This window comes from Salvia splendens, chromosome 1, assembly GCF_004379255.2.
Source record: "Salvia splendens isolate huo1 chromosome 1, SspV2, whole genome shotgun sequence".
NCBI lineage: Eukaryota > Viridiplantae > Streptophyta > Magnoliopsida > Lamiales > Lamiaceae > Salvia > Salvia splendens.
The window spans coordinates 5563125-5635031 of NC_056032.1; the positions used below are offsets into that span (position 1 = coordinate 5563125).

Here is a 71907-nt window from a genome sequence, read left to right on the forward strand (position 1 = left end):
TATTTGTCCTATTTTGTGCATTATGAGGGTACAATAGTAATCTAATAATGGCTGGAAACCGCTACGAATAATGCACCACATGGTCACGAGTAATGCATATAATTGCCTATATAATGCACAATATGTGAACTGCAATGCATACGAACAAGATGTGCTGTGTTATGAAGTTTGACACACATTTCTTGTTTCCCCTAAGGGTTTAATAAGCTTAGGGGCTAGGGTATAGTACGTAGACATGTATGTAATCTTCACATGGTAACGAGTAATGCATATAATTGACTATATAATGCACAATTTGTAAACTGCAATGCATACGAACAAGATGTGCTGTGTTATTATGTTTGACACACGTTTCTTGTTTCCCCTAAGGGTTTAATAAGCTTAGGGGCTAGGGTATAGTACGTACGCATTAATAACAAATTATAAAACGATACGAATAATTCAGCAAATTGTCACGAGTAATGGATGTTATTAACTATATAATGCACAATATGTGAACTGCAATGCATACGAATAAGATGTACCATGTTATGATGTTTGACACACGTTTCTTGTTTCCCCTAAGGGTTTAATAAGCTTAGGGGCTAGGGTATAGTACGTAGACATTACTAAATGCACGTATGTAATCTTCAATCCGTTGATTAACCCATATACACAATACCTCTAATAATGCATAATATACTGAGATAATGACAATTAACAGCTACATAATGCACTACCTAAACCAAATAATGCACATACGTATATTCCAATAACAACAATTTGTTAGTAATGTCTACGTACTATACCCTAGCCCTTAAGCTTATTAAACCCTTAGGGAAACAAGAAACGTGTGTCAAACATCATAACATGGTACATCTTATTCGTATGCATTGCAGTTCACATATTGTGCATTATATAGTTAATAACATCCATTACTCGTGACAATTTGGTGAATTATTCGTATCGTTTTATAATTTGTTATTAATGCGTACGTACTATACCCTAGCCCCTAAGCTTATTAAACCCTTAGGGGAAACAAGAAACGTGTGTCAAACGTCATAACACAGCACATCTTGTTCGTATGCATTGCAGTTCACAAATTGTGCATTATATAGTCAATTATATCAATTTCTCGTTACCATGTGAAGATTACATACGTGTCTACGTACTATACCCTATCCCCTAAGCTTATTAAACCTTTAGGGGAAACAAGAAACGTGTGTCCAAACATCATAACATGGTACATCTTATTCGTATGCATTGCAGTTCACATATTGTGCATTATATAGTCAATTATATGCATTACTCGTGACCATGTGGTGCATTATTCGCAGATACCAAAATGTGGCAGTTACTTTTCCGTCAAATGTCAATAATAACCCTGTAATGCATACAACCACCTTCTATAATGCAACACGGAACCAGTTTTATAGAATCAATCTGATCCGTTGATGCCTTAGATCTAACGCGTAATATTAAGAAGGAAAAAGGATCTAAGATGTGAAAAGGAGAATAACGCTCCCCTATATATATATATATATATATATATATATATATATATATATATATATGATTGTGATCAAGATAGAACCATTCTTAAACGTAGAACAAATGTCAAACGGAGGTCGTTAGATCTTTTAATCCAATGGTGTTGATTTGCACAACAACTTCCCATTACAACCAAAACTATTATTAATGGGTGAATGCAGAGAAGTGAAAAAATAAAGCATGCATGGACTCTTCTTCGTTTCATTCATTCTTCCATCAACATGTGAGTTATATATATATATATATATATATATATATATATATATATTAATTTATCTTGAACTTAGACATGTTATACTAGTAGTATTAATTAATCTTGGAAGATTTGCCTATATATTTTAATTTTTGTTTTTTTGGATATTGTAATGCCAATTAATTTTTCGGTTTGGATCGATTATTGTAGTTTGAATTTTGATTTTCAGGTTTGATTTTTCAAATAATTTATTTTGGTTTTATTTTTTTATAAAATTTTAATTTTTTGGTTAGGTTTAATTTGGGCAAAATCTGAACCGAAAATCGAATGTCCACCTTTAGATTTTTTGGGTGTGAGTAGTTGTTTTATGGTTTTCTGGACCAATTTAAAGGTATGAAAAATATAATGAAAGTTTGAGTATTTTTTCGGAATTTAACCTAAACTATAATGGCAAACTCTCCGTGTTGGTTGCATATTGCGGTGACCCGTGAATCAAATATGACAAATTGATTGTAATTTTAATAGAGTATTACAAACTAGTAGTAGTACTATTAAAAGAAATCATATGGATATATACATATATAGAGATATAGAGATCACGTCAGAAAATTGGCAGCCATAAACTTAGCAGATTGTAATAATGAAGTACGTGTGACTCTTCGTATACACACGTAGATACATACACACACTGACAGTTAACATGCACGCATTTACGTGATTGGTTAAATGCACACATGCACTCTTATTATAAATAGTTAGCAAAATAGTAGTAGTACTCTATTTTTGGTTCATCATATACCATTTGTTAAGAAATGGTGTTGGGCAAGAAATGCTAAACCATTTCTTAGGTTACAAAAACTGATTCTCCTTGTTTGGTTTACCATTTATCATTTCTTGATATTTGGTATTTGATGTTTGGTTTCCCATTTAGCAAAAGTGAGATATGAAAAAGACATTTTTGCCCATGAAATTTTTATGTTTCACCCATTTTTTAACACAAGCGGTTGCATCTTCACCATTCATCGGTTGAAACTCTTTCTCAAAGCCAAGCACCACGTTTTCTCGAAGGAGGTAAGCTCGAAATTCAGCAATTCAGCAATGGGGAAGAAATTCAGCAATTTCTGAAATTCAGCAATTTAGCAATTTGAGCTTTTTGGGGAAGAAAAATTCAGAAAAATTCAGAATACAAACTAAAAAAGTTAGCATCTGGAGGAGAAATCCATCTTCATCATATTGCCCACATAAACTATGAAACAACAACATTTCACAGGGTTCTCCAAAATTTCACAAAAATTTCAACAGATCAAAATAATTGATGCCAATAATTTCAGCAAATTCATGTAACAAGGGCATTAATCCATTGCTGAAAAAGCTAATTCAATTTTGGGTGCCCGTTCATATCGGAAAAGGGGAAAACCCGTTCATATCGGAAGCTAATTCAGAAAAGGCTTACCTCGTCAACTGAAAATTGCCGCCATTGCCGGAATTAGCGAGCTTTCTCCTTGGGTCAGTCTTCTCCGACGCGAAGAAGGAAGAGGAGCGAAAATGTCGTCAAATTGAATTGTTGGGCAAGAAAAATCGCAGGCTTGGGGTTAATTGGGGAAATTTCCAATCAATATGAACAAGTCAGATATGTATCAGACCAATTTTGGAAGATATGCTAAATGGCACTATCTGAACATTTAAGGCGGGCCTCTCTCTTTAACTTGGGCCTGTCGAAAACTATAAATGCCAAACCAAACATCTGATAACTCCATTTAACACACACTAACTGATGTTATAAGACAAACCAAACACACCCTCAAGCTGAAAAATTATTGTACATATTTTTCTTACCAATTAAACGAATAAAAAAACAATGTGTATGAATTGTGATTGCATAAAGAAGCATTATCTAATTAACGGAAAAAAAATGAAACATAAATTCATGTGTTACACTTTTGCTAAATAAAGTAATAATCAATATAAATCTAGCATTATGTTTTATTGTAATTAATCGAATTATCGTTGTAGCTTTGTAGAGGCTGCGACTGATTAATGCATAATTGAATGACTATGCATGTATTGGCGTTGCATTATTAATGTCTATACACAATATAAATTAATTTCTCATCACTACATTAATATTTCCATATTGTTGTACCAACCTGATCGGTTTAGGTCAAAATTTAGATGCATACCTATAAAACTAGTATAAATTGCTCTTTTTCTTGAAGAATTAGTTTTACAAGCACTTGAAAAATCCACATTGCTTATATATACACATAATATTCATATTATACGTTTTGCGGGTAGCAGGTACCCCATGTCCAACGGGTTAGGAGTTATCCTATATTGCTACTCTTTCGACGGCCCTATATATGTAGTACCCACACTCAACCTTAATTAGTTACTCCATAAATTAGGAAAAACTTTATTTAATATAGATTTTTATTTATTTACATGAGGCGCAAAAAGTGGATCACTGAATCTCACTCTAGAAACCATAAGAAAATATTTGTAATTGACCCCTTTTTATTTTTTTGTAATAGAACCTTTGCACCGCAGAATTTATGAAGTTGAAAATCATGTTCACCTCTTTCCATAAAAGCATGCAATTATTCCCATCTCAAAAGTTGATTGTATTTACCATTGTTAATGTTGGTTTAATTTCATGTATCATTTGATAATCTTCTTATCATGATGGTAATCAGTACCATCATTGTAATGTAAGTACATATATACTGTATATAAATATGTAGTCTATGCCCAAATTTAAAGCATTAATCTTTTTGGGAATGTAGTTAATTTAAGAGCTATTCTTTGGGGTCATTTTAATTTATTTTACTAACATGAAAGTACGATGTGGACTCATATGGTCACACATGTGGTGATCATATGTACTAACAAAATAATAATTTTGTTTTAATAACTGCAGCCATTATTATGTATACTACTAGTTGCGAAGCTCGTGCCTATTTATTTAAACAAAAAAGTTATTAATCGAATAAATATGATTATATATTTAAATGTGAACTTGACGACTATATATTAATTAGATTATGCAAAATAATGAATTGCAGCAAATTAGATGGAGAAATGCACACGATTTTTTTTCTGAGTTCATGTGTGCGTATGACTTACTCCATTAATATACTATAAATGCCATAAAATCCTCAATGTGAGTGCATTTAATAGCTTCATTATATTGAAAGTTAGTTGGTAGTTGGAAAATAATAGCAACTATTCTAATGTACAAAAACTCTATTTATTCTTAATATATACTCTCATGTCATGCAAAAAAAAAGAATACATTTATTTGTCTTTATTTATTTTAAGAAATTTAAGATTTGAAAATGTTAGAAGTCTCAATCGGTGATTGAACCCCAAATTTAGATATGTTTCCATAGTAGGAACAGTGTGTGCATAAAAATCCAAAGGAAAATAAGAAAGAAATAAAAATATGGAAAACCAAATTGCAAAAGCGACGGAAAAAGAAACTCCAAAAACAAAAAGAAAGCACAGAACGAGAAAAGGAAAAGTAGAGAGAGATAGCAGAGAAAGGGATTTGAGAATGCAACAAATTCAGAGAGAGAAAGAGAGCGTGGTGGCTTTTTCTTTTTCTCTCCGACAGGAATCTTTTAAATTCCAAAGTGACTTCATAATCAAAATTTCGAAAGAAATTAAATTATCATTTTTAAATACAGAAGTAGTACTATAATATTTGCCATTATATTAGGAAGTAATGAAGTTGAAAATAAAGAGGTGTTTTAAGTCACTTTAAAGCAATTGATGGACATTGACACTATGTACAGTACAACAAGTTAATAAACAATTAAACATGGTCTGACGGCAGTAATGTATTCACACATATTAAACATTTATATAATTTTGGGTAAATTGCTAAAAAAAAGTTTATAGAGTTCAGTTAAATTATTCTTGTTTGTCTTACAATTTCGTTAAAAAAATATCCAGAAAAAAACTATTTTTAAAAGTAGTCAGAAAATACTTTGAGGGGGTTTTCGGTTTGCAAGATTGTATCCCAGATTAAATATGCAGTGTGTTTGGTTCATGAGATTCAATCCCACAATTCAATCATAGATGGATAATCATGAAATAATTAGTCATAGCTAATCCCATATGACTCAAATAATCTTACAACTCAAACCTAGATTGTATCTTAGTATTATTTTATCTAGCAAACCGAACACCACCTGAAGATTAGATTTATCTCCACTACCATAGTGAAATATTCTAGTCTTTTAGTTTACATATAGTGAAATATTCTAGTGGCATGCGTATAAATACACAACGTTGTTTAAATTCATCGATATCGACATCAACATTTGATTTTCTATTGCCATATTATATACTCCCTCCGTCCCGCATTACTCGCACGTTTCATTTTCGGCACGGAGATTAAGGAATGAGTGTATAACAAAGTCAAATATTACGGCTGTAGGTGAAAATTGTTACTAAAAATGAAAATAGTGCAAATAACTTGGGACGCCCAGAAAGGAAATAAGTGCAAGTAGTCCGGGACGGAGGGAGTACAAATTTACCAGTAAATTTCACAATGTGATTATTAAGAACGAAACCAAAATTTTTTTTCAGGAGGATTTTCAAAAGTTACAGACATATATGAATTTATGATAAAAATAAATATTAATTCTAAAACATATGTAATATATTAGGTAAACAAAGTTTGTGATCAAATATACTTTCACTATCTACTATAATCTAGGATGTTATAAAATATACTACTATGCATGTAATGAAGATTTGCAGACATTGTAATAAAAAATCTTTTTGATTATGATAATAAATATGAAAATAGTGTGAATTACTCCCTCTATCCGTGAAATAATGTCTCATTTTGATATTTTAGGATGTCCGTGATTTAAAGTTTAATTTACCTTTTTTCATTTTAGGTAAGGGGACCGACCATTTACCTAACTCAATACAATCATGCACATTGTATTATAAAACCAATATATAAAGGTGAGGTTCACTTTCCACTAATCTATTTCCCCATTTTTCTTCACAAAAACAAACAATTTTTTAAAACTAGTGCCGAGTCAAAATGAGACTATAAGTGACGGATGGAAGGAGTATGAAAGATAAACATAAAATGATGTTAATTATGTTAATCGAATCAAAAATGGCAAAAAATAGGTAATGCTGTATTTAAAAATTGTAGTATAACACTATATATTTACCCTTATACTTTAAATTTAAAAGAATATATATTGTCACATATTTTTTTTAAAATATTCCAACCCAAATAGAATGATAGTAATAGTTATTCGTTATATATGTAATAAAATTTGATTATTATTCCATTATATCTATCTTTCTATATAGAGAGATGAGATACATATCGAATTACATTTCATGTAACAATTAATGTTTAATTGTAAATTTGATTTGCACAATATTTAATGTCTTATGTATGCATCATTCTCCATTTACACTAATATGATTCGAACCAGATGTTTATCCGTGAATTTCATTTACGTAAAATTTAATGTCCTGTAAATAAACCGTTCTCAATTCGTATATATACATGTAATATTCATATAAGTTAAGGTTACATTGAAACCATAATTATAGTTTTCAAGAATACAGTGACAACCAACGAAAGCACACACCTTTATTATAACAAACGCGTTACAAAAATTGTTCAAAACAATTTACTTCGATTTATGTAATGCAGTTTACTATTTGTTCATAAAATGAAGTCTCATCTGCTCTTTGTTAGTCCATAAAAAATAATTTATCTTTCTATTTTTGTCCTTCCATTAAAATTAGACTTCCACTAAAAATGGAAAGTCACTCTCAATAATATTTTTTAAATCTTTCTCTAATATTTTATCAACTTTATCTACTCATCCATCTTACATTACTTACTTTATCTATTTCTCTATCATATTTTACTAATTTTACATTAAAAATTATTTATCTATCAATAAAATTATAAACCAGTGTACTATTTTTTTTATGGAGGAAGAGACTACTTCTTTAATTTATGTAAATATCGAGCACAACAAAGCACACTTTTAAATCGAAGTGTCATACAAATTGTTCAATGAATATCACATAGTACTACTACTTAATTACTAGAAGCTCAATTGTGTTACTTATATATTGATATCAGAATATGTCAATTCATGTCACGTTGTCGCATGCTTGATTAGTTGATTTATAGAATGGTAGGCGCTAGTAAGGCCATCCACAATAGAAATAGCCCAGCAATAGCCCAGCCATAGCCCAGCCACTGCCATATCATCAGCACTAAAAATCCTCCTGCCACATCATAAATAGCCCAGCCATAGCCTAGCCACATCATAAATAGCCCAGCCACATCAATAGCCACATCACTAATAACAATTATATAAAATGACATAATTAACAATCACACAATATACGGAATTTAATTTACGAGACATATACGGGAAAAGTTTAATAATACTATTAAAATTTTAAAAAGTACAATAATTTAAAAAAAGTACATTAATTAAAAAAAAATACATTAATAAAAAAGAGTGACAATTCACTCCTCGTCTCCGTCGTCGTCGCCTCCATCGCTGTCGCCTCCGTCGGCACCATCGCCGCCGCCACCATCGCCGTCGCCTCCGCCGCCTACGCCGCTGCCGCCGCCACCGGTCTCCCTCCGTATAGCCTCCAACTCGCCCTGCAGGCTCATGAGCAAGGTTTGAAGCACGCTCTTCTCCACGGGATCCGTCACCACCCGCCATTCGGCCATCGTCTTGATCAACTGAGCGCGCGTTTGGGCGCGAGCGAAGAATTTGAGCTCCTGGGTGGATTGGCCAAGGGGGGATGCCGACTGGACCTCCTGGGAAGCTCCGGCGTTCCCTCTCGCCGTCTGCTAAGCGCGCTTGCGCCCAATCGGGCGAGGTCGGCCACCGACCGAACGCGGCGTGGGGAACTCCTGCGTCGTCTCGGGGAGGTCGTGGGAACCTCCGCTGCTGCCGCTGTAATCGCCGGTGTAGTTCAGTAGTTGCTTCTTCGGCCAGCCAGAGTCGACACCTACTCGGAACTTCTCAGACTCGCTCAGTACAAGATAGCAGTTCCAGTAGGTGAAGTCCTTGTATAAACCCTTCAGTGGGAAGGCTTTCTCCGCTATTCTCCTGCAGTCATCCTCCGTTTGGCCACTGCTCATCATGCGGAGTGCGTTGGTGTACAAACCCGAAAATCGGGAGACCGCCGCCCTGATTCGGTTCCAGCCCTTCCGGCAATCCTCCCCGTTGCGGGGCCTCCCATCCGGGCAAAATCTCTGGTAGGCTGCTGCTATCTTGCCCCACATGTTGACGATCCTTTGCTCGTTCGAAACGAGAGGATCGTCGCAAACACTCACCCACGCCTTGCTGAGCGCGACGTTCTCGTCGTCCGTCCACCTCCTCCGTACCTCCTCCTCACCCGGCTGCGACGACTCGCCGACCTTCTTCTTGCCCTTCTTCTTTGGGGCGCCACGCCCCGGCACTGCCCCCCCTTGAACTAGAGTCTCCGGAGCTCCGAGAGTATCAAACCCCAACTCATCTAAGGAGAAACTATCAAACCCCAAGGGTGTTTGGGTCGATGTGTGCGAAGACCCAGTCGAAAAATCAAAACTGGGGCGATAGACATCCCCCGCCGTCGCCGGGGACCCCCCAGGAGTCCCCTGTGTAGCCGGTACGACCCCCGGAGTCCCCTGTGTAGCCGGTACGACCCCCGGAGTCCACTGTGTCGCCGATGCTCCCCCGGGCATCATCTGCATCCCGGGTACCCACCCGGGTATCGGCGGAAACCCCCCCGGCGGACTCCCCCCCATTGGGGCCCCGGGCATCATCTGCTGCCACGGGTACATGTTGTAGTACCCGGGCACCTGACCCCATCCACTTCCCACAGGGATCGTCGGAGTTTGTGACCCGCTACTCCCGGAACTAGGCTCGTTGTTGAGATCCATTTCCCGTTGTTGATCTTGAACAGAAATTAAGATAGAGAGAGTACTCGTTAAAACAAGTGGTGCGAATGAAAATGACGAGCAAAGCGCGTATATATAGTGTTTCGGAAAAAAAAAATTAATTTTCGCGCTAGGCGGTGCGCTGGGCGATCCGGGCGCTGCAATAGCGCCGAACGGACCGCCCAGCCGACCGCCCAGCGCCACGCGACCGCCCAGCGCTGCGCGGTTTCTCTCTCCAATCGCCCGATGGGCGGCTGCAATAGATCGCCCAGCGAACCGCCCAGCGCCGGCGCTCGGCTGGGCGGTCGCTGGGCGCCTATTGTGTATGGCCTAATAAATTTCGACAAATCTAAGTATGCACCACGATTATGGACAAATTGATGATAGATGCTAAATTCAATATTTATGTCATATTCAATTTTTTGAAGGCTAATAACATCGTCATCCGACTCATCCGTTACGCAATAAAAATGATAAATAACTAAATACTATACGATTAAAGATTAAAAGTTTAAAACGCATAAATTCAATTCAGTGTTTCGTCAGAAATATATGTCTTAAATTGTCCTTTCTCTTCATAAAATCTCCATTTTATAAAAAAATTGATTTATGTTTATATGACACAAGATATACCTAACAAAAAAATATCAATTGAACAATTATGCCAAATAAGGCCGAAATACTACATCGGCCACTAATAAGATTGTTGATATTGTCATTTTCTTCACAAAATCTCTATTTTATATAAAATTCGATTTATGTTTATACGACACAAGATATACCTAACAAAAAATATTAATTAAACATGATACATTCATAATTTCGGTCACCAAATTATGCCAAATAAGGCCGAAATACTACATCGGCCACTAATAATTAAGATTGTTGATATAATAGACAAAATAATTTTTAATGTAAAATTAATAGAATAAGAAAAATATAAAATATTATAATTAAAATATTATTAGTAGAAATTGAGATACGCCCGCTTAATGAAAAAAATTAGAAGGTTAAGAAATAAAATAAAAAACATTAATAGTGATCATGGGCGAAGTATCAATTTTTTTGAAAATTTAAGTACTCATTTTTTAGATGGCAACGTAGACGAGGTAAACTAGATCCGTCAACTACTAAGGCTATCTGCAACGCTGTCTCTTATCCGTCCCTTAACAGTCTCTTAAATAACTATTTTTGGGCCCCACTGTATTTTTTCACTCCATCTCTTAACTAAGGGACGAAACATGCAATCCTCCATCTTTTATCCGTCCCTTAACCGTCTATTAAATTACTATTCATTCAATTTCATTTTTTATTTTTATTTCCAACAAATTCAATCAATAAAAACACACTTCATTAAATAAAATAAAACTACAACATAAAATTCGTAAAATCCAAAAAAAAAAAATACATAATTTAATAATTTTCTCCGCCAAATTTTACTCAAGTGTGCTCCATTAGATCATCTTGGAGTTGGACGTGGGCGGTAGAGTCACGTGTCCTTGCCCGAATAGACAACCGTTCTTGTATAGACGAATGCACTCCACTGCGAGGCGGACTAATTGCGGTAGAGCTTCCGGGGGCTTCATGGTCGAACCAATTTCCCGCCTCTGGTCCTTCGTCTTGGACAATCATGTTGTGCAAGATTATGCACGTATACATGATGTCGATAGGGCTGGCAATTTTCGACACGACACGATAATCCGACACGAATCCGCACGAAATTATTGGGTTGGGGTCAAGTCTTATTGGATCCGTGTCCTTATCGGGTTGACCCATTAAGAACCCGATAATTTCGGGTTGGGTTCGGGTCGGATGCGGGTCGGATACGGGTAACCCATTAAAAATAATATTATTATTTTTATTATTATTTAAAAAATATATTTATTACTTTAATTTTTTAATTTCTTATAAATTAGGTTTAAATAGTATAAAACGAATTTTAATTGTGTAAATTAGGTTAAAAATTAAGGTTTAATCGTGTAATATTAGGTTTTAATCGTGTAATATCAGGTTCGGGTTGTTATCGTGTCGTGTCAACCCATATTATATCGTGTCGATAACGGGTTCGTGTCGGGTGCGGGTCGTGTTCGGATTTGAAGGTAGCAGGTCGGGTTCGTGTTCGGATTTACAGTTTCCTTAACAGGTCGGGTTCAGGTTAGGCCTTATTGGGTTGGGTCATTATCAGGTTGACCCGATAACGACCCAATCCGCACGATTTGCCAGCCCTAGATGTCGACCATACTCTCCATGAACCACGTACGGACCGGGGCTTTGATTATGTTGAAGCGCGCTTGGAGAACCCTAAACGCCCTCTCCACATCCTTGCGAGCAGCCTCCTGCTTCTGCTCAAAAAGAGCCTGCTTTGCGTTTACAGGCCTGTTGCACGTCTTCACGAATGTTGGCCACTTCGGGTAGATGCCGTCGGCAAGATAGTACCCCATTTTATACCGCCGGTTGTTAGCGATGAAGTTGATGGCCGGCGCTTTACCATCCAAAACTTCGGCGAAGAGGTCGGATTGATGGAGCACGTTTATGTCGTTGTTCGATCCGGGGACCCCTAAGTACGCATGCCAAATCCATAGCCGGTAGTCGGCAACGGCTTCGAGTATAACAGTGGGGTGGGTGCCTTTGTGGCCGCTAGTGTACGACCCCCACCACGCCACAGGGCAACTCTTTCATTGCCAGTGCATGCAATTGACGCTGCCAAGCATCCCGGGGAATCCGTGCACTTCTTCGTGAAGGTGGAGCAGAAACTGACAATCTGTCGTGCTTGGCCTCCGGAGAAATTCGTCGGTGAAGGCTGCCCGAACGGCTTTGCAGAATTGGATCAAACACATTCTCCTAGTGCTTTATTCTACCTTTATTAAAATTTATATTAAAATTCATGTAATCCATTAAAGAGTGTGAATGAGGTATTATTTTATGGAGAAAGCTACACAAAACATAATTAACCTATTTTTCTTTTTAATAAATATGCAGTCAATGAATCAAATGAAAGAATTACTAATTTAAATGAGTAGAATTAATAAATCCAACAACACATGCATCGGAAAATTCAACCATGGAAGGGCAAAACGGTACTTTCGAGTTTGCCAACGGAAAAAAGTGGAAAAGTGGGAATTTCAAAAGAAAGAGAAGTAAAAAACATTTCTCCTTCCCTTCGTCTTCTTTAATTCCTGTCTCCTCAATTTCTCTCTCTCTTTCTCACACACACACACAGTCACCGATGAAGAAAGCTTCACATTGCGGAGCGCAATGTTGTTAATTGGCGGGGACACATGCTTCCAACGGTTATGAATCAGCCCACTTCCGTAGACCCAACAGCGCCGCCGCCGCAGCCGCCGTCGCAGCCCCCGCGATCCTCCTTCAGCTGCGACCGCCACCCCGCCGAGAACTTCACTGGCTTCTGCCCCATCTGCCTCTGCGAGCGCCTCACCACTCTCGACGGCAACTCCTCCGCCAACACCCCTTCCTCCTCCCGCCGCCCCTCCTCCGCCTCCGCCGCCATCAAAGCCCTCTTCTCCTCCTCCTCCACCGCCGCTGCGAAACCCACCGGCAGCAGCAGCTTCTTCCCGCCTCCGAAACCTGCGAAAGCATCCTTCTTTCCCGAGCTCCGCCGCACAAAGTCATTCTCGGCGTCCAAGAACGAAGCTTTGAGCCAATTCTTCGAGCCCCAGAGGAAATCTTGCGATGTTAGAGGTAGAAACACTCTCTGGTCTCTCTTCTCCCTCGACGACGGCGGAGCCTCCTCCAGCCAAAACCCCCCAAACGGCAAAAAAATCGGATCTTTAGTGGCGGAGAGGCCCGTTTTCGAGGAGACCGAGAACGACGACGATTTCCGTGACCTAGAAAATGCAGAAATTGATGAAATTGAAGAATCCCATTTGGAGAATTCAAGAAACGAAGTTGAATTCGAGATAAATGAAGGCGAAATAGTTGAAGAAGAGAGTAATGTGAAGAAGATAAAGGAACACATTGATCTCCACAGCCAAGAGAAGAAGAGCTCCGGCGGAGGCGGGTTTTGGGCGGCGGCCTCTGTTTTCAGCAAGAAATGGCACAAATGGCGGCGAAAGCAGAAGATGAAGAAGGAAAACAATCCCACATTGCCTGTGGAGAAGCCCATTTCTCGGCAGTATAGAGAGACACAGTCTGAGATTGCTGACTACGGCTTCGGCCGGAGATCCTGTGACACCGATCCCCGATTCTCCCTCGATGCCGGGAGGATGAGCTTCGACGATGCAAGATACTCCTTCGATGAGCCCCGAGCTTCATGGGATGGTTATTTGATTGGCCGAAGTTTCCCAAGAATGGCACCAATGGTCTCTGTGATGGAGGATGCTCCGGCCGTGCCTGTTTCACGGCAGGATATGCAGATTCCGGTGGAGGAGCCACCGGTGGTGCATTCTGTGAATGAGGGTACTGAGGTTGTTCCTGGTGGGACAGTGCAGACTAGGGAGTATTACTCGGATTCGTCCTCTCGAAGGAGGAAGAGTCTTGATAGGTCGAGTTCGATTAGGAAGGCTGCAGCCTCTGTTGTGGCTGAGATTGATGAGCTTAAGATGATGTCCTATGCCAAGGTCTCGCCCACAACTGCAGATTGCTCTCATCCTGCCAAAGTTGTGGTGGAGAGGGAGAGAGACTTGCTAAAAGACTCGAGTTTGCAGCATTTTGATGGTGTAGAGAGTAGTGAATTGGGTAGTGGTTATAGGGATTGTAGCAATTCTTTGATAGGGGGTGAGAGGAAGGAGGCGAAGAAGTCGTCGTCTAGGAGGTGGAGTTGGAGGATTTGGGGGTTCATACATAGGCGTGGTGGTGGCGCGAGCAAGGATGGGGACGAGGAGGACAAGTATAGCAGGGTTAACGGGGTTGAGAGGTCGTTGTCTGTGTCGTGGCAGGACTTGAGGGGTGTGGAGAACAGGGATGTCGGGGGCCGTTTGAATATAAACATGTTTAGGAGCAATAGCAGTGTGAGTATGAGGAATGGTGGATCGCTTGGTGCGAGTATGAGGAAGCCTTCGGGAAGGAGTGGCAGGGACGGGTTTTCGTTTGAGAGGAATCGGAGTGTTAGGAGTTCGCCTCCTAGCCATGTGGATAATGGTCTCTTGCGTTTCTACTTAACCCCTATGAGGAGGCGAGGGGGCGGAGGTGCGGGTGGTCTTGGTAAAATCAAGGCCAATGGCTCGAGCTCTGTTGCACGGAGCGTGCTGAGGTTGTATTGAGGGTGTAAGGTGCTTGGTCTTAACTTTGCTGCATTTGTTGCTTGATCACATCTGCAACTGCTTGGTTTAGTTCTTGTATTGCAATGCATTTGTATCTTTTCATTGGGGTATACTGTTATTGGCATTTCAATAATGAGAAATTTCTTTTCATGTTTTCAATAATTCGATTGATGAATGTTTGTCACATCCCCTCCCTATTTGCAAGAATGTTAGGCACGAATTTTGTAGCTAAATAAGGTCAAATGATGTTCAAAACAGTCTACTATTAAGAAATCCATTACTACAATAGGCTAAGAACAAGAGCCGGCGACGGCGGTCCGGCCACCTTCTTGTAAGTGTACCACCTCGCAACCACCAGATAGGCCAAGAAATTCACAAAGCTAAGGAGTGCTAGCAGCCAGAAGAAGTAATCGAGATGGCCCCGGTTCAGATTATCTGGGATCCATCCCAGTCGGCCATCTCGGGTGGTCACCTCAGTCACCACCGTGACTAAAAACGTACACAGATAGTTCCCGAGGGCTGTGGTGGCGAGGCACAGAGCGGAGCACAAGCTTGTCATCGCATCGGGGGCTTGGTCATAGTAGAATTCGAGTTGCCCTACAAACGTGAAGACTTCGGCACATCCAACAAGGAAATACTGAGGAACCTGCCAAAAGATTGAGATAGGAATGGTCTCTTGGTCGTAAAGGCCGTGGATCCTCACGTAGCGTAGCCGGTAGACCTCGAGTCCACCGGCCACGACCATTGCGAGGATTGAGATCACGAGCCCAATTCCCCTCCTCTGGAGCTGCGTGAACCCCCTCTCGTGCTTTGTGTAGCACCTGACAGCAAGTACGAGGACGGGATCGTAGGCGAGGGTGCAGACTATCACACTGATTGTGTCAAATAGAGAAAGTGAGGCTGAAGGGATCTTGAAATTAGGCCCCATGTGTTGATCCATTGTGTTCCCTTGTAACACAAACATTGTGCTCATTTGGCTGTAAACCGCTGAAAAAATGATGCCCGTGGCCAACACCGGTAGTAGTCGGACTAGTGACTTGAGCTCCTCGACCTGCGTGATCGTGCACAGATGCCACACGGCCGAGCCCTCTTTCTGGTCTGCATCTTCTTTCGTCTTCACAGCTGCCTTGTCAAAGAACCTAGCAAAGGTTCATTTAACATACTAGTATAGTATATATAATCAGTTATCGTGTAATAGCGTAAAATGAAAATTCAATCGATATGGCAAAATGAAAAAAAATATATATATATATTCACTTGAATTTGTTGGTGTGTTGGAGTTTCCTACTCCCCTTGATGTTTGACTCTTCCAAGTCAGAATCTCGTGGAGGAGTGACACATCAGACGGGACTTTGACGCGACCAAAACCTGCGCGATACGGACGAGGGGGCTTCCCCCGGCCCTCTGGACGCGGTAAAGGCGGCTCCCGATAAAGAATGCGGCAACGGCAAGGGCCATAGCGGCCCGAAACTGTTACGAACGCACCTGGAGCACGAGTAACGGAGAGCGATAGGGTGGAAGACACGGCTGCGTCGTCTCTGACGCAGAGCCCGCCAGCCTCGGGAATAGAGGAGGAAACGTCCTGCAGTGAGGAGCTGGCGGAACCATCAGACGAAGCTACCGGCGCGGTCACGACAAGGAAGCTGAGGCCGAGAAAGGACATCAAACAGCCGGAGCGCTACCAAGACTTCGTGTCCAAGTAGCGGCCCCCAGCTGTTCGACGGACCGACGGAGAGGAGACAGAGTCTTGTTATTTTTGCATTACGTTTTCTTTAAGATATTATTTTTAATATTGTTTTTGTTATTTCTTTTTTGAACAATTAATGAGTCGAGCGGTTTATAAGCTCCGTCGGGTTTTCTTTGTTGGTTCTTTCCCGATGAATAGGATTAGGTTGAACCAACCCTAGGGTCTAGATTATTATAAATAGGGCTTCTCATTATTCTTTCAATCAATTAATGAAGAATTAGTTTGCCCACATATCTTGTGCAATACACAACTTAACCTATCCGCTGCCGACGGAGAACGATCTCCGCGCTAGCCTTCAAGTTTTCAGCCGCCGATCCCAAAGCCCGGGACGCCGGATTCGTGTGTTGATTGATTCGTGACAGAATTTCTTCGTTAAGAGAATTGTCCTCTTAACAGAAACCCCAACCCCCCACCCCACATTCATTTGTATCCAAACAAGGACCGACGAAGCAATTAAGGCGCCAATGTTTATCGAGAGATAGAACCAATTGAAGAAGGAGCTTTTCCTCTTCTTCTCGTTCTCATCGTTTTCATCTAATTGGTCGGCCCCGAATGAGGAGACACACGGCTTGATCCCACCGGTACCGAACACGATCAAGTACAATGCCACAAAGAAAGTGGCGGATTGCGCCTGCGTCGGGTGGCAGACCCCCGCGCCGTGTTAGACGGCCGACCGAGGCGAACAAAGTTAAGAGTGCCATTCCCTAGACGAATGAAAAAACTAATATATTTTTTTACATGAATGTAGTAAAATGAAGGGAAGAAAAGTTGTAAGAACTTACAAGAACATAGATGGAGCTAAAGGTGGCAATGGTGTAGTATCTGCCGAGGTAAGAATCGGCGAGTAAGGCGCCGATTAGCGGCGTAATGTAGCAAGTTCCCGACCAGTTTGTGACGTTGTTCGACGCGGTAACGTTGTCTTGGTGAAGACGAATTTTCAGATAGTTCCTCTACATTACAATCTTCATCATTTCCGGCTAATTCTCCCACTGTGTTGGGGTACTTCTCAAACAGTTTCGAAACGAAATCATTAAAATCAATTAATGTACAAATCATTACCATGACTGGACATGAAGTACCACCACATTCCAGCTGATGCACTATTGAATTAGTAAATAACTTTAATTTCTTTTAATTTGTATTTTTTAAAATATGAAATGGGAAAATGAATAGTAGAAGTGAAGTGTATCATTGATGCATATACAGTGCTATGCTCATCGGTATTTAGTTATAGTGTTTAAGTGTAATTGTGAAACCTATAACTAAGGTAAAACAAGTAGTTCTGGAAAAAAAATTTCTGCAAAAATTATACTCTCTCCTCCGTCCGCTAAACATAATAACATTTGAAACACACGAGTTTAATGCAAAATTGGTAAAATATGAGAGAGATAGAAAAAAAAGAGTGTTAAAGGAAAATAGATCCCACCTCATTATATTGAAAGAAATTTTCAAAAAAAATATAAAAAATTCTATTTTTAGGAAACTTCTTCTTGATTCCCAAAGTTGGTTTCTTCAAATTATAAGTTTGCACGTAGCTTAAGGTATGTCCACACTGTTGGAGAATTGCTGAATTAATATGTCCGAAGCCCAAATCCTGTAAATAGAAATGGTTTAGCCCATTAACATGGGATGGTATCAAGTAGTAGTACATAATTTTATTAGAGTTTCTCCAACAGTAATGTATGCTTCTTAATTTCGCCAATATTTAACTTGTGAAAAATTATAACAATAAATATAATTTTCTAATAATCTTGTGCAAATAAAATGTCCTGATTAACTTGAGACGGATAAAGATTTCTAATAAAATAATGAACTTCTAATAAAACAAAAGATTTTGTCGTTTGAACTTAATCTTATCCAATCAATAAATACAATTTTGAATCTATAATTTGGCTCGTGGTCATAATATTGGGATCCCTGGAAGTTTGAAATTTTCGAATAACGTTCAATGTACATAACATGCACTAGTAAAATAAAAGAAATATGGGAAAGAATGAGATGGATAACCTAAACTAACACCCACGTTGAGACACCTAATTTTTTTTGCTTACACATAATATTTCTTAGAAAGCTACCAAAAATTAAGTTCCATCGAAACTAGAAAGTGGGAGGTGCACCCAAATTTTCAACAGCGAAGCTAATTGGTTGTAACCATCATGAAATAAAGTAACGCCTCGCTTTGGATTATTTAATTTTCATTCATTTTTCTATTTTAAAACATATACCATTTCACTAATGCGTATATAGTTTTTTTTGAAATTATAGTTAGTAACCGACAATTTATCATATTATAGTTTTGATGCTAATCATAATACTATAATGTAAATTCTTGCAAAACTCAGTAAGCTTGGCCTACATTTTTGTAAACTCTTATATTCATGAATCATGAGATTGTATTAATTATAAGTTGGAATTTGCATAATTGTTTTAACATATTATAGTACACACATAGTGGTATTAAATAAAGAGATGCATCATTATATACGCGCGTGTATATGTATGCATAAATCATGGAATTTAATTACTTAATATATATATATATATATATATATATATATATATATATATATATAGGGATGTATTCATTTCCTTTTCCTATATTTCCTCTTTTTTCCTTCTTAATATCAGCCATTAGATTAGAGAAATGGACGGTCCAGATCAACATTGAGTAATTAATCCCGTGTTGCATTATTTGTCCTATTTTGTGCATTATGAGGGTACAATAGTAATCTAATAATGGCTGGAAACCGTTACGAATAATGCACCACATGGTCACGAGTAATGCATATAATTGCCTATATAATGCACAATATGTGAACTGCAATGCATACGAACAAGATGTGCTGTGTTATGATGTTTGACACACGTTTCTTGTTTCCCCTAAGGGTTTAATAAGCTTAGGGGCTAGGGTATAGTACGTAGACATGTATGTAATCTTCACATGGTAACGAGTAATGCATATAATTGACTATATAATGCACAATTTGTGAACTGCAATGCATACGAACAAGATGTGCTGTGTTATTATGTTTGACACACGTTTCTTGTTTCCCCTAAGGGTTTAATAAGCTTAGGGGCTAGGGTATAGTACGTACGCATTAATAACAAATTATAAAACGATACGAATAATTCACCAAATTGTCACGAGTAATGGATGTTATTAACTATATAATGCACAATATGTGAACTGCAATGCATACGAATAAGATGTACCATGTTATGATGTTTGACACACGTTTCTTGTTTCCCCTAAGGGTTTAATAAGCTTAGGGGCTAGGGTATAGTACGTAGACATTACTAAATGCACGTATGTAATCTTCAATTCGTTGATTAACCCATATACACAATACCTCTAATAATGCATAATATACTGAGATAATGACAATTAACAGCTACATAATGCACTAACTAAACCAAATAATGCACATACGTATATTCTAATAACAACAATTTGTTAGTAATGTCTACGTACTATACCCTAGCCCCTAAGCTTATTAAACCCTTAGGGGAAACAAGAAACGTGTGTCAAACATCATAACATGGTACATCTTATTCGTATGCATTGCAGTTCACATATTGTGCATTATATAGTTAATAACATCCATTACTCGTGACAATTTGGTGAATTATTCGTATCGTTTTATAATTTGTTAGTAATGTCTACGTACTATACCCTAGCCCCTAAGTTTATTAAACCCTTAGGGGAAACAAGAAACGTGTGTCAAACATCATAACACAGCACATCTTGTTCGTATGCATTGCAGTTCACAAATTGTGCATTATATAGTCAATTATATCCATTACTCGTTACCATGTGAAGATTACATACGTGTCTACGTACTATACCCTAGCCCCTAAGCTTATTAAACCCTTAGGGGAAACAAGAAACGTGTGTCCAGACATCATAACATGGTACATCTTATTCGTATGCATTGCAGTTCACATATTGTGCATTATATAGTCAATTATATGCATTACTCGTGACCATGTGGTGCATTATTCGCAGATACCAAAATGTGGCAGTTACTTTTCCGTCAAATGTCAATAATAACCCTGTAATGCATACAACCACCTTCTATAATGCAACACGGAACCAGTTTTATAGAATCAATCTGATCCGTTGATGCCTTAGATCTAACGCGTAATATTAAGAAGGAAAAAGGATCTAAGATGTGAAAAGGAGAATAACGCTCCCCTATATATATATATATATATATATATATATATATATATATATATATATATATATATATATATATAGACCATATTAATTAATTAGGACAAATTGATAATTAAATTACTAAAAAGATTGTAAAATTCTAGTTCATCTCACACTTTAATAATTGAATTATAAATCACGAAGTTATTCATTTTTGTAATTATTCCATCTATCACTTTTCCGGAAAAATATATGATGATGTGACAACCAGTTGAATTATAAATAACGAAGTTTGTAATTTTTTTCAGTTATTCCATTTACTAATTTCCCGGTGAAACATATGATGATGTAACAACCAATCGGATTATAAATCGCAAGTTTGTAATTTTTGCATTATTCTACTTATCATTTTTCTGGCAAAATATATGATGATGTAACAGTCAGTTTTAAATACACGGAAATGTTATGGCTATGTTAGAAATGTTATTTCTCTTCCTCATAGTGAAGTATTAATTACATTTGACTGAAAAAGTGATATGATGAAATAATTGCAAAAATTGCAAACTTTATGATTTATGATTCAATTTTTGAAAAGCATGGGACAATCCAAAAGTTTGACTATTTTTTTTTTATATACTAGGGCTGGTTAGGTATATACTACTATAAAATTATTAATTATATATAGGGTGGCATATGTTATACACACATGCATAAAATATTAATTAGAGGTCCCATTGAATTCTAGAATGTTTATCACGGGTGGACCAAGAATTAGGACAAATGTATGTTTTTTGATGGTAAGAAGGAGTGTTTTCCAAATTAGCTGAAAACAATGTAGCAAGACTTGCAATTAAGACTAAGTTGTTCGTTACCAAATGGAACCACAATTTGGCATGATAGCGCTTTACTCCTTTTTAGCTATTCAAATATACGCGAAAGGAATCTTCCAACTACGCTTTCTTCTAAGCTAACTCTGATAGCACTCTCCATTTATTATATACTCAAATTACCATTAGATTTTATAGTGGATGACACTGACACGAGTTTTATCTAAAATTAGTAAAACACAAAAAAAATAAAAATAAAAATGATCCAAAATGAAAAAGAGAAGGATTGTTACTTTCATCAAAATTCTATGCTATCTTACATTCCATTTTGAATGAAGCTGTTAAGGGTATTCCCTCCCTCAACGAGCCGGCAACCGCAGTTGACGGCAAAGTAACAATACCGGCGCCCGAATTAGGGTCGGCGGCTTCGAGGTGATCGACTGTGCGCGGGATTTCGTTCCCGTCGGGCAGTTCGTCGCCTAGGTTTTTAGTTGTCAACGATTTGTTGGGCAAAATTATATTTTCATTCATAATGGAGTATGAACAAAGTAGCCCTATTTATATTCTATGGACCCTAGGTTTGGTTCGACCTAATCCTACATCGGGAACGAACCAACAAGAAAACCCGACGGAGCTTATAATTACGCTCGAATTAATTGCAAAGAAATAAATAAACTAACGCTATTCTAGGAATAAAAAGACCGAATAAAATAAAGATAATAAAATAACCAAAAAAATAAACTAAGGGCCTCTCGGATGCCTATTTGGAAACGAACTCCCCAAGCCTGTTAGGCGGTCGCCTATTCCTCGTCGGCCTCGATGCTGCAATCGACTCCTGCGGCTGCTGCTCCTCCGGCAGACGCAGATGACCTCCTCCCGCATCTAACTCCGGTTGCTCGTCTCCTGCACGCTCACGGTCTGGCTGTTGAGGGACCGTATCAACCCCCTCCCCCATAGCAACCTCCTTGTCCTCAAGGAGAACATTCGGAAACCGCCGCTGCACTAACTCCAACGGCTCCCAAGTCGGGGAGTCCGTCCCGTCGGACCAACGTACCAATACATGCTCCACCGGCTGACCCTCATGCCACAACACCCGACGATCAAGCACCCGGACTGGATACACTACCGGCCTGTCCCCAAAAAATTCCGAAGGCAGCTCCATCCCGTCATTCGTCCCGTCGCCTGCCACAAATGGGCGAAGGAGACCCACATGGAAGACGTTATGAATCCGACTACCCTCCGGCAAACGCAACCTGTACGCCACCGGGCCAATGCGTTCCAACACCTCGAAGGGGCCGTAGTAACGCCTAGCCAGCTTCGCGGACTGCGGCCGCGCTACCGAATGTTGCCTATACGGCTGAACTTTAATAGCACCATGTCGCCCACTTCAAATTCTACGTGGCGACGATGTTTATTTGCCGACTCACGCATACGCTGCTGCGCCCGCTCCAAATTCCGCCGCAGGTCCGCGATCAACGCGCTCCTCTGTCGAATCAGTTCTGCGGCCGAAGGGGGGGTGGCTGCCGATGGCTGCGCGAACACCAAACTAGGAGGGTCGCGACCATATAATGCCTTAAAAGGCGACATGCCCAAACCTGCATGGTGAAAACAATTCAGGGCAAGCTCCGCCCATGGGAGAAAGTTGGCCCACTTAGAAGGTCGATCAGCCGTAAACGCGCGGAGATACTGCTCCAAGCCCCTATTACGGACCTCCGTCTGACCATCCGACTGGGGATGATACGCACCAGATGTTAAGGGTATTCCCTCCCTCAACGAGCCGGCAACCGCAGTTGACGGCACAGTAACAATACCGGCGCCCGAATTAGGGTCGGCGGCTTCGAGGTGATCGACTGTGCGCGGGATTTCGTTCCCGTCGGGCAGTTCGTCGCCTAGGTTTTTAGTTGTCAACGATTTGTTGGGCAAAATTATATTTTCATTCATAATGGAGTATGAACAAAGTAGCCCTATTTATATTCTATGGACCCTAGGTTTGGTTCGACCTAATCCTACATCGGGAAAGAACCAACAAGAAAACCCGACGGAGCTTATAATTACGCTCGAATTAATTGCAAAGAAATAAATAAACTAACGCTATTCTAGGAATAAAAAGACCGAATAAAATAAAGATAATAAAATAACCAAAAAAATAAACTAAGGGCCTCTCGGATGCCTATTTGGAAACGAACTCCCCAAGCCTGTTAGGCGGTCGCCTATTCCTCGTCGGCCTCGATGCTGCAATCGACTCCTGCGGCTGCTGCTCCTCCGGCAGACGCAGATGACCTCCTCCCGCATCTAACTCCGGTTGCTCGTCTCCTGCACGCTCACGGTCTGGCTGTTGAGGGACCGTATCAGAAGCCTATATAAACAATGATGTGTAGTACCTCATTCTACATTTAGTTTGATTAATTGATTAATTAGTCTGCAAAATAAACAATACTAGTAGTTTTCATTACATTAATGTACTTGTGATAGTTTTCTTTTTCTAGCTTTGATTGGGGAGGAGTTTGTTGCTCCCTTTCTTGCTGTTTTGATTTTTTTTTTGTTTTTGTTTGTACTCCACAGCTCGCTGCTCGAGCCATTTTGAATAATAAAAAAAATGTATTTTGTGTAATGTTAGGTTGGCTGATAATTAAATTTGTTTTGATAGAGAGATGAGACGTGTTGCTTTTTTGGATGGAAGGAATACTAGCTATTTAACATTACTCTTGTTTAAAATAGATATACTCTCGATAAATTTTGTCGAATATACAATAACAATAAAGAGACAACAAAATTCCAAAAAAAATGGCTATATGTACATTTAGCAATTTTCAGCATGCGCACCTGTCATATCAGTTGAATTGATAATCCACAATTAATAATCACTAAATTTCAAAACCTCAATCATTATTAATTTACAAAACCATTTTCCTGCTGTCTAATATAACTATATTAACTTATTAAGTAATGACTAGAAATAGGCATATTTCTTTTTTCGCTCGTTCGTACAAATAGTCATATATCTATTTATGACAACATTTTTCTCCTTCTTTTTTACTTTTTCATTTTTTTTCACTATACAATTTTAACTATTTTTTCTCTTTCTTTCTTACTTTACCAATTATACATTAAAATTCGTGCCAACCCCAAATGGCATATTTCTATGGGATGGAGGAAGTAGGATATTGCAGATCATGAAATTTTATATACTGATATCAAATGTTAAATATCACACCTGTAATTTGTGTCTTGGGTTAAATTGTTGGCAACAACGCTTAAGTTTCCAATTTTAATAACAAAATAAAGACGTGGCATTTGCAATATTATTAATTTATGTATATATTTCCAATTACCCGATTCCCAATTAATTTAATTAAACTTTGCAGGTTTTGTTGTACAATTTAAACGATGCCATTTTCTACAAGTAATATTTCTGTATTTTCTTCAAGCATTTGGTTGTGTGTGTTCGGCCTGCAACTTAATTTCGAGATTATGCATGATATTTTTTTAATTTTTTTATTTTTGAGGTCTTCCTCTGTGACAAATTTATTATTAGATTACGTACCTTAGAGCACCCGCAACGCGTGCCGTTGCGGTGCCTTATTTCGTTCCGGAGGAACGGAACCGCGGCGGCACGCGTTGCAGCCGCCCGTGTCGTCCCCATTCCGTGCCGGTGCCGTGCCGGGTGCCGTTCCCGCGAGACGCGGCACGACACGTTCCGCCACGCGCCGAGGCGACGTGGCGGCCTCCCATTCGACGCGTGACGCCCATTCGCTGCCCCGCGAGTGGGCGTCGTCAAGGTGACGCAATAATTCGATTTTTTTTAAAAAAAATTCGAATTTAATAAAAAAAATTTTTGCAACGGTATTGTTACCGTTTTTTTTGCCGTTTTTTTTATTTTTTAATTTTTTTAATTTATTTACTCTATAAATACTCCTATTTCATACTCATTTCACTCACAAACACACATCTATTTCTCTCAAATCCTCTCTATTTCCACCCCAATTTTCATCTCAAATCAACTCTGTTTTTCTTCTCCCAAATTTAATCAAACTAATGGATCCTTTTGAACAAATGCGTCAAATATTGGAACAATCACTTGAAGAAGATCGACGACGGGAGGCGGAAGAAGCAGGCTCTTTTTGCGCAGAAGCAGGAGGCCGCTCGCAAGGATGTGGAGAGGGCTTCGGGGTTCTCCAAGCACGCTTCAACATCATCAAAGCCCCAGCTCGTATGTGGTTCATGGAGAACATGGTCGACATCATGTATACGTGCATAATCTTGCACAACATGATTGTCCAAGACGAAGGACCCGAGGCGGGAATAGAGTATATAATTGAGCACATTTGGGCAAACTTTGGCGGATGAAATTATTAAAATTGTGTACTTTTATTTTTTTAGGATTTTAATTGTGTGCTTTTTATTTTTTTAAGTTTAAGTTGTAACTTTGTTTTAATGTTGTGTGTTTTTTAATAAAGTGTGTTTGTTTTTTTATTAAAGTGTGTTTGTTTTAATTGAATTGAGTTGGAAATAAAAATAAAAAATGAAATTGAATGAATAGTAATTTAAGGAACGGTTAAGGAACAGAGGGTTGCAGGTTCCGTTCCTTAGTTAAGGAATGGAGTAAAAAAGTACAGTGGGGCCCGCAAATAGTAGTTTAAGGAACGGTATAGGAACAGCGTTGTGGATGACCTTAGAACCAACTCAATCTTTTAAATAATCTCAAACCAGTTTAATGTTGAGTAATTGAATATGTATGTGTATATTTGATATACGTAGTCAAGAAGAAATGGGATCCATATATAATTTTTTCTTAAATTGAAAATTAAAAAAATTATACACCCTAACAGTAGACTAATTAACCTAAATTGAAAATTTCTGAAACGATAAAAATTATAAACTCCGATGATTGGTAAACCGTAATTAAAACAATCATAGTATGCATAAAACATTGCAGTAGTATAAATAAAATTATAATGATAAAATTTAAATTCGTTGTACGATCCGCTGACTACCCATCAAATCATAACTAACTAAATTGGCTGTTAGAGCATCCACAATGGTAATAGGTTAATCATAGGCTAGCCACAATTCCTTCTGCCACATCATTAGCACTAAAAACTCTCACTGCCACATCATCAGGATAAGCAATAGGCTAGCCACGATAAACAAAATTATAAAAAACAAATAATTAACAATCACACAAAATACGGAATTAAATTTACGACGCAGATACGAGAAAATTCAATAATAAGAGTAAAATTTTAAAAAGTACATTAATTACAAAAAAATTACATTAATATAAAAAAAATTACATTAATTTTTAAAAAAACCCCTCTTCCACACACGAGCCCCCGCCTCCGCCTCACTCCTCGTGGCCGTCGCCGTCGTCGCCGCTATCTGGGACCCCAACCTCTGCGGCATCTGAGCCCGCGTCTGAGCCCCCCAACCGTGCCGCGGCGGCATCCAAATCGACCCGCATACTCTCGAGCATTGAGTGAAGAAACCTCTTCTCCACGGGGTCAGTTGTCGCCCTCCATTCAGCTAAGATCTTGTGCATCTGAGCCCGCGTTTGTTGACGCGCGAAGAAGGCGAGCTCGGTTAGCGACGAGCCAACAGGGGGGATGCCGACTGGACCTCCTGGGACCCCTAGGCGACCCCCCTCGCTACCCGTTGTGCCCGCCTTTGCCCAACCGGGCGAGTGCGGCAAGTAAACGATGGAGGGGACAGGAACTCCTAAACATCCTCGAGGAGGTCGTGGGAACCGCCGATGCTGTCGCTGTAATCACCGGCATAGTTCAGTCGCTGCTTCTTCGGTCAGCCAGCATCGACACCTGCCCGAAACTTCTCGGAGTCCATTAGGACCTCATAACAGTTCCAGTAGGTGAACTCCTTATAAAGCCCGGACATGGGGAAGGCTTTCTCCGCTATCCTCCTGCAGTCCTCGTCAGTTTGGCTACTGGTCTGCATGCGGAGGGCGTTGGTGTACAAGCCCGAAAATCAGGAGACCGCAGCCCTGATTCGGTCCCACCCCTTCCGGCACTCCTCCCCGCTGTGTGGCCTCCCATCCGGGAAAAATGCCTTGTAGGCTTCTGATATTTTAGCCCACAAGTTGACGATCCTCTGATTGTTCGAATGGAGGGGATCATCGCAAACACTCACCCAAGCCTTGGACAGCGCGACGTTCTCCGCATCCGTCCACTTCCTCCGTGCCGAGCTGTCGTCATCAGCCGGCTGCGACGACTCGCCGACCACCCTTTTGCTCTTCCCCTTGCCCTTCTTCTTTTTTGGTGCGCCCCGACCCCGCCCTACTCCCCCGTTTGAATGGGAGTGTCCGCATCCTCGAGATCTATCCCCAACTCCTCTAAGGAGAAAGTCTCACACCCAGTGAACTGCGTCTCCGATGGGGTCGATGTGTACGAAGAAGCAGTCAAAAAATCAAAACTCGGGCGATAGACATTGTCCCCCCCCCCCCCCGGCGTCCCCTGCATCCCGGGCTGCATCCCCAGTTGCAACCCCGACATCATCTGCATCCCGGCTACCCACCCCGGCATCATCTGCATCCGGGTTGCATCCCCGGTACCCTCTGTCCGTCTTGCATCCCCTGCCATCCCGGCATACTACCCCCGACAGCCATCCCTGGCATCATCTGCTGCCAAGGGTACATGTTGTAGTACCCGGCCATCGGACCCCATCCACCTCCCACGGGTACCGTGGGAGTTTGAGACCCGCTCGTCACTGGAAACCCCTCGTTGTTGTTCTCCATTTTGCTTTATTGCTCTCGTACAGAAATTAAGTGAGAGAGAAAACTCGTTAAAACAAGCGGTGTGAATGAAAATTGCGTGCAAATCGCGTATATATAGTGTTTCGAAAATTTTAAAAAAAAGTGATGGTCGATCGCTCGCCGATCGCTTGCCTACAATGGCGGCCAGCCGATTGGCGAGCGCATCGGCCAGTGCCCGAGAATCGGCGTCCGCTCGCCGATTTGGCGCTAGCCGACTCCAATGGTTCGGCGAGCGAACCAGCTAGCGTCGGGAATCGGCTAGCCGGTCCGCTAGCCGCCATTCGAGATGCTCTTAATGTTTTTTGAAGTAAAAATTTGTTGTTAATGTTGTTCAAAGTACTTTCCAATAAAAATATGCTCTCTTTTTTTAGCCCGACTTAATTGTGTATTTTCTAATTTTAGAAAATCTATTCTCTATAATGAAGTGAGACTCATTATCCACTAATAATATTTCATTTTGCATTGTATCTTTTTCTTACTTTAATAAATGTGTATTACAATTTGTGCTTATCAACTAAAAGTGCATATTCTTTTGGGACACAGATAATAATATTTAATATTTTAATTTTTTTTCTTTCTCATTTTCTAGGTGAAGCACTTTTTCATTTTTATATAATTACATTTTGGATAAGATGTGTAATATACATTTTATTTTAAAGATCGTGAAATGTTCTTTAATGTGTTATACTGTATGATTATATGTAAAATAGTGTACTCCATCCGTCCGCAGTTCATATGATTGATTTTTTTGCCGTTATTTAGGAAAATGACAATAAATTAAAGTGAGAGAATATCGCAGAGAAGACTTCATCTACATTATTATCTCATTTACTTAATTTTCTATTCACTTTAACTATTTGTTACTCCCTCTATCCACCATTTAAAGAACCATTTGCTATTTTAGGTTGTCCATCATCTAAAATAAAATCCTCTAAGTCAAACACCTCAATTTTGGGAATTTATTTAATTAAGTGACAAATTCATATACAAGTAGCAAATTAGGACTGTTTCAGACTTGTCGTATTCAATCATGAACATATTTTCATTCAGCTATATCTATCTACGGGATTACGGTGCATAATGGAGTATTAGGGTTTAAAGAGTTACTGAAATCTTTTTAAATGTACAATTGTTGTATGTAGATATGCTCCGGACTAAAGAGAATTTAAATATACTCCTATTTACTAAGAAAAACTTTTCTAAAATAACTTTTATAATTAAAAATATAAATTTTTAATATGAAAAACCAAATTTTATGAACGTGTGAAGAGTCCATGAATATCACCAAATTAAAATATAAAAAACCAGATTTTATGAACGTGTGAAGTGAGAGTCCATGAATATCACCAAATTAACAAGCAAATTAAAAGATAATTATATCAAAGGCACCGGATTAAAGAGAATTTAAATATAAAAAATGATTTGAATGTTCTAAACATTTATAAAAATGGTAATTTTGGGAAAAGCACAAAAATATGGTCTAAGCTTTAATAAAAGTTGTAAAAATTGCCAAATAAAACCTAAATAAATTAATATAAAATATTCTGAATATATCCGATAGTTGTGAACTCTCAAAACATGTTTGATACACTTAATTTTACATTTTTGTTCTCAAGTCTAATAGTATAAATAAAGTACAACACAATTTTTACTTCTTTCGTGTGATTTCGTCTTGGATAATATAAGAATCTTAAATAAAAGATCAAGAAATGTCTTTTAACTTGATATATAAGACTTCATATATCTAGGAAAAGTGTGATCTTATTGTGATTTTCGTCCATTACTAAGAACATAACAATATACTACTCCATCCGTTCCATAGTAGTAGAGACATTTCTTTTCGGCACGGGTGTTAAGTAAAGGAAAATAAAGTAGGAAATGAAAAAGGTAGAGAGATAAAGAGATAATAAAGTAAGTGAGAAAAAATGTGTTGACTTACTAAAAAAGGAAATGCCTCCACTACTATGGAACGTACCAAAATGACTCCACTACTATGAAACGGAGGGAGTACCTCTTTATATTTTGTTTTTACCTCATTCACATTCGATATCAAATTGTAAAAAAAAATCTATCCTTCCTTCTACATTACACTCTTTTTTTTACTTGACAAATGGACATAAATTTAAAAGCTGCACAAAAAATAAATTAAATTCTGCACTACACTTTTTTTTTCTAGACTACACTCTTAATTCGTAGATAGGGGGGGGGGGGGGTATGAAGATCATGAATTTGAAACAAATAATTAGTAAATATTTCAATTTTAATATATTAACTTTTGTATTTCTGTTTATATATTTTTATCTTTGGACATGTTTTTTTCTTTAACTTTTCTTCTCCCTTCTTCTTGGTTTTCACATTTCTGGTACATAATGTATGTATAGTGTGTGTGAGAGAGGGAGAGAATAACTTAGAATTGGGAAAGAAAGGCTTATGAGTGAAGGATTTATGGTTTCACCTAACGAAGTAACAAGGACGTCATGGCTGCAACTGAGCTTTCTCATCACCTATATATTTCCTCCTCCTCTTTTCTCATTCCTATCCCACTACCATCTTCGTTCCCACTTTCAACTCATCAACAAATCTTCACTTCCCTTTCACACACACTCAGTGTGTGAAACAAAAAAAATGGATTATTGGATGATTAGGGTTTTTATCCTCCTATCTTGCTTCTCTCCTATGATGGTTGAATCCAGAGTTCGTCATTACAAGTTCAATGTAAGTCTTCTACTTTCTTTATCATCCTATGAAACTATTTTTTGAAAATGTTACTACAAAGTTATTTCATACTTATTGTCTTGTAACCACTACCAAAGAAATAGTCAAATGACTAAGGACGTTAATTTGCGTTTCTAAATGTATTAGTCACGTGTCAAAAAAAGGTCATTATTCTTAGTAATTTGATCACTTTTCTGATCAGATGAAATAATTTCCTAACATATTTTCGAATCATATGACGAAATGGGCAGCATATTGTAGTCTCTAAATCTGGACAATGATTACATTCCTAATCGCAATCAAATTAATTCCAGTTGTTGGCCTACTTTTCAAGCTAATTTTGGTAACTAGTTAAAATTACAAACCAATGGGAAGTTCCACCATATTTATAACTTAATCTATCAATAAACGAATATATTTTGATTAAAAAAATAAGTAGTGTCGTTTATGTGACAGGTGGTCATGAAAAACACAAGTCGCTTGTGCTCAACGAAACCAACTGTTACTGTAAATGGAAACTTTCCAGGACCAACTGTATATGCTAGAGAAGACGACACCGTTTTGGTCAAGGTTGTCAACCATGTCAAGTACAATGTCTCCGTCCACTGGTAAGCCACTTAAATAACTTCACACATACTAAAATTTTGTTTACTATAATATGAACAATTAATTATTGTTGGCGATGATGAATTAGGCACGGAATCCGGCAGCTTCGCACCGGGTGGGCTGACGGTCCAGCATATATCACCCAGTGTCCGATCCAGCCGGGGCAGAGTTATGTCTACAACTTCACCATCACGGGCCAGAGAGGCACACTCTGGTGGCATGCTCACATTTTGTGGCTGAGGGCCACCGTGCACGGTGCCATCGTCATCTTGCCTAAGCTCGCCGTCCCTTACCCTTTCCCCAAACCCGACCACGAACGAGTCATCATTCTAGGTTAGCTCGCAATTTAATTATATAGTACTATTACTAATTACTTCTGCTTTTCTATTTATAATTAGGTGTCACATTTTCTATTATCTTTTTAAAATTAAAACTCGTGTCGTTTCATTAGCTGAATGGTGGAAATCCAACACTGAAGATGTGATCAATGAGGCAATGAAGTCCGGCCTCGCCCCGAACGTCTCTGATGCCCACACGATCAACGGGTACCCAGGACTCAGCCCTAATTGTTCCTCCACAGGTAACAACTTACATATGGACCTATTATAACAAGATAAGATTTAATTTAACATAATAATGCTTTGGTACAAATAGATGGCTACCAACTAGATGTAACCCCGGGAAAATCATACCTTCTCCGCCTAATCAACGCTGCCCTCAATGAAGAACTCTTCTTCAAGATCGCCGGCCACAAATTCACCGTCGTCGAGGTCGACGCCACCTATGTAAAGCCCTTCACGACCGACACGGTCTTGATCGCCCCGGGCCAAACCACCAACGTCGTCCTAACGGCGAGCAAGCGCGCCGGGAAATTCGCCATTGCGGCCTCGACGTTCATGGACACGCCCGTGGTTGCGATCGACAACCTCACCGCCACCGCCACGCTCCACTACTCCGGCACGCTGTCCGCCACCCCCACCGCCGTCACCGCCGTCCCCGCGCGCAACGCCACCCCGGTGGCGGACACGTTCTCCAACTCCCTCCGCAGCCTCAACTCGAAGACCTACCCGGCGAAGGTCCCGAAAACGGTTGACCGGTCGCTGTTGTTCGCGGTGGGGCTCGGGATCAACCCGTGCCCGACGTGCAGAGCAGCGAACGGGAGCCGGGTAGTGGCGAGCGTGAACAACATCACATTCGTGATGCCGACAACCGCCTTGCTACAAGCGCACTTGTTCAACATTAAAGGAGTCTACACCACCGACTTCCCTGGGAATCCGCCGACGCCGTTCAACTACACCGGCGCTCCGCCGCAAAACATGGCGACGATATCCGCGACGAAGGTGTACCGGCTGCCGTTCAACGCCACGGTGCAGGTGGTTTTGCAGGACACCGGGATAATCGCGCCGGAGAACCACCCGGTCCATCTCCATGGATTCAATTTCTTCGTTGTCGGAAAAGGATCCGGCAATTTCAACCCCAAAACGGATCCCAAAAGCTTCAACCTCATCGATCCGGTCGAGAGGAACACGGTTGGCGTGCCGTCCGGAGGGTGGGTCGCAATCCGGTTCACCGCTGACAATCCCGGTAAATTTTTCAATCTTTGTTTGAGATACTGATGAATATATATACTACTCCATTTTGTAATGCATACTGATAAATATAAGGATTGAAATTGGACAGGTGTGTGGTTCATGCATTGCCACTTGGAAGTGCACACCACTTGGGGGCTGAAAATGGCGTTCCAAGTGGACGACGGAAAGGGCAAAAATCAGTCAGTTTTGCCGCCGCCGAAAGATTTGCCCAAGTGCTGAACATTTTGAACTGCGAATTCGAGAGTGAAATATTTCTTCTGCTGAAGTTTGGAGAGAATGTACTATATTTGTTTGTTTTATTTGCTCGACTTAATTGTATCCTCAATAATTATCTATACTCTCACTTTCTATTGTCATATTTTTTTCATTCCAATTTTTTAATATGTACTACAACCTTTTTATCTTCACTTATCTGCTAGTTTAAATCTCAAACTTCAACAAAGAATAGACGAAAGACGATTCTATCAACTAATCCATCATCTTACACACAACACATGCTATACACAGTTAAGCTACATTTTTCTACACAACACAACCTTTCTGCAATCTTCATATCATCACATCAAAATCAGAGGCATTGTAGGATTAGGTTTCAAAAATGCAGGCTTACGTTTGGACGGCGGGAGAGCGAAGCGGCCGTCGGAGCAGCCACTGGAAAGGTCGCAAGAACTGCGCTCTCTTCTTCCTCCAGAACCAGATCGCAGCGTTATATTGTTCGTTTCTGACTTTCCAAGTCGCAGCCCTCCAGTCGTACTTCTCCATCTCCGCGCGCGCTGCTTTGCCGATGGTTTCCCGGAGTTGTTGGTCGTGCAGAAGAGGTTCAAGTTTGCTCAAGCAGTCGTCAATGTCTCCAGGGTTGTACAGGTAGCCTGTGCTTCCCTGCTGCTCTTGGGAGATGATGTCCGGGATTCCTCCGGCACGAGCAGCCACGACGGGAAGCCCGGACGACATGGCCTCCAAGACGACGAACCCCAGAGTCTCCGACTCTGAGGGCATGACGAAGATATCTCCGCTAGCATATGCTTGTGAGAGCTCTTCTCCTTCTAGCATCCCTGTGAATATAGCAGGCATGCCGTGGAAAATCTGCTCCAGCTCCGCCCTAGATATGCCAAATTAATCGTCAAAATCGGACAGCGAATCGCATCCATTGTGAACTTGTGTCTGAAACTCACCTGTATGGCCCGTCTCCAACGAAGGCTATACGAGCTTCTGGCAGCCGGTCCATGACACTGTTTCAAGAACGAGATCTCCAATGTCAACACAAGGCACCTTCGAAAACAATTCGGTTAGAAAACAAGAAACGTACCTTTTCAAGAAATCCAAATTCTTCTCGACACCAAGACGCCCTACATGAACTATCAACGGTCGGTCTGGTTCTCCATTGCTAGTTTATAAAGAATAAACAACCAATCATCAAGATTCAAACTGACTAAGATTAATTAAGATCATAGTCATAGACGGAGTAGATACCTCAATCTTAGTCTCATTTCGTGGGAGCGAAAGCGGGGGTTGAAGCTCTCGGAATCAACACCCTTGTTCCAGAGCCGTATTCTGTTAGCTGATAGTTTTCAAAGTCAAGAAACAAAGTTTTACTTCAAAAACGGAGATGAGAGTGACAAAAGATCCGAATCTCAACTAGGAGATTTATCAGTTCGACTGAAAGATGATAAACTGCACCTGCTGTCACTCTTGCTGCTTCTAGATCATTTGCAATAGCAACTGAAGGCACCAGTGTAAGATCAGCAGCCCGATGCAGAAATTCTTGCAACAGATTATCCAATCGTTATTATGATCCACAAACAACATGACAAAATCGAGGGAGGTAATAGTGTAGATTGAATTAACGTACTTAAAACCAACCACATAGGTTTTACCAACCAACTGAAAGTGTATCTTGGGATATATCTGCACTATACAAACTTTCAATTAGCACAGCTACCACATTTCATGAATGTGAACAGATATTAAAAAAAGATGAAACCAAATGATATTGCGATTATATTTTTATCTGCACATTATAACATCCATTTATCAAATATGTAGTACACCAATATGGCTATTTTTGCAGTACTACACTGATTAACACGTATCACCAAACAGTTCAAAAAAGTGTAGTACATAACTATTTCATGTACTGCATATTAAAAAATACTAACGTTCAGCTATATTACAATGTAATTTAAAATTGTTCAGATATTCACATCAATAAACTATATTTTCTCTATAAAAAGTATAACTTGTGAATGGTTGTGAAGTACTTATATGTGTATTTGACCGATGGCTGTGGTTACTATTTGAAATAAGCCGTATATAACTGAACTGCTGCAGCGCTGCCTATTGAACGGCGTTAAATTGTAAATATAGCTTTGATTTACTAAAAATATGGTTGGAGATTTGACATAGATCACCACGAAGCCAAACAGCCAAATTCTACCAACATAAAACATAAAGAAGAGAAGAGAAGATGTGAAAGAGATCTGAGACATAAATAAATCATACACAGGAATATGGGTGTGATACGACATCACTATTGGTACGGATAGTAATTTCGCAATGAGGAGAGCACCGAACACCTGCAGTGGAAACAATTCCATGCAGTTTATGTATCTTAAGATGTCTCAACAGCAAAAGACAGAGCCTTGAGTACGAAAGAGGGGTAAAACAACAAGGTTGTTGAATATACCATAATTCCAGGGGATGACGCGTGTATGATGTCAGGCTTGAATCTTGCGACCGCTGAAATTATTCTTGGGCTAAGTGCTAGTGACAAAGGCACATTCCGGTACCAGGGAAGAGGAAAGCTGCCCGGACATCGTTCAATCAGATCAAGGCACTCAAAACCAGATTTTTTTTTTCTTTTTTTTTTAAATGAGACGAGTTGAGACTTGAGAATAATTTATGTATGACAATTATTAATTTCGTATTATTACTGAAAAAGAAAGAACCAAAAGCTCACCTTCTTGATCCAATCAATTTAGCTCCATAAAACTCTTCAGGCAGTCCTTCATGGGTCGTGACAACCATGACCTGTGTGTCGAGCACCAAAATAGTGGAAATTCAGAAGCAATCATTTTGCAACCACATATACGGCCTTCTATTTATTTTTATTTTTTTTTAATTTCAAAGTCCACTCAGTTTATCAGCCTGATTATGTAGGGTAATGGCTCCTAAAATCTATCGATATAGAATTTGCCTCATTTTGGAGAGCTTAATGGACACAATTTTTCATCACAACTCGGGTTCTGAAATTGATCAAAATGAATAGCAACATACCTCATCACCCATTTCGCGCAAGTATTTAATGAAATTCTGGAACCTATTTTTATATCCAGAGACATAACTGCATATAATCCCAAAATATGAGTAAGTAATTGATCATCAAAGAAGTATAATTATTCGGCAACACTTCCAAAATAATTGGACTTTGATCAAACTAATATGTGGTTTTCGGAACAGATATTAAAAGCCAAAACCCTTACAATGGCAGCATAGCATACTTAGCTTTAGTTGGAAGTAATCAATCTTACATATGCAAAGACCGATCAGATAAGTTTGTGAAGTTAGAACACTCGTATCTTACTGAATCACATCAGAAAATGCTACACGTCCCGAAGGCAATCAGACTAATAGAAACTCTTGCAGCATGAACTTTAATCTAAGTGAGATTACCTATTCAGCATCAAGGTATAACCAAAACAACGAATGCATTCAGCTAGTAAATAACAAGCATCTTAAACTCATAACATCTAAACGAAAGCAAACTGCCAAAAAGAGTTCAAAAAATCAAGCTATTAGGACTGTTTTCTTATTTTCAGGATATGAAACAACAACTTGAAAAGGTAACATCATAATGCATGGAAATTTCCCAATTTCATCAGCTAGACAGACATTTTATCGAACAGATTGAATGCATCATAAATGGACACAATCAAGAAACAAGCACTTAATCACCCACGAAAATGGAGATGGCTCAACAAAGAGGGCGATGCGCCTAGGCCTCGAATTAGCCTCTTGCTCAGGCGGAGTAGGAGATTTATCCTCTTCCTCTCCTGCATTATGCTCCGTAATTGTTACATTGCTGCTGCTACCTTCATTATTGGATGATCTCACTCTCATAATTCTCAATTCAGCACTACTCCTAAGCCTTCTATGCTGCGAAGATCGAGCATTTACACAATTTAGAGTGACAGGCTTCCTTTTCCTGGATGCACAAGAGCGAGAAACTCCGGAATTGAAGAGTGGGGGTAGGAGTGAGTAAGAAGAGGAAGTGGGGAGGGAGAGAGAAGAATTGGGCATGGTGAGATTAAATTATTTGGGGTTCTTTGTTGTGTGCTCTTTGTAGTCAATCATGGAGAAGGGAGCTTGGATATTTTCAGTGCGTGTTTGAGAGAGAGGAATGTGAGACATTCAAGGCATATTCTTTGCTCTGAGGTGTTGAGTATATCCGGAAGATGACTGTTTTTCTGTTCAACGGTTTTTGGGGACGTTTTGGACAATATTCAAAATATTGGGGTCTATATGATATATAGGAGTAAATTCTTTTATGATTTTCACTATTTTTATTTTTTTAATGGAAAATATTCAAACTTCTTTTAGTTTTCTATCCACTGTTTTATTATTTTCATATATAATTCACAGTTAAAATTTGATTTTCTTAGTACAGTGGAGTATAATTTTATATCCAAAGTTTGTACTGATTTCATTTTCAAATCTAGAATCTGTCTCTTTTATTGGACTCATATTTTCAACGTGATAATATGGGCCTCTGGCACTCAAACTAAATTGGCCTGTATTTTGTTTTGTCCAATTGCAATAATTGTCTTATTGGTAGTAGTCCATAAAGAATGTATAATTTTCTATTTTTTTACAACAAAATCAATAGTTCATAATCTTAATCCTCTATTTCTCATGTTTCGATATGAAGTTCAAAATCCTGCAATAACTAAAAAAACAAACCCAAGCAAAAACTAACAACCTGAGCATCTAGTTGGGCGCCCTAAAGTCTGCCCGATACATGGACGCGCCTTAGGATGCCACTGCAACTCCACGCCCTATGCAACTTCCTTCCTCCGCGCCCTATGCATCATCTGCGGACGATGAACCATTTTTTGCATCCTCCGCCCCATTGCGGGGGTAAAGAGGATAGGTCCGGACGATGCACACATTTTCATTTTTAAATATTATTTTTTAATATTTTCTTCTATATATATCACCAATTTTTTTACTTCATTTCACATCTTTTACTCCACTCTCTTCCCCATCTCAATTTCTCTCTAAATTCAATAATGAATTCCGACGATTTTCCATATTTGCAAGCATAAAATATAAAAAAATAAAAAATAAATACTGATAATAGGATTTGCCTTTAATTTGTGGTGTTTTTATATTTATTCTTGCTAATTGATATATTTGCAAACATAAAAAATAAAAAAAAATAAATACAAAATAAGAGTTAAAATTATAGGGTGGGCTATAGGGCGCCCCACTGCAGGTGGATGGGTAGGAGGATAAAATGTTGACGTGACAGAGTATAGGGCACCCTATAGGGCGGGCTATAGGGCACCCCACTGCTGATGCTCTAAGCCAATGAACAACAATATCTCTCCGTTTACCATTTAAAGAACCATTTTGAATCTGTACAGAATTTAAGAAATTGATTGACTTTGTTAAGAAAAGTAAATAGAGAAAGTAAGTTGAATGTGAGACCCATTTTTAGTAGTATTAGTTTTATAATAGATAGTGAGCATAAAAAATTAGTGGAATGTAGGGTCTGCATATCAAAACTGAAAAAAAAAAAATGAGTCTTTAAATCGTGGACAACTTAAAATGATAAAATTGACTTTTTAAAAGGTGGATGGACGGAGTATCACGTGAAGGCTATTTCTAAAAGAATGTGCAATAACTCCAAAGCAGCAAAGGGTTACATGAATTCAATCTGAATACCAAAATAGATAACATCACACAAAGAGAAAGAGAACAGCAAAAACATGTTCATAGCCTTCAAATCAGCCTCTGATATTACTAAAATCTTGTGCAGATGAAGTGATGAGTTGAGAATGGGAAATTGAGGCACCAGCTTATAATTCACAACTTCACTTTACAATTTACATTACATAACATTAGCTAGACTTTTAAATATCACTAAATTTAATGACATAATTTTGTGACACAAATAATAGTAACCATGCATTTATAATGTGTCACTATTTTATTTGATGGCATTTCTAATTTTTCAAAAATTATGTCACAATTGGACCTTTTTTGTTACAGTGGTCAGTTTTTTATTAGGTTATTGAACTACAAAGTACAAAATCTGCATTTGGCTGAATCAAATTCAGCTCAATTACTTCATGCAAAAAATGGTAAGATTCTGCATCTAAATTCTAAAAGATATACTCCAATTTAGAAAAATGGAAAGATGGCTTGATTTCTATTTTCTCAATTCTTCTCTATTATACCACTATATACGAGATGAAGATCATATGTTGACATATAATTCAGCACTACCGATATAAAATAATACCAAAAATAAATAAATTCATGGCAATGTCTACCTATGTCATGATAATGTCCCTTTAGTGTTATGACCTACATCATTCAAAAAAAATAAATTTAAAAAGAATTTATTTCCTTTATTTTTCACTGTCTAAAACTGCACAACCATAATGAAGTTGCAGTTATCATCCTGTTCAACCAAATGTTAAATGAGGCAGAAAATTCCAGTCAAAAAGGAAATTTCCCATTCAAACATAAACATTAATTCCAATGCAGAGGAAAGCTTTAATGTTTGTGATTCAAGGTAGATAAAGGTAACAAAAGATGAAATATGGGCACACATAAAGTTGCTGAATCTTGGTCCCAAATTTTCAAAATAAATACTTCCAACAAAAGACAATACATATTTTTTATCACATATTTCGTTGGCTCATATTATTAATATGTTATATTTTTATAGTTATTAATAATGCAAACAAATAAATTGATTCTGTCGCACCTGATTTTTCAAGTACTGTAGTACATTTCTTTCCTTGGCTCATTTTCTTTGTGAATAGACTACACCGTTTAACGTGATGGCGATGACGCCCACATATAATTTTCCAGCTTCCATAATCCATATCACATAGTACAATTTTACAAAAATAATCCACCTACAGAATTGAGAACAAATCCAAACTCTACAATGTACCAATATTTATATTTTTCTACCGTTTTCCCTAATTTAAAACAACAAGAAGGGTATCTCTTGGCTTTCACCCAAATCCCATTCATCACTTTTTTTGCGCTATTGTGATGGTAATATAGTGAAATAAAGGTAACATACTAAATGTATTGTTGCTCTCAAGGGCCCCTCCATATTCTCTTTTCTTTTGACCACAAAAACTAGCATATTACAAAAGATTTCCTAATCTCTTGTGAGTAAAATTTGTATTAGTACTTTATATAATTATAGGTAAGAAAACAATGTATGTATGAAAACGTAGCACCAACTAAGGTAAAATTTAAACAATCTTTACAAGGAGTTACTTCTACTCTAAACCTAATCGTATGCTAGTGACTGAAGTAAAAGTACCTCTTTCATATCCTACGTCAATTTGTGAAGCAAGTAATTAATTTTAAACTCAATAACGCACATTTAAAAAAAACTAGGGATCTCGAAAAATATAAAAAAATTGATATAACAGTAACGAAAAATGGAGTAAAAGATACTGAATTTAGGTATACCGGAATTTATGCTAGAAAGTATGATATTTTTTCCGATAAATCCCATCTATATTGCTACCATATGCCAAAAGAAGTGCATATACTGTGAAACCAAAGTGATAGACATTTAGAACATACCAAAATATTGATATATACTACTTCGCATAATCGGTATATATTTATATTATAGATGTTAAAATTCTACTATAATATTTATTTATATATAATGACTAACTTTCTATAAGATTACTTTAAATGTCTAAAATGATCAATTAAAATGCAATGAGATGTCAAATTGTTAAATTCAAAAAAAAATTATTTGATCTGCTAAGTCATTGTCTATAGTCATGACAATTACAAAAATAAGATCCATTATTAAGCATTTATTTTATTTTGAATTTGTGATGGTAATTAGTTGTTAGAAAGTCTTTCAAAGAAGAAGAAGAAAGTAGAAAAGTCCTTATATTTGTTCATGTAGTCTAGAATGTTATTATGCATACGTTTAAAATTATTAAGTCAAAGTTTTCTATATGCAAATTAATAATTTCAGTATCATTGCTCGTCGGTATGTCGATAGTTTTGGTCTATGTTAAAATTACGATATATCAAAAAAAAGAAGGTATAGTATTACCTAAACAAAGGAAGTTATAGTACCAAAATAAAGGTATATGGAACTAATTAGATAGTAGTAGTATATTGAAATGCAAGTAACAATATGAAATTTATGTATAACTTAGATATAGATAAGGTAAGGTATGGTGATTTTAGAAGTTCAAGGAGTACTTTTCTAGTCAACAACCTTAATCTACCCTTTGTCTTTATTTCTAATTTAACTTTTCATTTAGTAATTGTTTTTCCTCACATATTTTCGCCAATAAATACCACTCCCTATTTCACCATTGTCTCTTCTCATCTCTCTCTCTTCACACAAATTAGACAAGATGATGATGATGAGTAGAAGAGTGTGTCTGAACCACGGTGGCAAAGTTGGAGAAGAAAAGAAGAAGGTGATGATGAAGACATGGGCGTTTAAAGGGTTCTTCAAGTTCATCGGAGAAAAGGTTTCGAGAGCTATGCCGGCGGCGGCAGGGAGGCGGAGGAGATGCTCGTGCAAAGTGTCGTCGTCAGCGAGTTTGGGGAGGTGTCGATCATATGCGGAAACGCTTGATGATTCGAGGAGAGCTGAAGCCATTGAAGACTGCATCGAGTTCTTCAACTCTTCTTCTTCTTCTTTGCAAAGATCTAATTCAGTTTCCAGCTCTTGCTAGTGTAACAAAATCGAATAGAGAGGAAAATAACATGATGTTTCATATTTTGTTTTTCTTTAGAATTTGCTCAAGATATGTATTTGTGCTTTGATTAGGCATGAAAAGGATAACTTCTAGTTTTCTTCTATGATGGCCTCAAATATTTGATGAAATATTGTTTCATGATTTTTCCGAAATGAAATGAATGAATTAAGTTGAAACTAAGAAAATTATTTGACTATGACCGATCATAATAAATAGTAATCCTCCGTCCTAAAATAGTTCTTTTCGGATTGTTACAAGATTGAGTCATTTTTTTAGCAAAAACTTTATCTTCTTTATACTTTATTTTTTCAACTTTAAAGTTTAACACATCAATTTTTTAATTTTCGTGCCCAATTAAAATGCATCAACTACCTTGGAACGACTATATAATAGAGGGATGTTAATTGTAAATCTATTTTTCGAATTGATGGTCATTGTAAATCCATAATATTTGATGAATAAATGTTATGTTCGACCATAATATGGTCAAATAATAGTACTCATTTTTTATTGGTCCGGACCGGGAGCTATTAATTTAAATAGACAAAAGCTTTTGTAGTTGTGTTGGGATATCAGCACATCATGTTTTATTATTAATTAATTAATTAATTAACTAATACTTGCTTTTATTTTAAATTTATTTTTTAGTTGGAAGTAGTAGTTCCACAAAAATCATAAATATCCGCCCCCTCCGTGGAGTTTAAAAATCAATTTGTTTTCAATAAAAGTCATATAAAATGTAGTAGTCTAATGGTTTGATTGTTGGGTTTTAAACTAGGAGGTCTAGGGTTCAACCCTCAACAAGAGCATATATTTTATTTTGTACTTTTTAAATTTATCAATTCATATTTATTAAATAATGGATTACCTTTAAATACTTTATGAAATCTAAACTTTTACTAATTTGCATATATTATGTTGTTATATTTATTTTTTAGTTAAAATTATTTTTAATCTTGTGTTAATGTTTATTTTTTTTCTAAAGTACTTATAATTTGTAATCCATGCATTTTAATTATTTTCTATGTAACAAAATAAACTTTTAAATATTTTTGAAATCTAAATATTTACTGCTATAGTTATATCACTTTTGTATATAATATTTACGATGATGATTTTGAATGTATATAATATTTACAATAATTTTATATTTTTACATGAATAATACATATTTGCAAGCTAATGCATGTTTATATTTTAACGAAGTTAGTGCTACTTAAATATTAATATAATATTATTTATTTTATTACTAAATATAATATTAAATTAAATATTAAATATTTATATATTAAATTCCACTCCTGGCATTTTCGGGGTCTGGATCCGCCATTGCCTTTACTACGCCTTGATTCCTTCAAAAACATCTAATAAAATTGGAACGATGTAGAGAAGATTAGCATGGCTCTCGATTGACAAACACGGATTTTGCATGTTTTTAAGGGTTAGATTGACTCGTTTTAAATGTCAATCATGCAAATTATGTTCTTAAACTGCATATGTTATACATTTGGTATTTTTGATGTGTTTGTTGACAAATGATAGAAAAAGATAGAAAAAATGTGCAAAAAGGCGAAGGTGCAGCAGCCTCTGTCCGAGCCCATTTTTTCAGCGAGTTTGAAATCCAATCATTGCTTACTACATACCACTCTCTTCGTCTTCGAAAGAGCTTCGCGTGGATATGTTGAACGTCCCAATCGGAGTTCTGTAGAGAAAGTTATGACCATTCTACGAACATTGCACAGTGCAGTCAAAGCTGACGGAAATTTAGGAGGAAATTCAAGGAAGAAAATAAATTGTTGCCCAAATCTCTCCCATTTATTGTAGAGCACGAAAATTATCAAAAATAAACCTTTTTTCCACCTATAAATACCTCTTAACCTAATTCGTCCTTCTCCATCTTAGAGCCTCCATTCATTCTCTATATGTACACTTTCTTTCATCTCTTATTCCACATATAATTCATCTATCTTTCATTGGAGCGGAGCTTTGCAGATCCACGCAAGAGAAGACTGAAAATTGAAGATTCGACCATGGGTTTTATCAATTTCTTTCATGTCTAGTACTTTTATTAGTTTTTACTACTTGTCTATGAGTAGTTAAACATCATTTGTGGATTTTTTGATAAAGACTATTATGAACATATTTTGATTTATTGAATTGAACCTTTCCCTAGCTCTTGTGATTGTTTTGCTTGTTCTTGTGCTTTTATTCTTCTTTTGTCTGGCCAACTTGAGAACTATGTCTGTTATTAAGTGAGAGATAGCTAGTTTTACGTGGTAAAAGGAACGAGTACATCACATAGGTTTATCAGCACTCGAGGGAGGGGACCATTTGTGAGGGCTTGAGTCTTATGATCTTAAGGAATTAGAATATAATCAATTGGAATGAGACTTTGATGGTTAGAGTCTAATATACTGGATAGGTGCACTCGAGAGAGGGCTTATCTGATAATTGCGACTTTCCTAATAATCCTAGAGACAATAAAGGTAAAGGTTCCGTGAGATTAATCATCACTAGGTCGTAGTAGTTGCATCATAAAACTCTACATTCTTTAGCCTGCTTGTTATCATGTTTTTGTACTTGTTTATTTATTTATGTCTAGTTTATAAAACCAAAACCAAAACCAAAACCAAAAACTTCATGTCTCTAGATAGTATATAACGCTTAGTATATAATAGCCAGTTGCAATTTTATTCCATGTGTTCGATATCTCGGTACTGACCTTTAGCTATACTAGATCTACCCTGTAAATTTACATGTATTTTTAGCACTAATAAATAGTGCATCATCAACTCTTGCGCGTGGATGTCATACATAAATTGGAAAAATGATATATAAAAGATTAGCATTACTCGTATTAAGTTAATACTTCTCTATCTAAGGTTGTTTATCCACCATCAAGAGGCCATCCCCAAGGGGCTAAAATTTTGAAAAGATTGACAATACTAATAAGTTACATGTGATAGTACAAAATTTCCAGAAAATATCAAGAATCACTTCCTAATTTAAATCCATCATATAGCAACCACTTGTATTTGCATAATTGCATGTATATTTTCATCTAACAAAGATGGTTTCTCAGGGGTCAAGGGAAAGTTTTTCTAGACCTTGAACTCCATGGCTGGAAGCCTTCTTCATCTCCAGAGCTCGCTTGTACGGGGGCGCAATAGGAGGTTGTACAGGATCTAAGCTCTGGTACGACCCATCTGCACGCTTGGGAAGTGGATATGAACGATCTGAGTCGAACCCATTGAGGTCACCACACGCCAAAAATGGGATATACACCTTGTTAGGCCCTTCAAGCCACCCGCTACTGCAATCTGTTAGCAAAATTTATGGTCAGAGAATACAGTATAGGAAAAAAACAAAATACTCCATGAAACTACTCTGAGGTGCTGGCTTTTCGCACTTAGTAGCATCTTTTTTTTTCTTTAGAAAGGGTTGATCATAGTTTGTATCCTCAACCAGCGGTTCTCAAAAAAAGTTATCAAACCTTTTCAATTAAAAAACCCCCAATGTTGAAAAAGTTCCGGCACTATACAATCCAGTGACGAAATGATGAACCACTTCACTAGATTCTTAGGAGGATTCTTAAATAGTAGCAACAAAAGTCCGCATATGAAACACCTAAGAATCTGGCGAGGTATTCATCGTTCTGTCACTGGATTCAGTAATATAGGGCATAAATTGAACTTTTACACTTTAGGAGAACACTGAAAGTTGGGACACAAACTATGATCAACCCAAAAAAAATGGGATCAGAATTACCTAGATCGTCAGCACCAGAAGGACTACCAATTTTCTCCAGGAGAAGATGCAAATCTTTGTGGTTGAATCCATCAGGAGGCGAGTAATTCTCACATACCACAAAAGCCTCTGTACAAGGAAACGAAAAAAGCATTTAAATAGCACGAAGATGCACGAATTATGCTTATGCTTATGGAGTCGAATTCAATTACCTATGCTTGAATTGCGGCTGCTTTTTGGCTTTGCAAATGTTACTTCCGTGAAAAATAATTTCAACTGTCAGGAAGGGGCAAAACAGAGGAGAATTATTTAGCATGCCGCATGGTTTACATAGAAAACTATTCATTTAAAAAATGAAAAAAATAGAATTATTTAGCATGCCGCATGGTTTACATAGATAATAGTTATGTTGGACATCATTATTCTCTATGTTAACAATTCAAGATTTTATAATGACAATTGATAGGAAGGTCAGATTAGTGCTGAAAAATATGAGAAAGAAAAATAAACTGAGGGCATTTACGCTGCAGCCAAATCAGAAGAAGAATCGGACATCAGTAAAGGAATCAGGAGAATAGATTACTAGTAATAATCTAACGCAATATATTTGTGAGCTATACAAGTATAACCCACCTGACAGTAAAGGAGACTAGTATCTTTCCCTCGAAATACTTTTGCGATAAACTTTCCACCTCTCTTAAGTATGTGGGTAACTATTGTCAACGCCTGCGAGTATGTTTGGGAATCCTCACATCAGAGTGAGGCTTGAAAATAAATATCTTATGTAGAGAAGAGTTTATGAGCAAAAAGACAATAATGAACTTGCATACACCATATTATAGTAAACATGTAGAATACATTGCAAGTGAAAAGGAAAACTGACTAAACGAGTGCATTTGTTCCATTCTTTTTCATGATTACTATTCAAATTAAGCTTCCCATCACAAATATTGTTCATATTTACTGACAATAAAATTCATAGGATTTCAATTTGCAAACAAACACGAATACTGCTGTTTTAGAAAGAAATGCATACAAAAATCTCCAGTATAGCAAACAAAAGATAATAATACTAACCGCCAATATGAGTTGGGACTGAACAAATTCATCCATGTCATGTAGGCCAGTTACTGAAATATGGAGAGGAAACAGGTTTATAGATGGATGATAATCATAATAACGGGATATGTGTATTGTAGAGTAGAAGCAAGTCTAAGTTGATGATCATTCGACCAACCATCAGGTGCTCCATCACACACGACAAGATCGGCCTTGCCTCCATCAAAATGTCTGATGACCTAAGATGAGAAACAATGGAACGCTGGAATGAGGTCCTAGAAGCATGCGATATGATAGAAAAAACTAAGAATCCGAATGCTATAATGGAGATATCAATACAAGAAAAATACAATTAATATAGAACTTCAGGTTTTGGGTTTTAGGACCCATACAAATGGACCAAGTAAATTCATATTGTTCATGTGATAGCAGAAATGAACAAGAAAAACAACGAATAAGTGCATTACGTTTCTATGCTTCTCAAGGACTTAGAAGGCTTGACAAATGATAATCAGTATAAGCAGGAATATTTGAAATAACATCTACATGGATGATAAAAAAAACTTGAAAAAAGTAAGATTTAAAGTTATGTGGGTGAGGCCATTTCACAAGACTGCTTTGACTGGTAGTTCCAACTTCTTGCTTAACCAGACCTTGCAAATATTTGTGATTCCCTGAATTCCAATTTGCATTTTGTCATTAGTTAGGAAAGCAAAATTTAAAAGTCGAATCCCATAACTATTCATGCTTCAAAGTAAGGAATAACCTATGGATGGCCTCGAGAAATAGCAATCGCAAAAGAAGTAAAGATTAATCACATGCACAAGCTTAACAACATATAGTCTGATAGACCAGGAAGAAAATGCACACCGTTTCAGCAGTGCGAGCATTGGTAATATCCCCTTGAACTTGAATAACACCTTCTATTGGAGCCATAGGCTGGAGATCGATTGCAACAATAAGTGGTAGATCACTATCACTGCAAAGTTATCAAGACGACAAAATACTCATCGTTATACACCGTCACACCAGTTAAAGCAGTTGATTAGATATTCGAATTACATATTAAGAGTTGAATCAAGGATCAGTGGACCACAAACACGGAGGGTGGGTCTTATGAGCACATTGTCTATACAGCACCAATATGTGTAAAATATAGATTAAATCATCCCAACACAGAAATGAGCGCAATAGTAAGAAAATACACTGTTCAGGCATACTTGGAATTAGGTGAGAGCTTTGCTGGGAGATAGAGGTTTCGACTCAAAACCTGGACAGAAGACAAGGCACACAAGGTTCAGTGAAAGGAAATAAAAATGCAAGAATCGCCCAGAAAAAAAAGGGAAGTAAAGCAACTATAAGATCTACTGAAAATGAACTACAACACACATTCACTAAAGTGTAAATCGTTGATAGGTAGTGCTTAGGATAGTATAGTTTTGATAGAATTCAATATCCTTGAGAAGTTGGGGAAGAAGGAAGATTTTGAAGTCGTATTGAATAAGTACGCAAAATAAAAGATATCGCATCAGCATAAGAACACAAATCATATTAAAGAAAGAGGCAAATTTCAAAGAACTTACATATCATATCAAAGAAATGAACAACAAAGGCGCACGCACACAAATTCTATATCAAAGCATACGCTTGGGAGTTATGTAGTCCCAGAACAAATAGTCTGAACTTTAAGCCTCTGATACATCACCATTTGAACAACTTTTAAAACAGATGTAACAGCATCATAAATATGGCAAGCACAAAAACGTCTTTATATTTTCTCTCAACATATATGAGTGCTTCCAGCACTAAGAAATTCATATATCCCATCAACATCTAACTTTTAACAAACTCATCACCAAATTACAGATACCTGACTCCAGCTCCCTGGTGCTGCGCACAAATCTACTACTCGCTTCACCCCTGTATATTATCATCACATTATCATTTACTTGGATATAACATATTTATGAAACTGCACCTGTTAATCAAATATAGATAAAGTGAACACGCCGAATGTACTGAAAGATCAATCCAGTGTCTACAAACCTTCGAATATGTTATATTCTTCATCAATCTGTAGCAGTTTGAAGGCGCTCCGAGCACGCCATCCTTCCTCTTTGGCTTTCCTATAGTAAATATCCTGAAAAAAATCCAATCAACCCAATCAAACAAAATTCGAGATAGGAAACACATCACTTATATTATAGTATTAAAAAAGAAAAAAGAGAAACTTTAGCAAGAAAATGGAGAGGAGCTGAAGTTACCCTTTTATCTCTCGACGCTTTCCCCATTGCTTTCAATTTAACTATTTCCTGGCAGCCAGACTTCCTGAATAAAAGATGAAAACTTCACTCCTGAAACTGGGATTTCCTGAATAAAACCAGGAAATAAAAAATAAATCAAAATTGAAGCTTTTTAAGTCGGTAATTTCTTCGAACAGTTTATGCGCATACAGAACAAGCTCATTCAGCTACGTTACTTTCAGCTCAAAAGCCACGTATGCCTTCCAGATCAACTACAAATATACCCAACAAACCTAAATCTCGTTGCTAGTAAAACTCAATGGCTTTGTAGTATCATAAAATTGTCATTGACATATAATATACAAACATCCAAATTCGAAAAAAATAAACTTCTAACGAGAAGTTATCAATCGTCAAGTCGCAGAAAACCTAGAAGCTTTGGACGGCTACGGCGGCGAGAAATTCCGGGCGACGGAGATGGGATGGAGGAGAGAGAGAAACAGCCTTAATGATAGTACTCCATATTGTAACATATTCATGGGCCGAAATATTTAGGCCCAGTATGAAATGAAAATGGGCCTTGTTTTTGGGCCATTAAATATGTGATCAATTTTAGGATGATACTAACATTTTGGGTAATTAGAGAACTAATACAAAATATTTTATAATTATTTATATTGATACAAAAAGTTTAAAGATTAAATAAATAATAAAAAATTTATTTCTTGTTTATTTTAATAAAAAAATTTTATTTATGTTTAACGTTGGTAACTCTGTGTCTATGTTGAGTATAATAGGTTTTATCTTTGTTTTATGTTGCTATAAAAAGTGATACTCCTTTCGTCCTAATTAAGTTTGGGCAAAACTTTTGTGCACAGAGACTAAGAATTGTGTTGAATGAAAATAAAATAGAATAGGAGAGAGACATAAAATAAGAGAGATAAAAGAGAGTGAAGTAGGTGATGGAATAAAGAGTGATTAGATTTTTTTTATTTTTTGTTAAAAGAAAATGACTCAACTTAGTTGAGATATCCCAAAAAGAAATACGACTCAACTTAATACTATTATTATTTTATTTTTGTACACAATTTTTCCTCATTGTTTCATGTTTAGTACGTCTATATAGGTAAAGCTTAACATCAAAACACATAGAATGACATAATATATTAAATTGAAATTGTGGATGAACTTTTTGTAATGCAAACTTTAAACATTTAGTACAATGGAATATGAAACAAATGTGAAACATTATGAATAAATTATATAATTATACTAGATTTTGAGCATTATATTTGTAAACAAGTACTTCATCCATTTACTAAAAATAGTTTTATTGGTGGACGACATAAGTTTAATACAAAGTACTATGAAAGAAAGAGATAAATTGCGTAAAACAGGAGAAAGAAAATTGGAACTTAATTGGGACTTTTAATCGCGGACAAGGAAATAATAAATTGTGAATAACTTCCTATTTTAATAAGGAATTAATTTTGGTGGATGGATAAAAATAAAAAAAATGAGATTATTTTCTGTTCACTAATAGAATTATGTTTAAGGACCAAGCCTTGTTATTTCACTGTTTTAAAGACTCTTCGAATTTTTTGTCCTTCACGTTTATTCTGTTCTTTTTTTTATATAATTTAAATCCAAAGTACTATTATCTATTAGCGGTCCAATAACTAATCTTTTCGGTGATTTAGTGATTCAAAGTGATTGAAGCTATTATCGTTGATTTAACTCATTTAAGTATGGAGTCATTGTCACTCAATTTACATTACATATCTTGTGTTTCTTCACATTTATTAGTTACATTTATTAGTTGCACATGCCTAAGCCCGAGTGCTTGGACTAGGATTTTCGTAGCATAATCGAAAGATATTCACTCATTTGATTTATGTCGAACTTAATATACACTTTCATTTTTCATAAAAAAAACATTATATTTCATGTAAAATATGATTTTACAAGCATGAAAAGTTACAAAGGTCAAATATAGGGATTCAATAAGAGTGCAAATGAATTTCCAATTTGTCATCGGATTTGGATATGAACTTAAATCCAAATGCCTGACCTGCTTAGTAGTGCATCTTTATATGTGAATCCATGATCTGTTTGATGTATGATTGGTCATCCAGCTCACAAAACAAGTCAGATTCTCATGAATTCATGGGTTTTATTTCATTTCATTGAAGAAGAAGCTTTGAGGCTGGAAAAGAAAGAAGAAAATGTATGGTTGAAATCAGTCAATCAATTCGTCGAACAGTTGGCGGACCACGTGGGATTCATTAATAACCTATGTAAATAATTCATTTTTGTAGATTTTTTTGGATTAGTTGAGCGATACATTAATATCCATAATTTGTTCATTAAGAATGGATGGTCATTAAGAACTATAACAAAGTTTTTGAATTATCGACGTATTTCAGTTAATAACTAAATAATGGATTAGCAAATATTATGTTGTTTATTAGCATTATAAATCAAGACTCCTAAACTTTTTATATTTTGATTCTTATTATTTTTAGTTAATTCATGATGTTTTCACCACATGAATGATTCGCCCCCGTTTTGATTTAGAAGATATTATTTCAATTATTAGTCTCCAAAATTGATAACATTTCACATTCAACTATTGAACCGAATCAATAGAGAACCTCTCAAAATAGATTAATTGATCATACATGTGACAAATAAATGTAATAATATTCGATTTATGGAGACATAAATGCTCACACCCCGGAATTTGTTGCAACTAATTATTCATTCTGGTTTTTATTACTGAGAGCATTGTAATGAATAATTTTAGAAAAGTTAATACCTATATTTCATGAAATTAATACAAAATTCTCATGAATTACAAAAAAAAGGCAATTCATGGACAGACAATTTATCAAAAATGTTAAAATTTAAACTTCACAAAAAATACTTCACCTAAATATATTCTATACTTTAACCAATAGTTCTAACTTTTTTTGTTAAATCGCAATTTTTATAATTTAAAATAATATTCTCTGCATCACTATATGAATACACATCAATATGTGGTAGTGGACATAAATCAAAACCAAATCATCAAAATATAAACATTTATATATGTGTATGTCATGAAGATATATATGAAACATTGCAAGAACATTATTCCATCTTGATCGGATAACAATGATACTATTAATTAACAAGCAATAATTAAGTAGGTTTAACTTTTTTTTAAGTAGGTTTAAGTTTAACACTATACAAAGTGCAATTATGGAATTTTTCCTTTTAAATTGGTACACTAATTGTACATTGCGTAACTAATGTGGATAAATAAATTGTGAGAGATCACTATTACGTAATTAATTGCACTAACGCCTACAACGCGTGACAGCCTCAATTTTAGTCGATAAAATAAAATTATATCAGCATTTATACCAAGTCGAACAACCCCTACTATTGGAAAAGTCATAAATAATTGAAGACATAGTATTCGAAGTTGATCTATTATTAAGTATAAGTTGGTACTTAGCGTCTACCCAAAGCATGACTCTGCGTACTAAGCGTCAACGCATGGTCCGTCGACGAGTAGTGACGTACTTAGGCACAACGGCCTTAAACGGCTAGCCGTTTTTTTTTAATTAAATTCATTTCTTATGCATAAATATATCCACTTCACACACGTTCATCTGCACTTCCCCATTTCGTCTTCCAATGGATCCCAAAGAATATAAAAAATAATTCGAAAATTATACTCCAAGTCTTGAAGTTGATCCGCGATCCACGCAATCTATCATTTGGTCCATCTTCCCATTCAATACATTTTCAAACGTAGCACAACTATTTTCTAGGATTTTGATCGAATTTATAAATAATAAAGCTAATGAATGTAAATAGTGTTAAGTACTTATATTTTTCACATGACATAGATTCAGTGAATAGAGATAAAATGATAAATACTTGGACAATTAAATAATTTTTTTAAAAAAATTATGCACCGAGATGACATTTCTCTTATAAGTTATAGTAATAAGTGTCGCAAATGGACAATAATGTAGCTGAGAGAGTTGTTGAGGAAGTTGAATACACTATGTTGCTATTCATTTAATAAATCAATCTAAATTTTTTTAACAAATTATTTTTCCCATATTGCTAATGTATAGTACCTATTATTACAATTGTAACTCTATGGGCTCTTTACAATTAATTCTCTATATAAAACTGTAATTTACAATATACACATGGAGCATATACACGAATATTATTGTAATATATAAAGTAAATTAAACAAATTACAACAAACTTTGCTAAGAACCTCAAGCTCGAACATCCATTTGCATATTTTTCAATTTATCGTATTTTGTCGATGGAATTCGATTCGAGTACATGATTCTTTAAATAATAAAGTAAGAAACTCCACAAACTAAACAATTCAAATACATATCATTCACTTATTTTCTTTCGAATCTTTTTCCTTGTCGGAACGGACCCTCCCGTCCGTTCCGGCCATCATCAAATACTTATCCTTTCGGGTCAAACTGGTGCACTCGAACCCGAGCGCACCGCCCAACACCCTTTGAATATAATTCGCAACCTCAATCGCCGACCTCCCGCCTCTAATTGTGAGCTCCGGAGGCAATTGGTTCAAAAACGTGATCTCAAAACTAGGTCTCGGGTTCATGTAAACGAAATACGGGTCAAGTAACTTGAATCCCCGGGTCGTCGTCCCGTAAAAAACGCTTTGCTTCACGTTAATTGCAACGGGCACGATTCTGTCACTCAATTCGGCAAATAGTGCGCTGAACCGCAAGAGGAAAGATTCTCTACAAGTTGTCCCCTCGGGGCAAATGACCAAATCGCCCTCCTCCAACAAACGCTTTATGTTATCGGCGTCCTTTTGGCGCTCTCGCGACAGGGCGACTGCTTTGATGGGTGAAATGAACTCGGAGAACTTACTTATGCTGTAAGTTACACAACTAATCTTACGGCCAAGTGCCACTGCAACGACCACCGGATCAAGGATGGTCCGGTGGTTGCAGACAAAGAGGACCCCACCACCGCTACCTGGTGTGGGTGGCGGGGGTGGGTTTCCCTTCACGATTAGCTTGATACCTAATAGCTTGTAGATGTACCAAACAATTTTTTCGGGAAGAGGGATAGTGAGGTAAACTCTCATAAGAGACAAAACGAAGCTAATCGGCAACCATAGAAATGTGACGAGTGCGACTAGTGGCGTTGGCCGTTGGACTAGGCGGCCCTCGTGAAAAATGACCGGAGATAGAAGCTTCTCTCTTGGTAGGGGTTCGGTTCTAGCCCTTGGCACCATGTATGCCTCCTGCATAATTGACACTAGGGTTGAGTAACAAAATTATTAAATATTTTGTTACATTTCTATAACAAATCTTTTATTTACAATTGCCTATGCACATTGGAAAATATACACATGGACATGGGGTTCGCTTAAATCTTTTAATGATGCGAAAATGAATTGAATCTACACTACTTTGGTGTACAATTAATGAATATGGGTCCCAATTTAGAGGGATGATACTATTACTTTTGGATAAAAAGTTGAAGTAGTAAATATGATTGGTGTCTATTAATTACATACCATCCTTTTTTGAGCCAAAAGATATAAATACAATATAATGATTTACCACTAGGTATTGACAGCAAGGAGGATTTAAATGGAACTAAAATCAAATGCTTTTCAACCACTAGCCTAACTTCACGATTCATATAGTTAGAATAGACAATTTATCAAATTCAAACATTAGTTTTTATCACATATAAATATACATCGAACGCATTTTTATACGTGTTACAAAATGCTTAACCCAAATAAATAGAGTAGCAAAATATCAGCCTATAAGCAGTACAAAAAATAAGAATTGTTTTAAACAACAATCACAAAATACACGACAAAGCATCCACCGCAAAGGTAAATCACACAAAAACAACGAAAACACACGAATGATCGGAAAACCAATCTACACATGCAAATAGTATAGAAAATGAAGTGATTATTGGTACCTTGCAGTTGGACATGAAATGGTGATCAGTCACCCCATCTCCAAGTCCCAAATCAGGCAAATTTGAACCAAATTCTTGGACAAGATCCATTTCCTTAAATTTTCCAACAATAACCCCCGGTTTCTTAACAAATCCCGAGGCACGCCCCCATTTTGTGACGTCCAACTCTGTTCCAACAACCTTATCTGCCCCAAAATAGTTCTTGCAAAAGTGTTCAACCATGATTCTTGGAGTGGATGTAATGATGTACCTCTTTCCAAACGAATTGAACACCTCCCACGTCTCCGGATTCACGTCCCCCGCGTAGAATTTGGGGAGGACGGACTTGGAAACGAGCTCAACGTCTCGGATCCTCAGCCCCGCGAACGAGATGAAGATGAAGATGCGGATGGCAAGCGATTCGGAGATGAAGAGATTGACGAGGTAGACAATTGGGACGGATGCGAGGAGGATTAGGGCGCGGAGGAGGCTCCCGGCCTCGAGGGCCATGAGCATGAAGTAGGGGAAGGCATCCCTAGACCGCAGGAGGGTGCCGTCTAGGGTGGCCACCACGGTGTCATTTGATCGATCCTTCGTCGTGTATTTCGACGTTGGGTCGAAATGCCGACGAGCATGCATTTTTTTTATTTTTTTTGGTGGGAGAGTGTGGTTGAAGAGTTTGATTGTTTGGATCAATATGTGTGAGGTTGTTGTGTAGCTAAGGAGGGATTTAAATAGAGTTGGGCAACATGGGCTCACTAAAGTAGTTGGTGGCATTAAGACTAGGGTTTGGTATGTGGTTGTAGGGATGTCAATCGGGCCAGCCCACCGGGTTTCGGGCCAACCCTATTCGGGTTGCGGGTCAATCGGGTGCGGGCTAATCAAGATGTGATTTTTCCGGGTTATAAAAGTTCAACCCTAACCCTAAAAGGTTCGGTTTCAGGCTAGCCCATCGGGTTAATCGGGTTGCTACCGATAAAATTAACATGCGATCAATCCAATAAATAATGGTGAAAATTAGTTATATTTATAAAATGTAAAATATTTAATTATGATAAATTTGAGATATATGCTTAAACTCAAACATAAACATGATCAAATACTAATATTTGAGATTTATGCAAAATAAAACATAAACATCAAGAAATTTTAAAGCATGTTTAGAAATTTAAATATATTTTTTAGTGAATTTGAAGTTTCTAATTCATTTATCTATTATTATATTAATAAAAACATAATATATGATTTATATATTTGATATATAAAATGGAAAGTTATTTTTTCAGTAATCTATATTATAAAATAATCAATGAAGTGTCGAATTAGAGTCAAACAAATAGAACAATAGAATTTTTTTCGGGTTTCCGGGCTATCCCATTGGGTTTTCGGGTCTGGCCCTAACGGGTTGTGGGTTGATCGGGCTGTAATTTTATCGGGCTGAAAATGTTCATCCCTAACCCTATAAATTTGGCGGGCTATTCGGGTCAGGCCACGGGTTGCGGGTTAAATTGACATCTCTATGTGGTTGAGAGAGAGAATCTAAAATAAAGTACAGTACTTTTTTTTCTATTTTTATGCATATTATGAATATGTAAATTTCTTCCTATTTTTAACCCTTTTGGGTGATCTATCGATGTTTAAATACATGATTTACCATGGTTCACTGTTAAAAAATTATGAGTTACCAAGAGACTAATTCGTCGATGGACCATGTTATCGACGGATTATCGATGTATTTCATCCGCCGACAAAAAAAAAATATTACCGTCGACGTTAGAAAATCACTGACAGAATATGCAGTCGGCAAATCATCGGACTTCACAATATTACTGACGATATGCTATCGGAAAAATATCATAATTTATCTGTAATTAACAACAATATTAAGTGCTTGGTAATTCCGTCGATAAAGCATGTTTTTTCAGTGATTCTTAATTTTTTATAATAATAATGAGTCAATATTTTAATTTGTAGTAGGCTAAATATTTTTGGTGATCGAGAAACATGACTTTGGTTCTAAAAACTAAAGTCTACAAAGCCATAATTGAAATTAAATATTTAAGGTCATAATTCAAAAAATCGAGAAAAACAGTAAATATGTTAAATGCGAAAAAAGGGGTAAATTTATTGGCATCGATTAATAATGTTATGTTGCACAAAATAAATTCATTGGCACAGGTCATGTTGTATCCTATTTTTCTTGCTACCAATTAAAAGCTTCACCAAAAAAGAATGAAAAGTCTGACAGCAGTGATAAGTCACAGTAATTTAACAATTCACATAAGTTAAAATTTATATATCTGGGAGTTTTGTTGCATAGTATATCATCTACGGTAGTTTCACTATATTAACGTATACTCATATTGGTAGTATATGTTGAATGCAATGGGTACAGACTGATATTTTTTTCAATAATTAAATATACTCACTTCTTTTATGTTTGTATATACTGCATACATTTTTATTAGCTATTTCAAACTCAACATAAGATTGATAGCTCCTATTTTTGTCCTTGTTAAAGGTGCAATAAATTTATTTCCATGATACCATGGTACGTACCTAATATTATTAGAGTGCTTGGACTTTTATATTATGGTGAATTATTTGAATTGGGCCAAACTTTTATGTGAATTATTTGAACTGTACCCTACTTTTTCCAAGAGAATTCCAACTTTATTGAGTTCAATTTGGGCTCCTTTTGCATATTTGGAATGGCTTATTTAATGTTTGAGATATCAACACTATTTTGTAGTTTAACGTCAAGTTTTAAAAAATAATATTTGGGCCCCTAAATTATATTTTGATCTAGTTTGTCTATTAACGGACCCTTATTGTGGTTCAACTTTAAAAATGTTTAGAAAAATCCCTACCTTTTAAAAAAAGTGAAAATTGTATTCTAAATATTGCACAAGCTATATTTTAGAGTGGTACGAGACTATACATGTGTTGGGCCTAGTTTTCCCACAAGCTAGAGATCTCGCTTTGCAAAACCATATGTACGAGCTCGAGCTCGAGCTTGGGTCGGCAGTCGACTGTTGGGCTCGAGCACACAGATTACACACATAAAACATGCACCACACTCACGTAAAAGTAAAACTCACATAGGCCTCTCCCCCTAATTTAAATTTTAGTCCATCTTTTTTCTTGGCTTTTCCTTTTTCTTTTCAATCATATATTATAAATTTAGGGTTACTTTTCACTTTTCAATTTACAATTATAAATTTATATCAATTATTTAATTATATGGAACAAAAGATTTAAAAAGGAATTAGACTATTATAATTCCAAATTAAATTAAATTAAATGTTGTAATTATAAGACAATTACAAATTTATTGTACCAAACACACCCTGATACTCAATTCAAGTAGTAGTTCAATTCGAAGCGACTCGATTTGGCTTACATTCTCCACCATGTGCACTACAATCTTTAAACCTACTACTTTGAACACAGACTATATTTAGATTGTGAACATATATAATTAAAATGGGACCCACTGAAGTGATATTGGGCCTGGGCTTGGGCCCTTACAGGTAAGCAAAATTAAAATAATACACAAAGACATGGGTAGTTAAGTTGTGGGGTTGGGGAACACTTACTCCAAAATCTAAATGGGCCCACAAATTGCTTAAGCCCATAGTCTCTGCATGTGTGCCTGATTCTTTGATTGAAAACTCCAATTACTTTACTTTTTTAATACAAAACGAGCTAAAATATAAATATATATCAAACATCCCACACAACAAAATATCTAACCATCTATCCTTTTTTAATTATATGAAGCCGCGTATTTAATCTTGGTCCAGTTATAATCGACAAAGCTGGAGATGTCAAAGTCTCGAAATGACTTGAAATTCACATCTAACTTGGAAAAACGAACTGAGAAATCGAACAAAGCACTCTAATATCTTTAGGTTCGATGAGGCTTTGTATAAATAGTGAAAACTGTTTTTTTTTTCAGTTAGTATAAGCTCGTACGACATCAGTTGGTATTTCATTTGATTATTCATTACTTGTGTTTACGTGCATTTTTGGAATACATATGGATTTGGGAAGGGATCTAATGAAATATAGTAGTACTCCTACTAAATAACTAAGTATAACTTACAAGTATTATTACACAAAATAAAGGGGAAAATAAGCAAGTTGTAACTTACAAATAAATAAATAAAAATCGGAAGACAAAATCTGATGACTCAAAATCTACATTTCCACATCATATATATAAGACCATTGGAAATTGAGTTAATGACTCCAATTTTTTTTAATATTTGGTGTTGTTTGGCCTATTGGCAGCATATTTTTCGGCGTGGCTTCAGGATTCAGATAACCATCATATTACATTTACGATTAACTTTTCGATTATAAATAAATGCTCAAATTCAAATTGTAGTGATTAGTAGGAGAGTTCAACATACACAGTAACATTATCATATTTACGATTTTACTTTTTTAAGACGTAAAAGAAAATGATCAAAGCCAAAAAAGAGTGACAAGCAGGAGAGTTCGACAAGTGTGCAATTTCCCAATTTTACACATAATTATTGCATAAAAATTTGAAATAAATAAATATATGTGTTAATTTTTTCTGATAAAAAAATATATGCTACTATATGTTAATGACCAATGTGAATGTAGATATTATTATAGCATAAACTTAATTTTTCAATAAAATAAAGACTCATACCTTTCAAAAGAAAGGTAAGCAAAAGAGTACACAATTAAAATAAACAAAATAAAATCTCCAAAACACACACAAAAAAAAATACTAGAACGCAAAAGCAAACACAAGTACCAACACTATTAAACAAACAAATCAAAGATGAACTTACGTTAAAACTCTTAAATCTTGTCTAATATCGACTTGGTGATGATCCTAGCTCATCTATATAAGTATGGATAATTTTCTCCTTATAAGGCCTTTTAAGTGTGAGTGGCTCATTTCTAATATGGTATTAGAACGGACTCAAGCCGATGATGGATTTTATCTCTTTATCTCTTCTCTTACCTACCCACGTGATGGAAGTCCGATGTGTTATTTCGGCCCACATGTGAGGGGGCGTGTTAAAACTCTTACATCTTGTCTAACATCGACTTGGTGATAATTCTAGCTCATCTATATAAGTGTGGATAATCCCCCCTATAAGACCGTTTAAGGGGTGAGTGACACATTTCTAATAGCACCCAACAAACAAAAGAAAGGCTCAAAATATTCATAAACCATTTTTACGTTAAAATGTGAACATAGAGAATTCTCTCTTTGTCCTAACCATCTCGTAACTTTAGGTAAACCCTTGCACAATTGCCCAGGTGAATAAGGAAAATTTGGACACCACTCTTTAATTCATAAACTAAACTTTAAAGAATGAGTTATTTTCGACGTGCCATATTGGTTTTATGAGTAACGTAACCAGATAGGCCAAGAGATCACATAGAGGGGAGAGCTCCAAATTTTCTTGTCAAAATCTTTTGAACAGTGTGTGTACAAATGACAGAGCTCCAAATTTCATCATAAACTTCTTAAAATAAAAATTTATTTATTTGAAAATAAAATTGTTGTCATCTCCTAATATGATACTTGATGTGGACATAGTGGAGTTCATAATAAGAAAATAACGAGCTGGGAAATTTCTCAAAATCCAAAAATAATTACGCAATTTTTTTATATTGTTCAAAATTACAGATGAATACATTGTACCGATGCAGATTTAAAGCTAGTTAGGGCATATTTATCTAATGCTTATTCACCAAAGATTATTCATATGTTTAGGCATATTTAGCTCTAGTTTTTTTAATACCTACAAAAATCACCCATAGATATTTCATTACTTTAAAGTTAGTACCATTCTTTATTTAGATGCAACTTTATTTAACTAATACGTATAGAGTTTTAACAAGAGAGAGAAGACAACAAGTAATTACCATCATATAACAAAGCAAAAATTGATTGATGTAGATTCTCTTACTAAATTCAATGTATGTTTTACTTTTTTTATCTATAACTCGAATTTGATGGTTATGTAATGATTATATATAAGTATTGTTTTGTTTTATCTTATACAGAACGAAATGGAAAATATTTATTCAATTATAATGAATCGCCATATAATGTATCCTCATTATCTTTGTAATCGAATTACTATTAAAAAATAGCATTACACTTTGTAGATGCTATAATATTCGATCAAACCATTTAATACAGTGTCAAATAGTTACAATTGACACATTAAAAACATAGGTGTTAGAAATCATATGATATAATAACAAGAAATACTATAATGTATATTTTACACACACAAGGATGTAGTTAGAGGGAAACTACTTAATTTCTTATAAATGATCTCGATCGGAATACCTAATTCTTGATTTTAATATGAAATAAAAATTAAATCTAGGACACTCAAGATTATTATTCGAGCATGCAAAAATGTCATAGTGGCTTGCAATAATATTCTTGGTCCAAAATAATCATAACATTAAACTGGAAGGTCGCCTTGATTACAAGTTTTCTTTATTCTACAATAAAATAAAACAGTCTTCTAGAGACGCATCAATTTAGTGACACCAAGACGTGATGTGAATTTGATAATTTTTTATGTAATAAAATGTAGTTACATCTATATGATTTTGTTAATTGTAATTTTTTTTATAAATAAAAAATCTCAAACCACCCAAAAATGGCGAGGTCTGAGTACAACAACAAAAGACGTACACGGAATAAAAAAAACGGCAGAAAAAGCCTGAGCTGACAGCACAACAAGAGCAAAAACAACAAAGCTAGAAAGAAAAAGCAGCAGTCAAAAGCAAGGCACACAACTAACCAACAAAGAGAAGGCAAACAACAAGAAGCTACCTGAGAGAAGATATATAGCGAGTATGGAGCAAGAGGCAGCACCCACCAATTTCGTGTGTTTCTCAAGCCTTCAAACTTGGTGTCAACCATCCCACTCTCTAATGACGTTCCACTCCTCCAGTATTTGCCCCGGTGAGAAGGGGAAGTTAGGGCACCATCCTCTAATCCACGTGCCAAGGAGCAAAACAGATATATTTTGTTAATTGTAAATATTAAGACGCCCTCAAATTAAAAATATCACTTTAATTTGTGATACATAATAGGAATAATTGCTAGAAATACAATAAAGTTTGGTGAAATTATATGTTATGCAACTTTTAAAATCATCCATAAAAATTACTACAAAGTTTGATCAAATCAATAATTCTTTTAGCAATTTGTCGTAATAATATGCGAAATATCTTCAATAAAAGAATACTACAGACTAAGAGTATATTTTAAATTTCTAGAGAGTTTAGTGTTGAGAGGCTAGATGTGGATTAGAATTTGGATTTCTTCCAATTGGGAAAATACGAAAATTGGTATTTTTGAGATTCTTGATAAATTTGGTGGTTAACGCCGACAAGATCGGCGGCGCCGTCGTGGTTGGTGGCACTGTTCCCAACTCTTAATTCATTACCAAATACTATTACTCCTTAAAGGCATCCGCAGTGGTGTGGATGTCTCGGCGGACATCCCCGCGGACATCCCAAAAACACCTCATGCCACGTTATACGGACTTCCCACTGCGGATGCCACGTCATACAGACATCCCTAATGACATCCCGACGGACTTCCCACATTAAAAAAATTACAAATTCACCAATTTACGGAATTAAGCAATTTACGGAAGAAAAATTCGAAATGAATATGGAATAAAAATTTCATTAATTAAAAAAAAGAAAACTACATTTCACCAAAAAAAAAAATACATTTCAACAATTAAAAACTTCATCAGCAACGACCCCTCCAGTGCCATATTGTTTTTGGCGCATGTCGGCGAATACACGAACTCGCTCGACATCGTCATGGGGTATCCCCATGCGTACATTGCCAGTGGCCACGTCGTGGCTTGGACCCGCAGCCGTAGCATCATCGTTGGCCCAATCGGTCAGCGCTGGGCCTTCATCTTCGACAATCATGTCGTGCATGATAATACATGCGTACATGATGTCGGCGATGCTGACAACATACCACAGCCGTGATGGATCCTTTACTGCCGCCCATCGAAACTGGAGCACACCAAATGCCCGCTCCACATCCTTGCGCGCTGCCTCCTGACGTTGCGCAAAGTATATCTTCTTTTCATCCGTTGGGCATCTGATCGTCTTCACAAAGACGCGCCACATCGGGTATATCCCATCTGCCAAATAATAGCTCATACTGTGCTGGTTGCCGTTGGCGACGAAACTAACGGTCGGACCGACGCCCATGCACTGGTCGTTGAAGAGGGGCGACGACTGGAGGACGTTGATGTTGTTGTTAGACCCGACTACTCCAAAATAAGCATGTCAAATCCACAGCCGGTAGTCAGCTACTGCTTCAAGGATCATCGTGGGATTCTGACAAACTCATAATTTAGGATGGTGTTGTGGGTAATGAGATGGTGATTTTGATGATTTAAGGTGTTTAATTTAGGTTTTTATCCACACATACACTAATTAGTGTTTTGACGAGTTTGTCGAGTGTTTGGAGCTAAAACAGGTGAAAATGACTTGAAAACGAGCTTGAAGGAAGAATCGCCCACTATATTATTCAAGTCATCCGCGCTTCAATGCGCGACTTTCGTATAATAGCCATAACTCTCTCATCCGGACTCCGATGGGGGCGTGCAAGATACTCACGCGAAGCCCTTTCGAAGACGAAGATCATGCTTTTGGAGGATTTCAGAGGAAACGCCCGACCGGGCGATTTTTATGGGGAAAACGCCCGACCGGGCGTTTTAGTCGCGAACTCCAGAAAATTTGCCCGACCGGGCATTTTGGCGACTTAAAATCGCCCGACCGGGCGATGTGTTCTGCGAGGCTTTACGTCTGTATTTCCGCCCCGGGTATAAAAGAGACCGAGGGTTTTCGTCTCCCACATCTCAGAGCCCCAATCCTCCTCCCTCTACACATTCTTCCACTCCATCTCTCACACATAACTCATCCATCTTCCATTGGAGCGGAGCTCTGCAGATCCAGGCAAGAAACGATTGAAGATTGAAGATTCAACCTTGGGTTCTATCGATTTCTTTCATATCTAGTGCTATTATTCTTGTTTTTACTACTTGTCTATGAGTAGTTAAACATCATTTGTAGATTTGTTTGGTGAAAATTATTATGAATATGTTTTGATTGATTGAATTGAACCTTTTCCTAGCTTTTGTGATTATTTTGCTTGTTCTTGTGCTTTTATTGTTCTTTTGTCTGGCCAACTTTAGAACTATGTTCGTTAACTAGATTAATCGAGAGATAGCTAGTTTTACGTGGTAAAAGGAACGAGTACAACACATAGGTTTATCTGCACTCGAGAGAGGGGACCCTTTGTGAGGGCTTGAGTCTTAGGAACCATAAGGAGTTAGAATCTAATCTATTGGAAGAAGACTTTGATAGTTAGAGTCTAATCTACTGGATAAGTGCACTCGAGAGAGGGCTTATCTTAGAATCACGACTTTCCTAATAATCCTAGAGACACATAAAGGTAAAGGTTCTGTGAGATTAATCATCACTAGGTCGTAGTAGTTGGATCCTAAAACTCTACAATCTTTAGCCTGCTTTGTATCTTTTTGTTTTTATACTTTTTTTTTAATATTTTTTTTTGTCTAGTTTATAAAACCAAAACCAAAAATACTATGTGTCTCTAGATAGTATATGACGCTTAGTATATGATAGCCAGCTGCAATCTTATTCCCTGTGTTCGATATCCGGTACTGACCTTTAGCTATACTAAATCTACCCTGTATGCTTGCAGGTATTTTTAGTGCTAATAAATAGTGCATCAAGTTTTTGGCGCCGTTGCCGGGGAATATTATTGCATTAAGCTGATATTGTAGAACGGTTGATAATACTAATTTAGAGTTTAATATCTTGTATAGTTTTATTGTGATTTTTTTTTCTCTTTATCTGTTTTTACAAGGGTTGCTATTTGAGGAGAGCACGGAGCACAATAATGGATTACCCTCCGCTCCTGTACAAAAGGCATCCTAAAGGAAATCCCGAGAATGGGGGTTAACTTTTGAGCTTCAAAGAACGTCAAGCTAAAGACGTTAACCAAGCGCTTGTTGGGAGGCAACCCAACATCGGTATCATTTTTATCTTTTTTGATTTAGTTTAATGTGTTTTCTTAGTTTACTCATGTCCATACCGACTTTACAAACTTATTCTTAATTTAATTTTGAATAAGTTTGGGGGGATGAAGTGGTGGACCATGAGTTTAGTTGTTTTTGCTTGTTTTTGTTAATTTTTTTTAATAATCCCGGGGTGAATCTTGTCATGAGCATAACAAAGAAAATTTAGAAATACTCATGTTTAGGAACATCAGACCGAGTTGCCTACGATTAAATGTTTGTGTTGATTGAGTTGACTTGATGCATTGATTTGAAGGTTTAGTGAAAATGTGCATAAATAATGAATTGCTTGTTTGCCTTGAATCTTGCATAAACCTTGTGAGACTTGAGCCATAGATTTCTTTCTTGTGTGATTTATCTGTATTCATGTATTTGTTTCTAGAATTTGCTCATAGTCTGCTTAAGTCTGCAAAGTGTTTAAATGATAAAAGAGGACGTTAGGCCATCCTTCTTAGCTACTTTATATATCCAAATTATTGACCTTACTCAAAATATTTTTCCTAGCTAACCATTTTGAGCCTTTAAAGCCTTTTTCTTTGAAAGCTAAATAAAGGGGAATATTCATACACTCTTGAAGAAAGTTAGTTCATATCTAGTGAAAAGAGTCGGAGAGATAAGGTAGAAAGAAAAGTAGTGTGCTTACTTGTGAAAAGTGCATAGACATCTGTGGTTTGAATAAGATAATTGGCCGTGCACAAGAAAAAAAAAAGAGAGGATGTGCAAAAGAAAAAAAAAGGGAAAATAAAAAAAAAATCAAAGGAATTTGGGAAGTGAGAAGAAATTTAGACTAAGTCTAGAATTTACTGAGATATGAATTGTTGGTGGGGTGCTAAGTTTGATGTAGTAGAAATTGATCACTTTTGCTATGTTTGGGTTTAGTCACTTTTTAGCCATATTTCCTCACCTTACCAAAAAGCCTACATTATAACCTTAAATAAAGACCTTTCGGATTTTTGATTTTAATCACATAAAGTAGAGGAGAGATTAGACTTCGAGCAAACCTATGGTAAACTTTGCATGTTGCATGATCTGAGAGCATATACTTTTTCCAATATACACTTTGTGAGTGAGTGATAAACACACTTCTAAACACTTGTGAGCGCATGTACTTCAAGGTGATCAACGAGCTAGTAATGAAAATGCACTAATAAGCTTTGCTTGATTTGATTTGTATTCTTGTCAAACTCTTTATTTCTTGTTACAATTTTTGAGGCAACTATGAAGTCTAGTTCTTAGCATCCGTGTTTCTTTATTAGTTTTTCTCTTGTTTTGTTTGAGGACAAACAAATATGCAAGTTTGGGGGAGTTGACAAACTCATAATTTAGGATGGTGTTGTGGGTAATGAGATGGTGATTTTGATGATTTAAGGTGTTTAATTTAGGTTTTTATCCACACATACACTAATTAGTGTTTTGACGAGTTTGTCGAGTGTTTGGAGCTAAAACAGGTGAAAATGACTTGAAAACGAGCTTGAAGGAAGAATCGCCCACTATATTATTCAAGTCATCCGCGCTTCAATGCGCGACTTTCGTATAATAGCCATAACTCTCTCATCCGGACTCCGATGGGGGCGTGCAAGATACTCACGCGAAGCCCTTTCGAAGACGAAGATCATGCTTTTGGAGGATTTCAGAGGAAACGCCCGACCGGGCGATTTTTATGGGGAAAACGCCCGACCGGGCGTTTTAGTCGCGAACTCCAGAAAATTTGCCCGACCGGGCATTTTGGCGACTTAAAATCGCCCGACCGGGCGATGTGTTCTGCGAGGCTTTACGTCTGTATTTCCGCCCCGGGTATAAAAGAGACCGAGGGTTTTCGTCTCCCACATCTCAGAGCCCCAATCCTCCTCCCTCTACACATTCTTCCACTCCATCTCTCACACATAACTCATCCATCTTCCATTGGAGCGGAGCTCTGCAGATCCAGGCAAGAAACGATTGAAGATTGAAGATTCAACCTTGGGTTCTATCGATTTCTTTCATATCTAGTGCTATTATTCTTGTTTTTACTACTTGTCTATGAGTAGTTAAACATCATTTGTAGATTTGTTTGGTGAAAATTATTATGAATATGTTTTGATTGATTGAATTGAACCTTTTCCTAGCTCTTGTGATTATTTTGCTTGTTCTTGTGCTTTTATTGTTCTTTTGTCTGGCCAACTTTAGAACTATGTTCGTTAACTAGATTAATCGAGAGATAGCTAGTTTTACGTGGTAAAAGGAACGAGTATAACACATAGGTTTATCTGCACTCGAGAGAGGGGACCCTTTGTGAGGGCTTGAGTCTTAGGAACCATAAGGAGTTAGAATCTAATCTATTGGAAGAAGACTTTGATAGTTAGAGTCTAATCTACTGGATAAGTGCACTCGAGAGAGGGCTTATCTTAGAATCACGACTTTCCTAATAATCCTAGAGACACATAAAGGTAAAGGTTCTGTGAGATTAATCATCACTAGGTCGTAGTAGTTGGATCCTAAAACTCTACAATCTTTAGCCTGCTTTGTATCTTTTTGTTTTTATACTTTTTTTTTTATATTTTTTTTTGTCTAGTTTATAAAACCAAAACCAAAAATACTATGTGTCTCTAGATAGTATATGACGCTTAGTATATGATAGCCAGCTGCAATCTTATTCCCTGTGTTCGATATCCGGTACTGACCTTTAGCTATACTAAATCTACCCTGTATGCTTGCAGGTATTTTTAGTGCTAATAAATAGTGCATCAGATTCTTGGCCTTGAAACCAGTAGTGTACATCCCTTTCCAGGCAGCGGGGCAGTTCTTCCTTTCCCAGTGCATACAATCTATGCTGCCTAACATCCTCGAAAACCCGTGCTGATTCCCGTGCATATCCAGCAGAGCCTGACAATCTTCGAGGGTAGGCTTCCGAAGATACCTATCCCCGAATATCTCCCTAACGCCCTGACAAAAATACTTCAGGCAGTCGCGGGCAGTCGTCTCGCCGATGTGAAGGTACTCGTCGAACATGTCGACCGCACCTCCGTATGCCAACTGCCTAATTGCGGCAGTGCACTTCTGAATCGGCGTGTGGCCAGGTTTACTAGCAGCATCCTCCCGCACCCTAAAATACCGTATCGGCGTTCCAAAGCGCCCACGATACGCAGAAAGAGCAGACGATGCATCCTAAACCGTCGCCGGAATAGGTTCTCCCCAAACCGTGGCTCCGGCGTAAAGTAATCCTCGTACAACCGACTGTGGGCAGCGAGGTGATCCCGGGGCACTATAGTGCGACGATGGATGGGTCGAGGCACCGCCGGCGCCGAGGCCGCTTGTTCCTCCCTCTCCGCGGCCTCCCGCACAAGTGCGTGTATCATCCGCATCATGTGTTCATAATGCCCACCTCCACAGTACCACTACCACTACCACCACCACTACCACTACCACTACCAGAGATTACATAAATATAAAAGAAATTTAGAGAGAGAGAAACTTGTTAAAACAAGTGGTGCGAATGAAATAAAATGCAACGAGACGTATTTATAGAATTTTTTCAAAAAAAAATGCAAAAATCGGGAATTCCACGCCGACGTCCGTGGGAGTCAACGCAATGGCGGACGTCCCGACGGACGTTGCGACAGACGTCAGCGGAAAGGCGCGGACATGCGGTGTCCGTATTGGACGTTCGTATCCGCTGAACAGTTGCACAATGGCAGACGTCCCGCACAGACGTCGCGCACGCCGGTCTGACATCCGCTCGGAAGTCCGCCATTGCGGATGCTCTAAGCATCCCTTATTAATATTTTATGCTTCCCATGACTTGATAATTTGTAACGGCAAAATCTAATGTCAGACAGTTATATAGTAATATCGGATCTCAATACTTAATGTTAAAAAATTAATACTACTACCAATTATAGAATAACGAATTGTTGGATAAAGTCATAGAACTGTTCCAATTTGTGACTTCAAACGAACCCAAAATATACTCCTATAGATCGATAATTAAACCAGAAAAAAAGATACAGATAAATAACGCAAAATCAATTATTTAAATCTCATTAATTCTAGCTTATATTATATTGTGATATTAACTCGCATATTTTCCTTTTCACATTAAATAAAGTTGTTAAGTTGTCTGTTCATTTTGGGCACTAGGTGTAAAAGAAAATTTGCAGTTATTGATTAGTTCAATTCAAAAAATCTAGCTGGAAAAGAAGAAGAATATGACGTGGTTCGATATTCTATGGTTGGTGTAGATGGAATTTGTCAAAGTAATTCTAATAGTCGTTTGAATTTGTTGTGTAATCTCATTCCCCACGCTAATATGTAGGTACCTTAATGGGTGGCATAGCTGACCTACGGATTTAAGGTTGCTCCATATCCAAAGAGTATGAGATCGGTCATCTAATTATTTAGATAAGGATGAACAAGTCTCATGCCACTCGACTACACCCTATTGAATTATGAGTGAAGTACTTATTATTTAAATTTGGAGACAAGGTAAGAAACTAAGAATTGAATCAGAGACATCTCTCTGCATAATGTGAATCACAACAAAAGAACAAATAGTTAATCTATATACAATATATTTATATTGTCGACATAGTGTGAATCACATTGATATGATGTTATGATCATAGCTTATATATTATTTTATGACAATAAATTTTGTGTGAGAATTTTTGATGTTGATTGACATTTTATTCTCCATGATCTTGACAAAGAGATCAATTTTTAAATGATGATTGAATGAAATAGTAGCACATATAGATTCTTCTTGATTTATCCGACCACGATGACCAACTATATTGATCTATAAGAGCAAACTGATTTTATAATACTATATATTAATAATCAGTAGTAAAATAAGAAGAGGCATCTCATCTCTGAGTTGAGAGCAGCTTTAACTTTCTATAATTAAGTGTATTATTTTTAAATTAATAATTCTACTTGTTTCCATTCTTTAGATTTATTTATTCTACTACTTCTCATTGACGAGCAGCTTTCCAGTCGCCTAGTTGAATTGGGATTTGTTTTGAACAATTATGTTGAGTGATTGGAAGTTAGTTTAATGTATTAATTTTAATATTACGATGATAATATTATTCTACAAATTTAAGATTGCTTTCATTATGTTATTAAATGCCATTGTTATTTATATTCTCAAATAATTATGGAAACACATGATTTTGTAATTGTTGGTAATGAATGTATATGTGATATGCCAACATTTTTAAATATAATAAAGCCACGTGATGTATATGCAATACTAAACAAATTTTAATTTAAAATTAGTAAAGTGAGAAAAATATAGAGAAAAAATAGTTGGAGTATTATTAGTGAAATATGAGACACATCTCTTTAAACAAAAAAATGGCAAAAGTAGATAGGTACGTAGTAGTATTAATTTTGATGAACGAATTAAAATGAAAAAAATATAACTATATGGAAGTAATACTCCCTCCATCCCACAATAATTATCACTCTTATTGTGGGCACGAATTTTAAGAAATGTAATGGTTGGAAAAGTTAGTGGAATGTGATACTCACTTTTTTATATTGGTTTTATAGTAATAAAATGTTAGTAAAGTGAGTTAGTGGAATGCGAGACCTACTTATCATAAAAATGAAGTGTAATAATTATTGTGGGACGGACCGAAATGGAAAAGAGTGACAATTATTGTGGGACGTAAGGAGAATTATTTATGAGAATCAATTTAATTCATGGAAAAGAATCAATTTAATTCATGGAAAGTGATCGTGTCTAAAAAAATCGACAAACCTTATTGAATCCTCGTATTTTAAATCTCCGGTCCAATGTTTTAGTCGAATAATTATTTGTGTCGTGTTCGATTTTGAATTGATTGCTATTGATACGTACCATCCATATGAATGATTTATATCTAAACTTATTGATATTTTAAAATAATAACAAAATCAATGTCTATTTCTGTTTAGAATTTTTAAAATAATAATTTAGAAGTTTTTTTGGTTATTTGCTCCATCTATCATGATTTTCATAGCCAGCTGCCCCAGGCTGGTTTTTGTTTACTCTCCAAAATTGTGAACCAATTATTTTTGGTCTCCTTTTGTAGCTCTAAAGAGGAAGAGGCCGGAACCGGCCGACAGATATTCGAGAATTCGAACAACAACGGTGGCTCCACAAAGCAGATACTATGTTTTTGGAGGAATTAATGACATATAGGTTAAAGGTTAAAATGATGCAATTGCAATTGCAATTAAATTTAGTTACACATCACTCAAGTCAGGAATTAATTAGCTAAAATGTCTAACTCAAACACTAAAATAAAGATAACAATCATACTACAGTCACAGCTTTAGATTGCCGTCATTGGATCATTACAAATGAACTAGGATGTCCCATTTCAAATCTCAATACAATATGTTGTAATTTACTCAAACAATAAATTACATAAATCTTTGAATATATGTCTTCCTAGGGTGC

General features: G+C 36.9%; 6 protein-coding genes, 1 long non-coding RNA gene and 1 pseudogene across 12 annotated transcripts; 3 read left to right on the forward strand and 5 right to left on the reverse strand.

The window, feature by feature from the left end:
• Positions 1-2503: 2503 nt before the first annotated feature.
• LOC121802871 lies at positions 2504-3517 on the reverse strand. The gene is made up of 2 exons (XR_006050868.1): positions 3177-3517; positions 2504-2844 (listed from the first exon to the last, which is right to left on the reverse strand). It is a non-coding gene; the product is annotated as an uncharacterized LOC121802871 (long non-coding RNA).
• Positions 3518-12820: 9303 nt separating this feature from the next.
• Positions 12821-15046, forward strand: LOC121794625 (protein OCTOPUS-like). Its single transcript, XM_042192878.1, has one exon. It carries the CDS (start codon positions 12944-12946, stop codon positions 14882-14884), a length of 1941 nt encoding a protein of 646 aa, XP_042048812.1. The 5' UTR covers positions 12821-12943; the 3' UTR covers positions 14885-15046.
• A 118-nt stretch (positions 15047-15164) lies between these two features.
• LOC121757871 lies at positions 15165-23558 on the reverse strand (annotated as a pseudogene).
• Positions 23559-30933: 7375 nt separating this feature from the next.
• Positions 30934-33700, forward strand: LOC121809804 (laccase-4-like). The gene is made up of 6 exons (XM_042210613.1): positions 30934-31095; positions 31552-31703; positions 31790-32034; positions 32153-32281; positions 32356-33285; positions 33382-33700. The coding sequence occupies exons 1-6, from the start codon at positions 31006-31008 to the stop codon at positions 33510-33512; spliced, it is 1677 nt and encodes a 558-aa protein (XP_042066547.1). The 5' UTR covers positions 30934-31005; the 3' UTR covers positions 33513-33700.
• Positions 33701-33738: 38 nt separating this feature from the next.
• On the reverse strand, positions 33739-37767 carry LOC121809814 (sulfoquinovosyl transferase SQD2-like). Of its 2 annotated transcripts, none has more exons than XM_042210622.1 (11): positions 37249-37767; positions 36567-36633; positions 36250-36320; positions 35977-36094; positions 35793-35866; positions 35143-35198; positions 34971-35054; positions 34764-34851; positions 34600-34677; positions 34466-34522; positions 33739-34392 (listed from the first exon to the last, which is right to left on the reverse strand). In XM_042210622.1, exons 1-11 carry the CDS (start codon positions 37587-37589, stop codon positions 33900-33902), a joined length of 1527 nt encoding a protein of 508 aa, XP_042066556.1. In that variant the 5' UTR covers positions 37590-37767; the 3' UTR covers positions 33739-33899. The 2 variants fall into 2 exon arrangements, with proteins under 2 accessions (XP_042066556.1, XP_042066564.1); XM_042210630.1 differs by having other exon boundaries at positions 37245-37481.
• A 4139-nt stretch (positions 37768-41906) lies between these two features.
• On the forward strand, positions 41907-42462 carry LOC121804427. The gene has a single exon (XM_042203971.1). It carries the CDS (start codon positions 41936-41938, stop codon positions 42260-42262), a length of 327 nt encoding a protein of 108 aa, XP_042059905.1. The 5' UTR covers positions 41907-41935; the 3' UTR covers positions 42263-42462.
• A 2657-nt stretch (positions 42463-45119) lies between these two features.
• On the reverse strand, positions 45120-49840 carry LOC121809829 (putative tRNA (cytidine(32)/guanosine(34)-2'-O)-methyltransferase). Of its 5 annotated transcripts, none has more exons than XM_042210663.1 (12): positions 49765-49840; positions 49357-49462; positions 49139-49232; positions 48963-49012; positions 48313-48362; positions 47963-48071; positions 47271-47331; positions 47111-47163; positions 46667-46759; positions 46246-46309; positions 46055-46162; positions 45120-45606 (listed from the first exon to the last, which is right to left on the reverse strand). In XM_042210663.1, the coding sequence occupies exons 2-12, from the start codon at positions 49381-49383 to the stop codon at positions 45365-45367; spliced, it is 951 nt and encodes a 316-aa protein (XP_042066597.1). In that variant the 5' UTR covers positions 49384-49462; positions 49765-49840; the 3' UTR covers positions 45120-45364. The 5 variants fall into 5 exon arrangements, with proteins under 5 accessions (XP_042066597.1, XP_042066606.1, XP_042066589.1 ...); XM_042210672.1 differs by having other exon boundaries at positions 49733-49833; XM_042210655.1 differs by having other exon boundaries at positions 49629-49833.
• Positions 49841-53559: 3719 nt separating this feature from the next.
• LOC121794635 (glycerol-3-phosphate 2-O-acyltransferase 6-like) lies at positions 53560-56006 on the reverse strand. Its single transcript, XM_042192890.1, has 2 exons — positions 55342-56006; positions 53560-54643 (listed from the first exon to the last, which is right to left on the reverse strand). Exons 1-2 carry the CDS (start codon positions 55957-55959, stop codon positions 53756-53758), a joined length of 1506 nt encoding a protein of 501 aa, XP_042048824.1. The 5' UTR covers positions 55960-56006; the 3' UTR covers positions 53560-53755.
• Between the last annotated feature and the right edge of the window lie 15901 nt (positions 56007-71907).

What these genes read in the sequence shown, in the direction of transcription:
- LOC121794625 (XM_042192878.1), top strand. Translation starts at nt 12,944, where the DNA reads ATGCTTCCAACGGTTATGAATCAGCCCACTTCCGTAGACCCAACAGCG.
- LOC121794635 (XM_042192890.1), bottom strand. Translation starts at nt 55,959, where the DNA reads ATGCATGCTCGTCGGCATTTCGACCCAACGTCGAAATACACGACGAAG. An exon ending in ATTTCATGTCCAACTGCAAG is followed by an intron (nt 54,644 to 55,341) that starts GTACCAATAATC and finishes TCAATTATGCAG; the next exon opens with GAGGCATACATGGTGCCAAG.
- LOC121804427 (XM_042203971.1), top strand. Translation starts at nt 41,936, where the DNA reads ATGATGATGATGAGTAGAAGAGTGTGTCTGAACCACGGTGGCAAAGTT.
- LOC121809829 (XM_042210663.1), bottom strand. Translation starts at nt 49,383, where the DNA reads ATGGGGAAAGCGTCGAGAGATAAAAGG. An exon ending in AAGCTCTCACCTAATTCCAA is followed by an intron (nt 48,072 to 48,312) that starts GTATGCCTGAAC and finishes ATAACTTTGCAG; the next exon opens with TGATAGTGATCTACCACTTA. An exon ending in CAGCCGCAATTCAAGCATAG is followed by an intron (nt 46,163 to 46,245) that starts GTAATTGAATTC and finishes TTCCTTGTACAG; the next exon opens with AGGCTTTTGTGGTATGTGAG.
- LOC121809814 (XM_042210622.1), bottom strand. Translation starts at nt 37,589, where the DNA reads ATGCCCAATTCTTCTCTCTCCCTCCCCACTTCCTCTTCTTACTCACTC. An exon ending in AATTTGGATTTCTTGAAAAG is followed by an intron (nt 34,523 to 34,599) that starts GTACGTTTCTTG and finishes TTCTTGAAACAG; the next exon opens with TGTCATGGACCGGCTGCCAG. An exon ending in GTTGGAGACGGGCCATACAG is followed by an intron (nt 34,393 to 34,465) that starts GTGAGTTTCAGA and finishes TGGCATATCTAG; the next exon opens with GGCGGAGCTGGAGCAGATTT.
- LOC121809804 (XM_042210613.1), top strand. Translation starts at nt 31,006, where the DNA reads ATGGATTATTGGATGATTAGGGTTTTTATCCTCCTATCTTGCTTCTCT. An exon ending in TACAATGTCTCCGTCCACTG is followed by an intron (nt 31,704 to 31,789) that starts GTAAGCCACTTA and finishes ATGATGAATTAG; the next exon opens with GCACGGAATCCGGCAGCTTC. An exon ending in GTTCACCGCTGACAATCCCG is followed by an intron (nt 33,286 to 33,381) that starts GTAAATTTTTCA and finishes GAAATTGGACAG; the next exon opens with GTGTGTGGTTCATGCATTGC.